The sequence below is a fragment of the Trachurus trachurus genome (genome assembly GCF_905171665.1).
Source record: "Trachurus trachurus genome assembly, chromosome: 10".
Taxonomy (NCBI): Eukaryota; Metazoa; Chordata; class Actinopteri; order Carangiformes; family Carangidae; genus Trachurus; species Trachurus trachurus.
The window spans coordinates 6,879,130-6,950,913 of record NC_139894.1 but is presented as its reverse complement, the minus strand read 5'-3'; the positions used below and the strand labels follow the sequence as shown (position 1 = coordinate 6,950,913).

Sequence of the window (71,784 nt, the reverse complement as noted above, 5' to 3'; positions counted from 1 at the left end):
GATTTTGGGTCACTGTCAGAGAGACTGGGAAGAGGGTGTGAGGGAAATTTAAATGTGGCTCTCCAAAGGCTGGGAGAGAATATTGAGTGGCTTCTTTTGGGGAAATACAGAATTTGTGTCCTAGTTGTTGGAGTTCAATGCAGCCTTTGATGCTTCTGGAAAACATGTGAGTATATATACATGCACATTTATTCCATAATTTACTGCTTTCTTAGATGTGTATAATTGTAATTTGGTATCCCGGGGTTAGAAGTGCATTTTATTGGTTTGATGAGATATTCTGACTTTAAAAAATATGGAAATATCTGGAGCCACGTGGTGAAATAGTACCCACCTCCTCCAGTTTTTGATTTTAAAAGTCATGGAAAACTCCTCTAGTGTCTAGCGCGCCATTGAAGGGACACCTATCTCTGCCTCATGTTGGCACCTTTTTCCCTCCTTGGGGATTAGGAGCTGTCAATGGGCCTCTCTGATCCACACACACACTCATACCCTGCATACACACTGCAGTAGCTGCTCAAATCTGTAGTTCTTAGGGTGCTGTGTATGATAGTGACTAGGCGAGCTTGGGGCTTGATTAGTGCAGTTAGCCCTTCTAAGGCTCTGGCTGTTTACAGTGGATTACAGGGAGGGAGGCAGGGGTTAAGTCTACCCAGGCACCATGCCTCCCCCACCTCCCTTTCTCCCTCTCCCACCCACGGGAGCCACTGCAGCGGGGCTGGCAGCTCGTCTGGGCTCCCCATCGCAAGGCCAGGCTGACAGGTAGCGGGATTTGGCAGAGCACTTTGCATGAGAGCCAACAAGAAAAACTGAACATGGCGGATTAGCTCGGGATTATGTTGTCAGAGTTAGCCTTGACGGACAAACTGCAGAGGAATAAATTGCAATCTGTTTGAGGAGCACGCTGCCACGCAAACAGGAGAGGCATCGGCTCGTTTCACAGCCTGTCCAAAATGACAGGGAGGGGAGAAAATCATTAATAATTTATAAACAAAGTCCACGGCCATTACTGACGTCTGCCCACTCTGGCCGGACGAGACGTCTGGTTGTCTAACCCCAACATCAGGAGCTGCTTCATGTTAAATCTTGAAACCAAAAGTGACAGGGCATGTGTGGAGATTAGAGAAGGCTACACTAGGAAGAGCTCCTAAAATGTACTGGCTGCTCCTGTGAATTGAGTGTCTCATCTTATTTCTGATAAGGTGGTGAGAGAGGAGCAGGACAGTCCACATCAACCCCTGGTTTTTCTGAACTGTCAAATTCATATTTATTAGTACGGTCTAGACAAATTTTGTCATCTTGTGACACAGAATAAGATTTTATAGATACATGCAAATGACTTTTATAAAGCCAGTCATTCTAGTAAACAAAGCCCTGTGTTCATGTTGTTGTCTATTAATTGCAAAGACCATGTGTTTCTAGACAGCTCATAGCTTCTTTGCAGGGATACTTATGTTATCTTTTGCAATACTTTGACTTACATTGTAGTTGAGTGCATTTAGTACTGTTGACTGGTATTAAATATCATTTCACAACTAGAGTCCAGTTGGTTCTTATTAATGTAATATATTCAGTGCCCTCTCCAGCATTCATGAGTGTTTTAACCAAATCACACTAAATAGCAATGGCATGATGAAAACATTTCATCATCACATCGTGAGGTGGGGATTACGTCATTACACCTTGATGCCTCAAATTTTCCCTTGCCGCAACAACATTTTAAACAATAAATTTTGTTTGAGTGATTTAGAAGAAAAAAATATCTGGTTCCATAGAAATGGACAAAACAGCAGAAGTTTTATTTTCAAACTTTAAAGTAAATGAAGTGAGAAGTTTTTAAATGAGAAACTAACCCTACATCCAGAGGGAACAATAATGGGAAAAAAAATCTACAAATTTCCCACTGAAAGAGCAAACACTATGACTACGACAGCTACATTTCATTTCTCTCTGTTTTCATCTCATATTTGAGTCGTTCTTTATTGAGCGAATTGAATTAGCTCGATTTGATGCCATGCAGCAGCAGCACTCTGTGCTGAGGGCTGACTGGCATGGTAAAATGTATTAATGAGCTTTATTGCATTCTCTCCTCTCCTACATCATTAGGAATGCATGTCTGTATGTTAAACATATGAATATGCATCGGCATAGAGCATTTGCTCTCAGAGTTAGCAGTGAGCCAGCGCTGTGCCTTGAATAATAATCCAGCAGAGAAATGAACTGCACTTTTCTTTGCCTTCGCTTTGTAATAATAAAAAAAAAATGATAAGAGTATAATTGTGTTTTTTTCTTTTACTTTATCAAGAAACTGATTCTGAATGTCTGAATTGTGCTTTGATTGAGGCATTATTTTTTTCTTTTATTTGGTGATATTTGCTAATATTAAAAAAGTAATTTAATATTGCATATTTAGATCTAATTAATTAATATGCTGTTTTGTTGCTAATTAGAAATATAGCATGCTGATGAGCAAATACATTCAACTAAAATTTGTTTCATTTCTGTTCTGTTTTCCAGAACAAATCCAATCCAGTGCTCCCTGCCCTGTCACACTGCCAGACCGAGGGTGATCCTGAGGTCAGCAGAGGTCACTGGATAAAGGTTAACAAATTACCACGATGCCTCTCACACAAACTGATTGATGTAACACGGGGGAGGGGAATGTGTATAGGGGTTATGTCAAGATAAGGTAAGCGCAGTGATAAAGTTTTTTCTGTAAAGACGTGCTGTAAAACACACAAAACGGTTCACAAAGACTCTCTGGTTTGTCTTTGCATGTGTGCAGATGTGGGCAGGTTTATGTGTAAGAGTGTCGGCCATCTTTATATGGCTTCCAGACCAATGGGCAGTGAAAATATCTACATGAAAAGAAAGCTAACTTTTCTATGCTAAATAAATTTCATTAAACTTGTTTTTATTGTAGGGTTTAATGTGGAGACAACTTTCTGACAGTGTATCATTACTTTTATTTTGAATCATATGCAAAAATAGGAGGAATCAATGCAACTGTGGTATCATGTTAATGAGAAATCAAGATCCTCATTCTCATTCTGCTCAAGAGCATTTCCTCCCAGTCCAGCTCTCTCACCTCAGGCTCAGACTGTGGCCTGCAGAGGACCTGCTTTTCATTCGCTACACACAGGTCACCAAGGAAAACAGCCGGCACCCCTCAAGAACAAAGACACTATCTGCACACATCAGGCTGTGTGTTATAAGAACGGGTGACACAGAACAGTGAGGGGAGGGGGCGAGGCAGGGAGGAACTGAAGCTACAGATTTACTGACAGGACAATTAGAAGGAGCAAATCTGCTATCTGAGCTAAATATTCCAGATAGGGTGGGCATGCCATGGGTTGCAGGGCGCCATGGGTCCGTTCATGTTGACTGATTTATCTCGGTGGAGGTGAGAATCACAGATGGGTCTGACTTCTTACTCTTACTCCAGTTTCCATGGAGCTGTTGCTGCTCATTTTGATCCAAGAAGTAAGAAACAACAAATGTATGAAGTGACTGTCAGTAAATAGTTTCATTGCAAGATGGAAAAAAAACAGTGACAAAATATAAATTCACAGGTGTTTGCTTGAAAAATAGACACAAGCCGCCCGTGTTTTTAGAATCTGGAAAGATGAGATCCAAAAAAAAAACAAAAAAAAACTTTCCAGCGTAGACATAAAACATTTCTAAAAGACGACTAAAACCCTAAGAGCAACTTGAATGTATTCCCCTGCTGATCCTCTCTCAGTCTCCTTTACAAATAAATAAATCAGCCCCATCGCTGCATGAAACTTTTGACCTGCGGTGACTTCACTCACTGGATATTACAGTTTCCATTTTCTCTTTGATTTCCAAACGGTATTATCTTTTGCTCTCCAGTGGAGGGAGTGTAAACAGTAGCGGCGCAGAGTCATATGTCTCTTTAAATAAACTGCATTGTCTGATGATGTTTTAATGGGCAAACCTCGATCCCCTGGGCAGTGACCCCTCTGAGTGTGCTTTAGCCATGCACTCTCTCTGCACAGGGTGCTGGGATGTAATTGCTATGTACATACCAGGCTATTCTCTGGTTACTGCACTGTAAAAAATGGTATGGTACTGTACTGCGATGAAAATTAAAAGCATGTAATTTTGCATTAAGTGGGGAAAAAGTGCATATATAGGTCCTATTTTTCCACAGATCTTGACATAGGGAAAATGATGATGATGATTTTCGCTCAGTGTTATTTCCCACGTTCCATCAAGCAATACAAAAACAATCTAAAACATTCATATTGGAGAAAATGTAAACAACCTTACCTAATTAAGAATTTAAACTCAAATCATGCTTAGCTAACCCTCTCCTTGTCCTGTTCTAGGTGATTTTGTGAACCCATTTGGCCTCTGAAGTTTAATTTTGCAGTGACAGCGCCCCCTACATTAGCATTAGTGTTTGGGTGTGGCTGATAAAGTTGATTTCATTGGTTCATTATCATGATGGACTTTTCATAACAGCAATGTGCATTTAATTTGCATCACAGATGGTCAGTTCAGTGATCCCATCAGTGGTTTGAGCATCTCCTACATTACTTCATCATATTGGTCATCTGCTACATAATTTGTATATTAGCTAGTGTGATTTATAGGGGGGTATATATGGAGAGCTGAGGTTACAGGACTGTTCTGCTGTTTTGATGGAGTGATCTTATTGTTTAGGAACAGGATGTTAGGTCAAGTGGGAAGTATTACTAACATGAACAAGCTAGACTAACTTTCACTGTCTGGGTGGAGCACGATGGGTCGTCTCAAATGTTGAAATGTTGATCATTCAAATTATTTATAACATACATCAACACTTTGTGGGCTTGTTTAAGAATGAAAAAAAGTCAGTTAGCTACTTTGACCTGCTCCTAATATAATTTTCTGAGAAACATCCATCCAGAGCCTTGAATTAGTTTTTAATTACCACTGATAAATGGAAAAATATGCACAATAACTGCGTAATTGTTATAGTTTAGATTTCCAAACATGAATATTAGGTTCAGCCACTTTTTTTAAGGTGGATATTTTTTGCAGTGAATGTCTTGTCCCACCTTATTTCCTCACGGGGGTCCGTTTCCAGTCAAAACTGAGAGGTTGTCCACAGATCAGACACAACACACTGAAACGCCCACACCCTGAATTCAGTGATGTCTACCCTGGGAAGAGATGTGCAGGAATGACATGACCACAAAGAGGACAAGGAACTTGAGGGGGGGGCAAGACAAAAAAGAACAGGGGTTTTTATCAGATTGAAGGAATGAGCAGCCGAGAAAAAATGAGACAAAGTAACTCAACTCAATATGTGCACAACTCCCCCCGTTTTCCTTCTCTATCTGAAACTAATGAATTTTTGCGGGGAGAGGAAATGCTTTGGGAATAGGTAAAAATTTCATCAAACACCGGATGTGTGCACTTGATTAGTAATTCAGACCAAAGCTAACTTTGGTAAGACAATATTACAAGAGGGCTCAAGGAAATAGCTAATGAGCAGCTAAGCTAACTTTCTCTTGCTCCAGAGCATACAGTCATCTGATTTTCTAGGCATCAAATCCTAATTGGATTGTGGAGAAGTGAAGAGGACAAAGAACATTTATCTTCCACAATTATCAGGAATTCCTATCTTGGGCAAATTTGCCATCTTACATTACCATTTGATTGAATTAACTATTGATGAGCAGCAGAAACCAATATCATTTCAATCTCCCGACCCTTAACAGTCAATAGATATTCTGATTTTGAATATTAGACTGAGCTTAAAAAATCATCAGTGAATTTCAACAGATTTTTTCCATCCTATCTTTAATTCCTCACCCTGTCTTTCTGCTTCCCTCCCAACACCTGTCTTCCATTAGGCTCCAGTGACCAGCTATTGACTCAGAGTGCACAGGAAGCGAGGCAGTGACATGCGCGACGGTCTCGAATCATTCACGAGTCGACGCCGAGGGTGCGGCCTGATGAAGACGTAAAGTAATATCCCAGCAGCACATGAGGTCAGCCGGCCCCCTCCTCGTAACCCCCACCCTTCACTTTTCTCTTTACAGGCAACATGAAAAGAAGTTCGAGCACCGGTCACGAGACAGGGCCGGGCCCCTTTGTCTCAATAAGGGTTCATCAGTTCAGATAATGTAACAGGGTGAGGCGGCTGCTGCAGGATATTGCTATTATACCATGTGATGTAGTTAGGTAATATCGCATGCATTCATTGATGTAAACAACTTCCATAAGTGAGAAATAGAGCATCACAGTTCCCTGAGGTCAGCTTTTCAGGAATTAAAGGGACACCGAGGAGTTTCTATTTGGTTATAAAAAAGTCTCACGTTAATGTGGATGAATCTACGCTACCCACACTTGTTAATGGCTCCATTTTCGATAAATATATCGTTTTGTCTCTATCGTTATTTTGTTATTTTAATTAGTGGCGGAAATGCTGGGCGAGCCGACCAGTGTTTCCTTACTTTCGGTTTCACGGACGCTGCCTGGTGAGTCATGAGAATAACGCCGATGAATCGCCGTTTATGGTCGGAACTACGACGGTATGTGATCGTCTTCGAACCTCCGACTTTCATTGTTGATGAATGAAAACATTCTTGGCAAGACATCCGTCTTTCGCTGGTCCAAGAATTTCACCGTGCGCGCGGAAGCTCATGGTAAATGTAGTATGAGAACACTTCGCTCTCCAAAACTCCTCGCTGTCCCTTTAAATCCTGCTCTAAAATTGACCGACTCGCATTTTTTAAATTGTCAATGGGGTCTCATGAGGTTATAAATTCAAAGAACTTTCTCAGCCCACAGAAAACTGGGTAATTGGCTATAAAGTTTCCCCCCTTGTAGTAAAGATAATGTTTGAAAGAGCCATTACCATGTGAGAAAATGTGTGTTTTCCCAGTCGTGTCTTTCACAGGTGAAGTACAGCGATGTTTTGTCTACCCCCTGAGAAGAAAACAACACTCAAACTGAGATAAAGTTGATTTGCTTTGACGCTGTCCACAGGTTGGGGGTCACCAATTAACCCCAGATGGATGGAAATCGCCTGCACGAGAGGTGACGTGAGGTGATTCGCCATCACTTTGGTATTAGTCCCATAATGCAAGCTGACGGTGGGGATTTCAGAAGCAGGGGAGGTGAGGTGGGGGGTCCACAGGGTTCGTGCTCAGGCCTCTTCTGTGAATCATGCAGCCTAGCGTGCGATCGGCACACTGCCCTCCTCTTGACTCCCTCATAAGCTCTGTTACAATAACACACTTGCCTTTCACTCCGGCCCTAACCCCGAACCTCCCCCATCCCAAACTCCCTCCACCCTCCACCACCACTAACACTCCACTCCTCTGAAAAACACAGGAGGGAAAAAAGAAACAGCCCAGTGCCTACAGTTTTCTGAGAGATAAAAGCTGGAGGGTATTTATTTCGGCCACTGGCTCCCCTCGAATCTCCATTACTGTTGTTAGCATAACTGTGATGACAAAGATAATCTTTGTTATCATCATTATTATTATTATTCCCTACTTTAATTAATTCTCCCCAGGGCTCAGAGCAGTAATAAGGAGCAGACGTTGACTGTCTCTGCTTCACTCTACTTCCTCAACAACAGTCCTAACCAAGTGCATGTCAAGGTTAACAGTGCCATCTACAGTAGAGACAAAACCAGTCCATCATGTGCCCTGATGATATGAGAGGTACCTTGACATATCTGAGCTGATCAGCCATCTTGCACTGGTTTCTACACCTTATTTAAGCTGGGTGCAGAGTAAAGGAAGAGTCCCACCACAAAATATGCCCTCACACTACTCGTGTGTTTGTGAAATGGCACAATGATTCTTAACACATCTCTGTGAAGGGAACTGATTTAAAACTTTTTCGCGTTTTAAAGGCTTAGTTTAACAAGTTGAAGATACAATTAGAGCCCAGATTTTACGACTTAATCAGGAAGTACCTTGAGATTTTTTCAAGAGAGCACAACATTTCAGGTAGAGATATGGAAGGGTTGATGATGATAAAAAAATGCTTTTGTTTTCTATAGATATGGTTTAGATATCTTCAATTCTTTTGGCTACAATAATCTTGTAGCAAGAATTTGATATTTTGACAGACTTGAAAAAATATAAAAGACAGCATATCAAAAAGAAAAAAAAACAGATACATGATATGTTTAAAAAAAGAGAGGTGACCATGGCACAAAATAGGAAAACCATGTTGTGAACACATGTCAGGAAGAGCAGCTATCTAGAGTATTGAGAATCATGGCAGTGAGTGATACTTAATGAAGGTCAGGAAACCGGATACAGTGATGAGCATGGGACAATGAGTTGGATGTAACACATGGAGCACTGTGAAACATGATGTCTAACCCTCACCCTGGTGCAGAGGAGGCTGTACACATGTAAACAATGCCTCCACAGTCTAAGATGCTGGCTGATCTATATTGTATTTATCTAATTTAAAAAGGAGGGCAGTAGCTAATCACATGCTAAGGACATGTTAATCCATATAGCTCTGGCACGTCTAGAGTTCCACTATGGAGAGTGTGGTGGTTGAATCGCAGCCTGTTTTTCTGGCCTCTTCCTGTCTGTCAGATCACACGTTTCCATCCCTGTGACAATCCTAACACCGAGCCTAATTGTAAGCATCCTCAAGAATTAAACCGATTCCCAAAATGTTACTGTGAGCCAAACTGAAAGTGTCCTCCAAGTGTCTCTTGGGAAATATTTGTGATTGACACATAAATCCATTCTCTACTTTGTTAGAATATTCCTAAATAAGTGTTTACCATTTTAATCGTTTAAGCAGGACTAAGGCTAGGTGAGTGACACGAACTAATTCACAGTTGACTAATTTAGCACATCAATGTCAGAGACGATACACAGGGATTCAGAGATTTAACCATTTGCCTTGACGAGACTGAGAGAGGGGAAAAAAAGGCTAAAGACGGACCATTACTGTTTATCCTCAGCCTTATCACTACTGGCGATGGTCTTGTAAATATTATCCTATTCTCCTTAATCCACTGCACAACGCCGTGCTCACCCACTTACCGGAAGCTCCGGCATTTACCTCGGGATTTGCCGGGGCTTGGGCTACAGTGGCTGCGAGTGGGAAAGTGCTAATCTACAAGGCAGATTCAGGATTAGTCTGGTGAGCCAGGTGACCCGAGGGCCTGAGATCTTATTGGCCAGAGGAGATGCAGGCCTGTGGTCCATGGCAGGGGGTGACTAACTAGAGGAAACTAGGAAGGGGAGGTGAGAGAGAGGGGGTCTTTCTCTCCCCCCCCCCTCTCTCTCTCTCTCACCTCCCCAGCTCCGCTTTCTCCTTGTTTCTCCTATTCTTCTCAACCCTCTCTCTTCCACACACTTTCTCTCTTGCTGGCTCTCAAGAAGCCCTGATGAGAATTCCACTAATCAGCTGAGGATTAACGGGGACTCAGACAACACTACATCTAATTCCCCCTTCACCGCCACTGGGGCAACAAGAGGCCCCACGCAGCACTACAGCACAGCAGCACACCAGCACGTCACTATGTGTGTGAAACTGTTTCTGTTCAGCGCAGATCTGAGATTGATATCCACTTGTTGATCTGCACAGAATGAGTGATCAATTGATTGCCTAGATGTCTATATACGACATATATTTTACAAATAGCAACGCTGATGATGCTCATTTGGATGATGAGCAACCTATTTAGACTAAAAGAGTAAAAAGTGGACATCAAATCATTAGGTGGTTTAGGTTCATGCAACAAAGCTTATTGTTAAAGAAAGTTGTGGGTTGAGTGAAATGTCAAGGAAAAGTAAACACAACTTGCTTTGTGCTTCAAGTCACTGTCACCTACATGTTTCCAACTGCTACACAACAATCCAGTGGAGTCAGCAACAAAGGAGTTGATGCTGAAAGAGATATTTTATTGATACATGAGGCAAATAAACTGGAAAAATTAGTCATTAGCAAAGGAGCTTTTTCTCTATATTTTTATGTTTCTTAGACGCTTTAAAGATGTTACCTTACCTGTAATGGACACTTTAATTGGATGCAGCCATATAAAGAGTGTGACGAATAACAAAAAAGGTTGCTGCCTCTTATTGATTCCTCATGACACTGCATAGGCTTATAATCAGCAATATCCTTAATTTAAAAAATCTGTAATGTAAATGACTATTAACTAGACTAGAGCTTTAGAAGTTTAAGTGAAGGCAGTCAGCTGTGCTATTGTGCAGAATGATGCTAAAATCATATGACTGATATAAAAAACAAAAACAAACAATAGAATAGAAAATTAGGGATTGAATGAATGACTAATTCTGGCTTATATACCCATTGTGGAGTTCAAACAGCAGTGCAGTGCTTCATTTGGCCCCGGGTGTTTTGTTTTTGTCTGAGATGAGCGTGTCAGCCTACAAGAGTGCTCTGAGTGTTACCCTGTACGCCTGGATAGCAACACGCTGGTCAGCTTGTGTTTTTCAAAGTGACTCTGGCATCAGAAACTCATTCATTTTAATGCTGAGGCTCATTCACTTGCAGGGTCATGCTGGGCCACCCACAAAGCAAAACTACTTATAAAAAATAAAAAAAAAATAAAAAATCTGAACATGAAGCCTGTGTAGTGTGACACCCTGCGATGTGGGACATGTGATATATTATAAAGTCAAGATTTCTGCATCTGCTTAATAGTCATATCTCAAACCGTGCATTATGCCTGATACACATTTCATGATAATATATTAGAGGCATCAGGGGTAAGTGGGTTGCATTTTCAGTCTGGTTAAGTACATTTTGGCAGCGGTCCCGTGCTATCTCGGAGACAGGTTGGCTTCCCAGCCTCCCACAGTTTTGCAGTAATGAAGGAGCTGTCTTACCCAAACAAACAGGCTCTCTGGAGATGTACCTCAACTACCTCCTTAATCCAGGAAGTCTCTCTTATCTCCCCACAAATGGCCCCGTGGTGAGGCGCAGCGCACTACAGTGTCATTCATCAGTTAAAACCCCAGAGCGATGAGCAGGTACCACTGCTTCACATTGGGATAGTGAAAAGTGACAGCACACACTGTGGTGGTGGTGTTGGTGGTTCAGTGTGTAGATGAGCAGCTCTGAAACCAGTTTGGTTGATCTGACGTCAATCTGTGTGTCACAGACTTGAATCCACACAGAGTGATGTGCTTTTATTTTTCACTGGCAGATATCAATACCTCTTTTCTCCAAGTCCTCCCCTTGGTGCAGCGGTGCTGTTATGTTGGACAATGAGGATTTTAAACTCATCCTACTGTGGCATGTGTCATAAATCTTCAAGGACAAGAGCCGTTCAATACACTAAGAATATTCTGAAGCATGTTTTTCTTTTCTTTTCTTTTTTTCCCCCTCTGACACACAATAGAAATTAATATAGCTCCATACCCACATTTTTGTATTTGTATTTCAAAGTCAGTTTCCTGCATGTTTCAATTAAAATTAATTTTCAATTTTTGTTAGTTTGGTTTAGTTGTTGTTTGCTGCTATAGCAAACAATAAGTCAAAAACTTCAGACACTATCGCTTTAATTTTTTGTAATTGCCCTTTATGTTTTGATAAGGCTCAAATAGGGTAAAAGAACAAAATCTCGATCAAACTTTTTTTTTTTTTTGCCGTACATCATTCCCAGTTTTCTCTCTTTTCGTCCGTATTTGAATTGAACAGAGTAAGATTGTATTTTATCTCGGAGTCTTGGACTATCTAGTTGCTTTACTTGACAAATTGCCCCTCTGCCCTCTACCAAAAACTTCCCCACGAGAAGCCCCACCACGGTCAGGTTTCTCCAACATGTCGTCCTGAGCGTTTACAAAATGTAAAGTGTACGACATCTGATAGAGATGCACTGAGACGTCTGACGGCTCGTCCACAGAAATGGCAGCGCCTGAAGGTGTTGACAAGAAGAAACAGGGGCAGAAAAGTGGGGGAGTGAAGACTGGCAGCAGAGTAAAAGTAATTTGCGGAGGAGTTGTGACACCTGGCGCCACTCATTAGACGACTTCATAGAGAGCTAAAAGCTTCGCCTCTCCCACTGAACACACTCCCACACAGTCAGACTCAGAGCCCAACACCAGCAATCTGCAGACCGTGGTCAGAAAATTGTAAAAGTTTATAATGTTCATATGTACTGTAGAGGGATTTTTCAAAACAAAACAAAACAAAACAAAAAACTTTCAAACATTTTACTATGGGGCTTTAATTTGAGGATTTGGAAATTGCAGCTGAGTAACACACTCACACACATATACTGTATACCACACACACAAACAATTTTTCCCATCTTTCACCTCACAATTGAGTTGATTGATTTTAGTTTTTGTAATTTGCAATGTCAGTATTGTCTCATTGGACAAATACATTATTTATTATTTCAACATTTTTTTTCCCACAAATTATAATTTTTAATACATTTGATGATAAATAACATCTTAATCACTACTACTTCTACTGCTATTCCCTTCATTACAACTACCAGCAATAATAATAATAATAATAATAATAATAATAATAATAATAATAATAATAATAATAATAATAATTATAATAATAATAATAACAACAAAATTAATAAGAAATTGTTAAGAATTTCTAAGAAAATAAACAAATAATTATTACAACTTTGTGTTTATTACCTATATGCAGATGCAGCCAATTATCTATTTAGTAATTTACACCCATAGAGAAAAATTTGAATGAAATAAAATTAGAATATTAAAATTTAAATTAAAATCAAAGAGTAATATTAAAATTTATAATACATTTTTTGTCACCCTTCAAAAATTATATTTTTTACTAATAGTTACATTATGATAAATATACTATTTTTTATTTTTTCCAAGTATTTCAACTTTCAATTAAAATATTTTTCTTTTGCTAGTACACCTCTTTCTGTACCGTATACACCTAAAATATAAAGTAATTTAGGCAATATTACTGATATATTATTTTTATATAAATAATAAGAGGAAGACATTTTCATAAATAATTGTTAGAATTTTAACTGATATGAACTATGAAACTTAATGAATGATTTTGTTTGTTTATTTTAGATACTCTCAGTATATAAAGTTGTTTTGCTGTTTGTGTCTGCACAAGCTTGTAATTTGTTTATCTTAATAAAATACTCAGCTCAGAAATGTTCTCTCTCATCTTCAGATAATATGTGTGTCTATGTTAAATAGCCAAGCAGTTTCCCATTACTATCAATTACTCTGAGGTAGGTTTTGAGCCAGTTGCTAAGAGCTTTCATCCAACAGTGTTGATCGTTCATACTGATCTTTACATTTTTTTCAACCAAAGCTCTTATAAAGAGCTAAGACCATAAGACTGTGTTTGCGAGTTTAGTGACTCCGCCAACAAGGCAACAAGGAGCTGGAGAGAATTGGAAACCGAGCACACAGCCGGTACAGAAAGCTGAAAACAGCTGTGTTTTTACAACCACTGAAACACAACGCTAGAAAGGATTTTTTTTTTTTTTTCCATCGGCTACCCATACTGCACCTGCCATTTCCATCACAGCCATGTGGTCACAAAGGGAGCAGTATATCTGTCAACAGGATCAAGTCCTCAATAGACCCCGCGAGCCACTCAATCCTTCAAGACACCCCCTCCATTGGCCTCAACAAAAACCTCAAAACCCCTCAACCTGGCCATCTCAGCCCGATTCATTCAGGATATCCTCCTATTTTCTCTTAGGAGGACACTTCCTCCACCTGTCCAAACTGTCCAAACTACCTGAGGTGCAGCATGTTACGAATACAGTGGCCAATTCAGTACCTGTTCTCCAAAATCTGACACACAAGCATGTTTTTGAACCTGACAATGAGGCTTTCATTGTTGAAAACATCCCACTGTACTAAGCTGGAAATGTGCAGGTCAATGCGGTCCTGTCCCTGTCTGCTTTGTCTGCAGCTTCTGAATAGATGTAAATGTCTCAACGTCACCTGTGTTGACAACAATATTCACAAATGTCTTTTCACAGAGGAGGGACACGGAGAAAAAAAACCCCACTACTTCTTGTAAAAAGACTTCATCATCATCACGGCTCAGCTCTAAGTTCTGATCTTGTAGTTTGAGACAAGTGTCAGGGTGGAGTTCGCACCCTCTGAGGTAAAAACCCACCAAAACAGAGGCGAAGGAAACACAGAGAGTGGGTCGACACGCTGCGGATTAAGGAGGGGTCACAGTGGATCAGCTGGGTCTTCCTCTCCCACCGAGGAGGGAAAACAAATATAAATCACCTCCAGCACTTCGCACACAAAGGGCCCCAAGATGCGAGGGCAGGTGGGCCAGCAGAGAAGAAGGCACAGGCCCCAACAACTAATGAAAAGCTCCCGCAAGGACCATGTCGTGGTGGGGCCGACACTCGGAGGCTGAGATCCTGACATAAGAGATTTCCTCTCTTTAATGTAGAGTCGATTATTCTACATTAAAGGGACAACGAGGAGTTTCTCCATCGGCAGAACGAAAAATTCCGCGACAATAAAAAAGTCTCATATTAATGTGGATGAATCTCCGCTACACACACTTGTTAATGGGCCCATTTTCGATAAATATATCGTTTTGTCTCTATCGTTATTTTGTTGTTATTAGTGGTGGCGGAAATGCTGGGCGAGCCGACCAGCTTTTCCTTACTTTCGGTTTTGCGGCGAGTCATGAGAATAACGCCGCCGAATCGCCGTTTATGGTCGGAACTACGACGGTACCTGATAGTCTTCGAACCTCTGACTTTAATTCTTGATGAATGAAAACATGAGTCCGTCTTGCGCCGGTCAAAGAATTTCACGGTGCACACGGGGGCTCATAAATGTAGTGTGAAAACGCTTCGCTTTTCCAAAACTCCTCATTGTCCCTTTAAGTGCACGGTTTTATTTCTGAGTGTGAAAGTAACAGAGTGATCAAGACAGAGAGGGAAAAATGCTTGTGTGTGTGTGTGTGTTTGTGTGTGATAGCGAAGGTAACTAAAATGTGTGTTTATTTATTCTCTTCCTAGTTGGCAACATGCTCTGTCCACACTGCTCTTCCTCCCACAACTCCCAAACCTCCCCCCAATCCTTCGTCCATGAGGCATCGCACGAGACGAACCCCACCTGGCATCCTGGTGACGGCGCCATCTGGTCACGGCCAAGGCTCGCCATCGGGCCTGCAGTCAGTACCCACAGTGCCAGTGTGGTGTTGTTTAATGAGCGCATATGAGCAAACATTTGACTGCCAGGTGGCGTTGCCGCCACGCCATGCCGACCAGGCGGAGTTCTGCCATTGCCGTTCAAACCCGGGGGCATCAAAGGGGGGCCTTGGATTTCCAAAGTAACTAAGCCATAATCCACCCCCTTATTGGTCCCATTCATATTGAAATACATGATCAGAGGAGCTGCAGAGGCCCTAATCTTGCCAATGAGCGGTCCGGCACAGCTGCAGGGATAAAGTCAGAGTATGAGACCACCAGTATATTAGAAAAACTCAGGCCTCGCTGATTGGATTAGGGGAGAGACGAAAGGGGGGGAGGAAGGGGGGGGCCTCAGGGGTGAGGAAATGTCATCTTCTAACGTTGTGTGTGGTGTGGCGGTGTCGGCGTTGGCAACTGAGGATCAGGAGGTGGAGCAGACACACTTTGTCCCAGGGTTCGGTGACCCGCAAAAGAGAAATCGGAGGGGGTGAGACGAAGAATAGCGACAACAAAATGGGAAGCAAAGGCAACGGCTGACTGACTGCGTGGAGTCAGGCCTTGATAGCGCCTCCCCAGCATGAGCCCGTCTGGTATTAAGTTGTAGCATGGCAGTTTTGAGGAGGGAAAGAAAGCGAGAAAGAGGGAGAGAGAGAGAGAAGGAGAGGGAGAGAGAGAGAGAGAGGACTAAACCGGGCATTAGCTGTCGACTTAAAGGTTTGTGCTGGTTCCTCTGGTAGGAAGAGCCGCCCCGTTTAAGTGTGATTGAGCGTGGCTTAGATGGGGATCAATGGTTATCCTCTCGACTGTTTTGTTTTGAGGTTTCTTTTCTGTATTTACTGTGAGGAAAAGGAGAAGCCATTTTGTTTCACAAAGCAGGAGCCAAATATTTCCATAGTTGTATGTCTGGCACTGGCGCTGCAATTTATTCATTTAAACCGACAAACACCAACTTCACTACTCACGATGGCTGTTCCTCGGCGATTTCCAGGGTTGTCTCAGGTGCTATTTGAGAGCGTATCATAGAATTGGATGTCAACGACAACATGAACTTTTAATGAGTAGATAACAATAGGTTATATGTTGTATATGTTGTATGCACATTTTTAACATACGTACCACATCTGTTCTCATTCTTCCACTTTCATTCGGTCACTGAAGGTGTTTTATGTTTCATGAGGGGCTGCGTTTGACCCGTTTGACCCCACTTCTAATTCTGCAATAAACTGTGAATTATTGATGAGTTTGAAATAAAGTGACCTTTGCTGTGCCCACATCATATCAAATTTACATAAAGATCTCAACGTTTTCACCTGAAAGAGTCAGAAAACAGGTAGTTAGATTATGAGTTATACATTATATTAATGTATGAATACATTTTTTACCATGTGGCCAATTTTTCTTGAACTTTTCTTTCTGTAGTTTCATTGCAGTTTGTGATTAGTGTTATTGCTCTTTCTTCTCTGCGTCACACTCCACAGTTGAGCAGCAGCACACAGTCACTCAGCCTATATACACTGGGCTGACGATGGATTTTTGGCTCCTGGTACACCTACCCGAGATATTTACACTGGATTGACTCTTAGCCTACGTAGGGATCTTTTTATATACAGTCTATAGTTAGGATAGAATTACAAGGATATATCTGAATGTATCTGAATGTATTCATTTATCTTAAAGTGGCAATATGTAAGAGTTGATCAGCTGTTGAACAGCCAGGTGACAGCTTATTACTGCAAACTAGGGATTTCCATCTATATCGTAAGAAACAAGAAAATGCATTCTTTAGTCACTCATCACCTTCCCTTGTGCCATAGTTGGACTAGTCAACATGTATAGCAGGACAGATCCTGATGGACCGCTGTATTAATGGATCACCAATAAATCCATGATGCTTTTTCCAGCCCTCTTTATGTAGCTGTCAATCAAGGTGTGCATGAGGGCATGCTGTTTGCATATTTCCGAACTAGATTGTTTTCCTTGGTTGCTATTAAACTGACGTCAGCAAATGTCATCACGATGCCCTTCACATCCCCTCATGATGGACTGATATCTTTGACATAACAACACATTTTGTTTAGTTCTTGACGTATTACCCCTTTAACAACCTGTTGTGGACAAATATGTGGACAATCTGAATGATAAAGGAACCAAAGAATCACTACTACTACTATAAATTGCGGTATATAGGCCAAACTATTTAAAACGCACATGCGTGGACACGTGCATGTCTACACAGGATGATATTGTGTATTATGTGCACATGCACTTAGATGCATAAACACACCCACACACATACACAGGTGGGATGTCTCCTCTCAGTCTTTCTCTGGGTTTGTAGACAACAGGCTTTTGTTGAATCCCTCTGCAAATTCATCCAGCTGCACTAGAAAAACTTCACCACTTCTGCATTTGACTGCGATCCGGATGCTATATCAAGCACATCTCTCTGTAACGTGTTAAAGATAAACTCTGGATCCAGGAAAAGCAACGTTTTAATCTGACAGACCAACCGCAAATAGAAGTTTTTATTCCAGTGGAATCAAGGTACATTGTGTCTTCAGGATTTACTCGTAGAGGCTAAATTTGAAACTATCAAATATTTACCTGGAGCCTCAAAAAAATTTCAACTCCTCGAAGCTAAACTCTGAATCCTTACTGGATTCAAAGGCCCTGTTGTGTAGTGGACCTCTAACCTGTTAACTTTGTGTAAATTCACAAAGAGGTTTATCATTCATAAATTTTAAAAGCTTGAAATTTTGATCTTTAAACGGTAATTTTACATCAATTTTTTTTCCTCATTAACAAAAAGTGTTTAACATTGTTCTGTATTTGAATACAGGCTTTCAGAAAAAGACATCATTCACATACCTGCAGCATCCAACATGTCATTTAATCTCTGTTAGAGTGCTGCAAGGGTCACTTCAGTCCAAAACAAATGTCAGCTCTGGTCCCCGTGGACTAGGAGAGCTAGCTCAGCAATGCTAGTTTTCCTCAGAGGGATCTACAGTTGATTAAGTGCCCTGTCGAGAGAGTGGAGCAGTTGCCAAACAAATACTAAAATGTCCAGAGCAACAATGGTTGGTCAAGTGCCAGAGCTTATTATCCACTGTGCAGATCATTACATTAGCGACTGGAAAATTAACATTTACAGCTCTTATTTTACATTTGATCGTGTGTATGCTCCAGTGGAATTACCCGTAGGGCCTGCAGCGGTCTAATCTAATATGTAGCATGCTCTTGAATGTAAGACAAAATGTGTTCTTGCTTCATCCTGAATTTTTCATGTTCTCTAGTTGTAAAGTTTCTTCTTGGTAACACTCTTTTTCATATATAATTAGCATTATTAAGGTTCAGATATGAAGTTACATGTTGGAAACAGTTCTGTTAGTGTAAAGATCCTTTAATATGAGGCAAAGTGATCCGAAATGAGCTAATTCTGTCAGCTTCCCAGGGCAGTTAGGCCTCTTCTGACACAGCTACGGCCGACGACAGAGCACCTCTCACGCACACAGACTCACATTGCTCGCAGTGTAAAGAACATGTCGATAGCCATTTATAATTCCCTGAGTTGACTTTAGCTATAGCCACGTTTCCCTTCTTAGCATCGCAGGGGTTTTTGCGGGTGCCCTCATTCTGCTATTCAAACACCATGTGCCAATATGGCAGACTGCAAATCTGTAGTCCCAGTGCGCCCTGGGAGTTGGGTGACAGTTTGTGTCAGCTGCGTCTTTTACCTGTCGTCAAAGGGGCGGCTGCGATCCTTCTTCCTCTGCCCGGGAGGAGGAGGAGATCTCTCCTTCGCCCACTTGTAGCAGAAGGACTCCTCGCTGGGCGACATGCCTCTGTAATGCCGAAGAGCCCCACAGCTATTTATCTCCATCTCTGCACCTTTCAGAATTGGCAACATCCCCGTTTCTCCAGTGATCCCTCAAACAACAGCTGAGTGCCCGGCTATCTGGGCGTAGCTGTGACAGTTGTATATTCTTACATGCTGAAATAGTAGCGAGTGAGTGAGTAGGTGAGTGAGTGAGTGTTGAATTTGTCAGTGTACCATGTTAAGTCAGTGTGAGGAGGCCTTCAGTGATACAAGTAGGAGTGTATTATCACAAATGTTACCAATCACCAAACAGCCATTACTGAGTATGTGTAAGCAGATCGAGTACAGTTGGACGTGAGCAGGGTTTGGCACCAAATTCAAAACAATGTGAACGGATACCATTGGACATTCAGCTCAGTTGCAACAAACACTTATTTTTTTGGCTTTTTAACCAGCTAGCCTGCAGGCACTGGATGTCTATGTAATGTCAAAAATGTATGTTGATTATGCACATTTTTTTGATGTAAATGAAGCATGGTAGGTGATTGACATTTAGAGAACAATGGTTTTTGCTCACAACAATGATTCTGCCATTTTATAGATCAAGATGGTGTTGGCATGAGGCAATTAGAAGACACTGGACTTACATCACCTAAAAATATCAATGTCAGGTGTCACTCATGCTAAATGCTATAATGTTGGCGGTATGTAGGGCAAATTTTCGCAACCGACATTCAACCAGGCTATCATTATGGTGACCACATACAGTATGGCCATGGGAATTTTACTTAATAGTTAGCAGTGTAAGATGTTCAATGTGCAATTAGCATTCAGTTATTGTTAATAAATAACTTGTATATGCACTGAAATAATACAGTGTTGTTCACACAGGCTGACAGAGCGCATTACATCACCAAAATGATGATAGCAGCCTATGTTAAGTCACAGAGTATTCTCGCCTCGCTCACACTAGGCTAAAAATGATTTCAGTCAGTTTTTGGTAGTGAGTGACTACCAATCAAAAGAACTGGAACATGCACAGTGCATCAAGTTAAATCTGTGAAATCTTTAAACTAAATTTCCTTGGTTGTTTAAGTGTCTGAGATGTTGTCTGTTGACACCACGTCCACATGACAACAGAAACACTGAAAAGACTGCGTTTTTAACTGTAACCCCCTCAGATTATCTTAATTACACACAATACACAGATTCAGTCCTTTGAAAGATAATCCTCTCATGCCTCTCCGTGTAACCACATGCACCGGTTAAAGATCATTGGAAACCCCCCCTGAGAAGTATGAACATGCGCAAAATCCTCTGTTTGTGCAAACACTGTGTACATATACACTAAGCACAAAGTATTATAATGAGGAATGCTCCTATAGTTTCCATAGAGTCCACGCTGATTTATTTATCAGGTCCATTGAACTTCCATCTACATGTCTGTCAATCTGAACATCAAGGCAGTCCTGATATTTTGAACATTCAATGCACAACGCAATAAGCATCATTTAAGTAAACTTAGATTTGTGAAGACTTTGTTTATCCATGAGCTATTCAATTTTGTCACCTGCCGGCTTGTTGTTGTTGTTGTTGGCTTACTCAGCAGTTTTCAGCTCTGTGCTTATGTGATTTTGACTGCAATTTTGTCAGGCCTCTCTTGGATATGAGAAAGACAATAAGGTAATCTCCTCGGATTTAAGTGAAATAAAGTTGAAACACACTCTCTACATCCGTCTGCTGCTTCACTACTGGTGTGAAATACCTTTTTAAAACAGCCTCTTGTTTTGTCTGAATTACAATGCCGGAGCTTCCTTAATGATATCCTTCAAAAACATAATGTAGGAGGCTGCTCCTTGAAACTCCTAATCAAATGGCCAATCCTTCATTACACATAATTGTTCGTTTTAGAGCCTGTACCACACAAACCCATGTTTTTCAGAGTGTATACCCTCACACCTGCTCTGAGGTCATATGACTTTATTGAGACCTCCTCCACCTGACAGAAGACTCACATGGTGAGCGAATGGTTCCTGTGAAGGAGATCAGAGATTTATTGCGCTTATACCCATACCTTGATGTCATAAAATTTTTATGATGTGTTTTCCACTGAGTACTTTTTAAGCACATCTTTACCAGACAGCAGAGATATAACTCACATGTGCAATAACTTAAGCAAGACGGCCTCTCTTAGACTGATACGAACCTGCTTTGAGTTAGAACTAAAAGCACACGTACAAGAGCCGCTCCTCACCATCCTGTTTTTATCCAGCACTGTCAAATTAAATATTTCTGCTGGTCACGTGCGGGCAGTGGAAAAAATGTACATGGACTGAGGTAGATATTGCACACCGTGCTGAGGGCATACCAGCGAAGACACACCTGTTTAAGTCTGTGAAACCACATTGATTTTATCTTTATTTTCCTCTCAAATTTGATTTATTCCCTCAGTGTAAAAAATGAAAGCACAGGTTTTGCACATTTTTCATTCTCACTATGTAGTCTATTGGAATAGAAAACAAAAATGATAATATGTTATATTTGAATGATATGAATACTAATGTGTCTAAATTCTGCCTTTTATGTGGCTGTTATTCAGAAATAAGCCTTTAACAAGTTGTAATATGGTGCGGGGATGTAAACATATATGAGCTGAGACAAACAAATTGTAATGGTAGACAAAACTACAAATATAGGTGGAGCATAAATGTAGGTGAATTATAATAATAATAAAAAAATGTCCACAATGTTCACTTCATCTACATCTATTGATTTACTGAACATGTTAAATGTTTAGTTGTGCAAATACAGTAAGATAACCTAACCTAGCCCAGTTTAGCCTAACCTGAAAAGTGCAGTAAAACAGGAATGTAGTTGTTCTGAATGTCTTGTCATCGAGAATCCAGCATCATGACTTTATCTTAAAGAGGCCGATCAAACCCTGGACTATTACATAAACATAATGCAGTAGTTTGCACTTATATAACATTGCGATAAGACCCTGACTGTCTGTATGTGGTCAAAACAAAGAACATATACACACACCTCTGATGCGCGCGCGCACGCACACACACACACACACATATGCAGTATGCGAAAATGTTACACCGTAATGAATATTGGCAGTGAGGGTGTTTTAATTAAGCTTATATGTTTTGGTTCCCAGTTTAAACTCACTCATTTTCATTTGGATCTGGAGAGCTGCGCGGGTTCAGACTCGTCCTCTGAGTGATATGGTTGGAGGACACTAAATCCTCGTTCTGTTAATTAAGGCTCAAAGAAATATTGTGGATGAGAGAAACTATCTTGGCAAAAAAACGTTGGTGAGAGATGCTCATGGGAAATTATTGTTTTTAAGTTAATAAGTTGTTTTTGCTCTTAGCAGAGTGAAAGGGGATTTTAGGGATTCAAATCAAAACAAACAAAATGTCCAAATGAACTAAAGAGCAAGGAAAGGGTCTTTGAAAGGAAATCAATATCACACATGGTAAGAACAACCCAAAAAAAAAAAGTTCAGCAGCAGTCAGCTAAAATCCTGCTTCAACAGTGTTTATGCACATGCAGGGACTCACATAAACTCTCTTTCTCTCTCACACTCACACACACACACAATCGCAAAAAGACTTGTCAAAGATAAAACATTATGAAGGAGCCGACAATCTCCTCATGCTAATCAAGATAAATAGCTTCTACTGTAGCAAATTGAACAGGCTCCATTTAATGCCGTTCTAATTTTCATTCCTTATCTGAGCATAGGCAACGCTATTAAAACAAATTGTGAACATGAAGGTTTGGATAATATTTAAAAGCTTGAAGCAGCCACATGATTAATGTGGTTACAGTTGGCAGATAAGAGAAAGACTAATGGCTCAGAGAGGCTGCCAATTCTATAGCACCCTGACGGTCTGTGCTAACCCAGTGGTTATTTAACCTGCACACTGAACACATTGTATTTCTAAAATAAATTATTATTGTTTTAAATGATATATAAGAATTTATACATTTCATAAATTTCTAACTGTAGATTTCAAATAAATAAATATGTGTACAAATGGAGAGAAAACCAAGGCAAACCAAATGTATTTACAGATGAGCATTTTTACTTCAGGTATCAGTATGAAATATGATGTGAAGACAATAACAGATGTCATACTTTTGCCAATAAATCAATAAGCCCATTGAGACATCTCCCACAGCCAGGTGCAATCCTCAGATTCATCATGTTGTAACTGTTTTTTCCACTTCATTTTGCGTGGCGCAGAAAATGACTGCTGATGTTAGAGTGGTAATTGTGGTGCAGTAGTATAAACTAAACATCTGTTTAAACCTCTTTTTAAAGGTACATTTTTTAAAATGCATTTTGCATGTTGTATGATCTGTGCGCATCGAGTTGAGCTAAATTACAGTGCTTCAATAAATTTTGTTTGTGCAGCGTAAAATTGACTTGTTTAAACACACACACACACGCTGCAACAACCTGATGATGATCGGTGCCGCAATTGTGTTGATTACATTAAGGCTTTATTCCACACACAACTCTAAGAAGCCATATGTCCATATTTCTTATCATTCATAGAAATGCACAGACACCTAAACTGGTTAGAGACAGTAACATACAGTGTTTATAGCTTTTATTATCTATACCCTCACTATGTATAAGACTGTTTGAAACTAAAATGTGAAAATCTAGGCTTCTGTAAAAGCTGTAATTATCCAAAATGTGTAATATGTTTTCATTATTTTTACTTCTTTTGTTCTGACATGTGATGGTCTTATTGGTTGACTATAAAAAACAGAATATAGCCGATCTTTATGGCACGTGTTGAGAGGCTTTCATAGTAATTGTTAATTTGACCAAATAAATGTAAAATATATATATTAAAATTACTAAATAAAGATTGATTCTTGTATAATAGTGTAAGATTTGAGGCTGAAAATGCTTCTATTCATGATCTGTCCTAGTCGGCCACTATACTTTTCAGCTTGGCCAGACTCTTTTGTCTCTGAAACTCAACACAAGTGCAGTGGCACTCGATTCTGTGCTACACTGCTCCCCCAAGTGGAGCTACACCTGCACTGCATTCACAAGAAAACACAACTCGTCATCACAAGATCAATTGTTGAGTGAGATTTTGCACAAGTATAGCACCAGTTGTTTCATGGCGTTCCTAATGCTAGATTTGTTGAACACAACACGCTATGATGCTTTGAACGAATCTGCAGATCTGTAGAGTTCAGCTCAGGCTACAAAAAAAAAAAGAAAACCAGATCAAGCAAATCTCCCCCTTTATTCCTCTAAACATCAACTATGTTTCAAAGAGCGGTGTTTCAACTGATCATTAAGCAACAGGTAACAGTTCAGGCTCTTCTTCAAACAGGCACATTAGTGGTAAGACTGCTGATCCCTCTGCCACCGAGCTGAAACACAAACAGGCGTATACAGCGATAAAATCAGTCGGCTCCATGAAGCCATATTTTTTTCCCATGCCACTCTCAAATTAGTGCCAAATTTGCAATAACTAGATATGCCGCTACATAAAAACAGTGAAAAATATCCTCAATGTACATACATTTGAGAATATTTCTGCTTTTAAACCTTGCAAACGTTGCTGTTTGTTTCTTGCTAAATGCACCATTTAAACTTTTAGGAACTTTAGTTAAGCTAAATGGCCTAAAACTAAATTAAAGTGCTGGCTGTGGGTGTTCCACGGGCCTCTTGGAGTACACTAACTTGTCAGGGCAGGACAGAGCACTGGGGTGGGTAAATCTGCCTCCAGTGCCCCAGGGATGAGGGATTACCCCGGACTATTTGGCTGCTCCCAAACAGGTGAGGAACCAGGTTAGACATGACAGACTTTGTTGGGGTGTCCAGGGCTTAGGGGATATTACTTTGAAAGCAACTTGGTGGGTGTTCCCGGTGCTGTCTCCCTGTCTTCTCTTGCTTGTTTGTTTGTCAGTGATTAGAGGTGGAGCGTTTTGCACTGGTAGTGGTTCTTAATCCGACTGGTAGTGATTATAAGGGACGGTCAATAGAAGCTAATTGCAGACGCTGCTGGAGTTAATAACGCAAATGCAATCAGTCAGCTTTAAATGAGGAAGCCATCTTGTCTGGTGCTGCAGGGCTTCCTTCTAATGAAATAGTTTTTTGTGGGGACGGATATATTCACTTTCAACAAAGTGTGCTCTGCTGGCATTGTTACTGGGCCCACTTCTCAAACATAAACCCTATCTAGGCTTGGGGACTTTGTGTGCCTTAATAAAGTCCTAATCACTGGGAAGCATTGTTTATTTTCTGTTACACTGGCCCCGGGGCCACACAAATTTAAACCCTCTGGCACTGTGGCTTTCCCTCAAAGCCTCACATATCCGCTAAATACCAGCAGAGATCTGAGACTTTTCCTCGATCGTCCCTCTCATCAATGTTTGTGGTGACCTGCCGCGGCCTGTCTGGCTCCAGTTTCATTCACTAATGCTGATCACCTCTGCTTTCTTTCTCTATCAAACACAACAGGAATTATTTGTTATTGTCATGACGCTGTGGCACCGGTGATTTAAATCTTTACCATTTGTTGCTTTACATGTAATGTTTTAATTTAGGATTTGTATCATATTTTGCTGATACTCCAACTGGTCTGATGAAAAGCAGCAATTTCATGCTGAAAAATACAGGATGAATATCTGGGAAGTGTCATTGTGAAGCTGAGTTCTGTCAAAATACAGAATACATAAGCACTTGAATAATAGACAAAGTATAGTTTTGATTAGCACGCTAAATTCAAGTAAACATGGCAATCTGGTCTTTTTTGTTGTACTAACTCTTTAAAAAGTTCTGCGTATTTGCAGTAGCAAACAAATGTTTTAAAAAGATTTGATAGTATTAGCTTGGAGTATTTATAATGTGGATCTGTGGATCTTATTGTGGATATCACACCACCACCTAGTGGAGTTTGTTGTTTTTACAGCCAAAGCTCCCTCTGCTCTAAATGAAGGTTCAAGCCAACGGGGTGACTGGAAAAAGTCAACGCCAACACAAAAGATAAAAATCAGGCCACGTTTGTCACTTTATGCGGTTTCTCTCGGCTGGACATCTCAATAAGGAGCAAAACATCCCAACGCAATTATCATTGACTGTCGCTGATATTCATATCAAGGCCAGATTTTCCCCGTTTGCTCAGGGAACATCCCATTCAAGCAAATGTGTTTGCTCATACTCTCAAGACATGTGGGCTGAGGAATGAAATATCAAACAGGACAACTGTTTAATGGGATGCACGCACACTCACACAGCCACATGTGCATACACACACACACACACACATACACACACTTGCTGCATTTCACAAGCAAGTGAATGTGCGAACACACTCAGTGTCACTCCATATCTCAGTTTTCTAAATGGTAATTAGACCTCTATCATGTCTCCTGAATGATCAATGACAGCGTTGTGGGTTTTGCATTAATAATTTGTAATGGAAAGACAGTGACAGAGAGTGTGAGAGAAGAGGGAGATGTGTCCTGTTGTGTTCTGGGACAGGGGGAAGGCTAGATTACCCATGTGCCAGGGGAATCTAATGCAATTATGAGTGTTTGCTTACACCATGTGTCCCCTTCCGTCTGCGCAGGGGCATCGGGACTGCACCCGCCACCATCCTCCTCTTCAGCTCTCTTGTTTGTTTTCAGTATTTACACCACCACCACAACCACCACAACCCCCCACCCCCCCTCTCCTCTCCTCCTCTTCATCCTCATCACTGCCACCCCCTCCTCATTTGCCCCTGCCTTCAATATCACTAATTAAAGTAAACCAATAAGGTTGGGGGAGGGCAGAAAATAAGACTTGTTTGAAGACCAGATTGAACTCTACCGGCACTCAAAAGTCAAAAGAGGCACCAGGGGAGGTGGTTGTGTGTGCGTGTGTGTGTTTGTGTGTTTGGAGGGGTGGGAGGGGGGAGTTTCTGGCAAAATATACATTATTTATAATGCAAGAAAGAAGGCCACATAGGGAGAGAGGAGGTTTGTTTAAGAGATTAGCGATGGCCTGCTTATTAGCTTTAGCTCACATTCCCAGTCATTTGCCTATTCTTCAGGACTCCCATGCCATCCACAAAGAAGTAACCAGATTAATGATTTGAATCTAGTTTGACTTTTTTTTTTTTTTTTTTTTTGCTTCTGGTTTTAATTTTATTATGGCTCCACGTGAACGCATCTGTTATTACTAAAAGATGTTTTAAGAGAACTGAGATAGATAGATAGATAGATAGATAGATAGATAGATAGATAGATAGATAGATAGATAGATAGATAGATAGATAGATAGATAGATAGATAGATAGATAGATAGATAGATAGATAGATAGATAGATAGATAGATAGATAGCACAGCTCTAAACATCAATATGTAATTATGTTTGGATTGAAATGTTGCCCTTTGCACTATATCAAGCAGGGCAGCCCTGGTTTGACTTTCTTATTTTGACTATACCCTGGGACACGGATGACATTTAATTTTTGTGTATTTAGTGCCAAGGATGATATTAAGCTAATCTGCCCATGCTCCTGTTTGCTCTCAGGGATTTGGGAAGTATAGGCAAACACGAAGCACACAGAGACTCCAGCTAAGATGAAGGGCAACAGAGAGACTTTTGGTAAAGCGACGGAGCCGAGGTGGTGGCAGCGAACTGTTGGCTCTCTCAGTGTGAGCTGGTGAGAATATTGTCCATGTCCAAACCTCCCTCGTTAAGATTACATATTTGACGTTAAATCCGTTGCTAAAGTTTAAATCTGTGTGTTTTGCCGGCAGCAAGGTTGACCTTACAATGTGAACCATCTAAAAAAAAAACTAACTTCCCAAAGGCATTCGGGATTTCTGCTGCTCTGCTTAACGCAAAGTCAAGAACATAGAAGGAGGGGGCATACATTTAGAAGGTAAACATCTGGATCACTAAATGACAAATAGGAGAATAACTGCAGGTCTGCGGTGTGAAATCCCCACGATGGACTATTTCAATGTCAGCTAGTTTATCATTTTAAAGGCACATTGGTGGCCTCCTGGTCACAAACATCAAGTTGCTATACAGTGACCGCTACACACAGTGTTGCCCTGAACAGTATACATTACATTGAGACTGGCACTACACAAACAACACAATATCCCCGATATTTGATATAATTTAATCTAATTTCAGTCTCGATACACATAGATTACATGTTCACATACATATACTCCTGTATGTTTACATTCAATACAAAAGTAATAATATAATGTCATAATTCATCGATAAGTACCAAACCAGTTCAGGCACTATGTGGATTCTAACTTCATTAAAGTCTTCAGAGTTGCAATAGTATATGTACACAACTATTACACAACTATTTTCACATTGTACTGTATACCGTACATCATGAACATGGTATTGTAATATCCATGTACTGCTATAATGTGAATACCTGTTTGACATATAGACCAAGAAAGTTTTTATCTTATGTTTCCTGGTCTCACCTGATAAATGTTATCCCATGTAAGCTGTCAACATCCAGTCAGATTTCTATGCTGCCCTAATATGTTTTCTATAAGTTTTATGGTATTTAAATAGCAAAACACCACATGAAAAATAACCACATACATGAATGGGGTTAACTTCTATTCTATTCTTAGATTTTCAAACTAATATGTTTTAATTAGCGGCTGTTGTTATTATCCCCAACCCCTTTGAAAGGCAATGCCGAAGCAGCGTAGAATAAATCGCTCTCTATTATTCAGTATCTTTCACCCTACACATAAATACATAAATATAAATACGCCATTACTCACTCGTATCCTTGCCTGCCAATGTATAATTGAAAACCGTGGGATGCTTGAGAATGAGTAATGGGCCCAGTCACCTGTAATGCATCATTTCAGGTTTCTTTTCACCACAATTACCAGCCCAAAGAAAAGTGTTTCAACTGTGTTCAGTCAGAAGTGTATTTTTTGGGATTGGCCCAATCCTTTTGTGGTCTGGCAGTGGGCCAAGGAACAGTGATTTGGGAGCCTCATCTTTGGACAACAGTGAGTTGTCGGGAGGAGAAGGAGAAAAACAGAATGATGCGCTTTACCGTGGCGGTATAACAAGGTAACCGTGACTCACCACACATTCATCTTGATTCTTTTCGTCCCATGACAGCCTTGAGACCCATCTGAGGCAACAGGGGGAAGATGTAACAAATGTATTGCAACGTCTCAAAGAGTCACCAGAGCCAGACTCTGTTTCAGGGCCAAACAGAACAAGTGCAAAAACATTTTTTTTTCCTCAGAGTTGCAGGAATATGTCTTCTATTATTTCACATTATACAAAACATTTTGGAGGTTAGCATTTCAGCCATTCATGTGTCACTCTCATCCAAAGCTATTTAAGATGAGAAAAGCAAAAAAAAATAAAGACTCAAGATTTTACATGTTCCAGGCCTGTTGTTCTTGTTCTTGCTCTTGTTCTTCTTATTGCTCTTGTTCTTGATAGTTTCATGTTCTCTATGCCACTTCAGTCACTTCTTGTCTTCATTAAATCCCATTGTCATTATTGTAACTCTCTTTCAAGGACATACAGAATTCTGTTAATCGCCTCTTATATATACAAGACATAGATTATTTATTACTATTAATATGTTTTAATAAGCTCATATTTACAAGGGTAGGCTACACATTGAGGTCAGCAGAAAAGGATCTTCTTATCTGTTGATAATTGCTTCTTAATCTGCCACGAATGATGATCCCTCTGTATTTTTTTGGCAGTGAAACTAAGATTATCTAAAATTAATTTACATACACACATACATAGTAATATCTGTTTTGTTTGTTTTCTCTAATTATGCAGTGTCTTTTAATTGTTCATTTATTTAATCTAATTTCATCAGGTTATATTTTTCATCAATTGATTTTATTGTTGTGTCTAATGCGTCTGTATAAGCACTTTGTAAATATGATCATGCAAAAAGTGTTATACAACTGTATTCACTAATATAACATGAAGGTAGTTTTTGTAGAGCTACTCAGATGAGTTTTATATCATCGTAACAACTACGATTAAAAATAGCAGAAGACAGCGCACATGCACATTCTTCATGTCTGGTGTATATAGACCATTGTACATTGTTCCATATAGGAACACAACCAGCAATTTCATACCAATTATATTCTTACAATCACACAAAAAAATACCTTGACAAACATTCCCAGGAATTACCAGAGCCCCGTGCGCCCGTGGAAGACAAGGGGGCTGCAAACTGAGCAGGTTTGGGAGGTAGCTAAATCTCCCAGTACTTTCCTCATGCTTGTGAACTTCTTCTCAGGGATTAGGGGGTAAACACACTGGGTCTGAGAGAAATATCTCCCCCTACCTCCAGCCCATAACCACATGAAATGACTCTGTTGACTCAATGTTGGCACGCTGAAGAAAGCATTGTGGCAGACGGGGATAGGGCTGGGTCCAAGTCTGGCCTGGATGAGTTCTGTCAAGCCCTACAAGGTCAAACCATCTAAGATATGATAATCAATCTTTACGTGTACTGACAATGATGATCAAAGACCAGACACAGAGAAATATGATTATTACCTACTAATCATGGTTCGCTATTTATCTGCAATTTACAACATATTCAGACAAACTAAAGTAAAAACCACACCAACTATCTCAGTGTGTGACTCCTTCCTTCCCACACATTTTAGTCATATTCTGTGTGACCAATGAGGGAGAGGCCAAACAAAGGAGTGCCATGATAGCACCTTAGAGCTAATCTCTCAATTACTACTTTACTGCTGCTGTCAGACAAAACACAACAAAAGCTTAGAGCTGTCACGCATGCAGCTCTTTGTATGTGTGTACGTGTGTGTGTTTGTGTGTCTCTTTGGTAATGGCCATGTGTGGTCTGTCTAATCCCGCTCTTTGTTGTCTATTTCTGTTGCAACTTAACTATAAAACACTGACACAATATGATCGACAGCTTACAAAACACTTGGACTTGCATGGGTCAATGAGAAGGGGATGATACAGTCATTATCTTCGTTAGGGGTCTGGTATCACATAAAACTTCTTTAGAGTGGAAGCATGGACTTTTTATACTGTATGTATGACAAATGCCATCAAAAATGTCTTATATTCAAAGACATGTTTAAGTAATGTGCTTTTTGAGTGTGTAATTTATGCTAGGCAAACTTTTTATTTACTTTTTAATTGTGTAAATTTTGTATTTTTATTTTGAAACAACTAATCTGGACATTACAATACAAATAAATTTAAATTTACAAATATCGGCATCCACAGATTTCAGGTTTTATTCTATGGCCACCTTAAAATGTGACTTCCCCCCTAAGATGGAAAAAAAAAAATTAAACAAACAATACTCTAATGTGGGAGATTTGTTGCTACACTGTACACTAATGCGGCGAGAAACTAAAGCTGGCCCTCCAACACATCAAGCACTGCAGCCTACTGTGCTGTCCTCTGCTGAAGCTGCGAGTATATTCCACTGACACAGAAGCTAAAGCTAACCGTGTCAAAGAAAGACCAGGGATGTCACAGGCAATGCCTGACATTAGCCGTATAATGGCCAGGATTTGCGGATAAAACAGGGGCCTCACATTGGCAGTCTTTAGTGACTTAAGTGGGCCATTCTTCCATAGCCATTGGGGCTATACAGTATATCCATCCCTCTATCTCTCTCTGCCTAACTGACTATGTCTCTTTCAGATGTGCAGCTCCTCTGGCTTATTTCTCAGAGATGTTGATACAGGAGTTTTCTTTTTTCTTTGATTAATGTGGTTTTCATGTCTCCTGTTAATGATGTGCACCAGACATATGGCAGACATTTAGACCAACAGGTGTACAAACAGTTAATGTGACAGCGCAGTCATGTCATCTCACATATATACAGAATATAAAACCCTGCAATGGGCATGCATTTAAAATAGCCAACATCTTATACATGGTTATGTAACAAGCCTTATTTTTCCACAGCAGCTTGTGTTGACTTGTTATAGCAGGAAAAGCACATTGAAGAGACTCAGTAGATCATGAGAGTGTGACAGAAATGCACCAAGACACTGAAACAGAAGCAGAGAAATGGAGTCCAGCCATGATTCACTTTACATAACATATATTTATATAACATAATTTGTTATAGGCTCAGCAAAGGTGTAGCTAACACAAATTGTAAGGGTTTGCATGAAGTTACTTTATTACTATAACATGGTTGTTTTCGCTGAGGAAAACAGCCAGGATGTTAAAGTCAGCATGACTAAAATCACGTAAAGTATTCAAATAAGTAACATAAAACCATAAATAGGGAGACTCCATATGTACCAGATCAGAATCGACAACATTTCCCATTTACAATATCAGTAAATGGTAATGTATATTTTCAGGTTTGTGTTGTTTTTGAATATAAAAATACAGTCTTTAACAGTATTTAAATAGACAGTTACCCACCCACTGTTTTTATGCTCTCATCGTATTCAGCATGCCGTCATCTGTCTGTCATGTGGGAATATAGTTTAATAAATAAGGGGAAATCTCTTGATCCCAATCTAAATATTGTGAAAGGCAAGGCTGCACTTTTTGACATTTTTTTTTCCAGACATGCTCTTATTTTTGTGATGGCATTTACCTCATCTGGCATTTCTATTGTTTGTCAATTATCTTCATGAGGTCTCATGTTTGAAAGAGTTGTCTCAGTGAAGTGATGACAGCAATAGGTTGAAGAAAAAAAAAAAAAGGAAAAATAACATAGACACTAATGTGTGAATATGGTTTGCAAATGTGTGTATAAGTGTCTCTATCACTGCTCAACTCAATGACATTTTATGCCAAAGTTTGCTATCCAGAAGCTCTCTGACTGCAGAAAAGCTGCACAAATGAATGTGACGCATGACAAGTTGGACAAAAATGTGTTCAACGCTGCGGCTGTAATTCAGATATCACTTCCTGCCTGTATCAGTTGCACAATTCTGTGACAATTCCAGAGGTTGTCGAGTTCAAAGACAAAGAGAAAAAAAAAACAGTAGGAGACTTATGGTCATCACCTTGGATAGATTTCCCATAGATGAGGCAGACATTCAGACACATGTCCCCAAGAAAGCCATATAAATCTGTGAGCATGTCCAACATTTATAGTCGAGCGTGCCCAGTCACATAACCACCTGTCAAAACTTCTCTTCCTTTTCCTTTTGATCTTCTTCCGTTATCTTTCGCTACTGCTTCTTTCTCTGCAGTATTCTGCTTTTTATTTCAACAAAACCTTCTTAACTTTGAGATTCTTTGCAAGGAGGTGGAAGAGGGGGTATAAGAAGTATAATCTATCTGAGATTGCTAGCAAAGCACACAGACAGAGGAGACCAACATTAGAGGAGTATTCATTTATCTTCCATTTTAAGTAAAGATGGAAAAGCAAGGGGACCTGCCAGAAGGTCCTCATTTGATCTGAATGGAACTTCAGTAAAACAAATTCCTTTGACAGCTATTTCAGTTCTTCTTCACCGAGAGGAACTTAAAACAACCTTCACCAAACAACCCTTTGTCTCCTGCCCTGACAGCCCACAACTGTTATTTTAGCCCCTCTCTCTGACTGCCTTTTAAATCAATATATAATATTACCAAGGACGAAATTTGGTAAGCCTGACCACATGAAGCGGGCCGATGACAGATTCAGCCATTTGGTTCCTGTGTCTGTCACCCCATCTTCTATACAAACGTATTTAATTCCAACTATCACTTCACATTGATATCAAGTGCGGAATCACTGTGGCAGCCAAGTGGGACAGATGTGGAGATTTGTCTTGCTGTTGCTGCATTTTCTGCACATGCATTACATTTGGTATCAAGTTACGAAAATGCACTAAATGCTCTAAATGTGGTGATTGTGTGTTCATTAAGTCAGTGATTATGAGAAACAAACAACATTTTATTTCAATTTGAATAAAAATACATAATTCTCTCTAGAAAAGCAAGGTCTTTATAAAGTTAGATGATATGGACAGTCACAAACATGGAGTCTTTTACATGAGATAAGACTGCCATCTAGTGGCAAAAGTGCTTATTTGCAGCAAAGTCAAGCATAGAAAAATACTACTCATCAATATATTTTGAGAAAAATAACATATTCATTTCCCAGAGTTGTATAAAATATTGCTATTACATGATTGTCAAGCTTTTGTCTTGTAAGGTTCTCACTTCGGGTTCAGCCACCTCCTGAGAGTCTCACATGGTGATGAGAGAACGGATACTGCAGAAAAAAAAGAGCTGAAATTATTAAATTAACACACCCAAAAATATAACACAATTACTAGTTTGACAGAAATGTGATTTATTTACCATTTGGTAAACTTTTTTTTTTTTTAAAGACAATATCCCCAGGCTTCAGTTTAAGCCACTCTATCTGTGAATATTTTCTAGTTTTATAGAGTTAAAGGAAAAGTGGAAAGAGTTCATTGCTACATTTAAATACATTATTGAGATGTTATGGTTGAGTAATTAATCAAAACATAATGTGCACATCAGCCAAAATTGTAATAGTTAGTTATTTGCAGCAATAATAGAAATAAACTTTAATTAATTTAATGCAGAATAATATATACGGTGCATTTAACGTTATTTATGCTTTTCCCCTTCTTTACCAACATATTTAACAGCCACTTCAGAGACACAAATGCAGGCCTGAGATGACACGAGGGCCCAGGACCTGTGTCTGTTAGACCTGAATAGTGATCCATACTGTACATGTAAATGCCCATGAAGATAGATAGAAATTAAAGATATGCCAGGGTAGGCAAACATATGCAAAAATGGCCACGTCAGCAACAAGAAAAACAAGTGATGGGTAAATAGGTTTAGGAAAATTATGTGTTTAATCTGTACTCATGATCAAACCATAACCAACTTTGGGAGGAGCAGTTTCCTATACAAACAGGACTGGAGTCCCAAGAGTGTGACTCCCAATAATGTGACTTCCCCTCTAAGTGTAAAAACACACAAATGAATCAGTTCTTACCCTTTCCCACTTTTCAAAAGGTCAAAGGCCACATTGATCTGCTCCAGCTTGAGTGTGCCCGTAATAAACTCATCCAGCTTCAGCTTGCCTTCCATGTAGCCATCCACCAGTTTAGGCACATCCTCCACACTCTTCCAACCTTTAGAGGAGGATAATAAAACCTCATGAACCACGGGACATTGGTGAGTCATCTTTTGCTATAATCTCCCTTTTGTTCCCGTAAGTGATTGTTGCCCTTGGATACATGAGCGGTGAGAGATATTTTTAATTCCTTTATTCATCTTATCATTTAGTATATTAATCTTCAGATGCTGTTGCCCTGGTGGATCTAATTATTTTTTCTTAGCAAAGCATATTCCAGATATTGTGGGAAGACTTGACATTTTGGCAAATTGGTCCATTGCCATAATCCCTATAGTCATAGCAGTGGGTTCGTTACCTTTATTTGTCGGTGTAAGCTATTTTTATAACGGCCGAGTCGAGCGGCGAGCTGCTCATATGCTACGGAGGCTCATTGGATTTCTTGGTTTCTCTCATCAAACTCATCAAATACACAATCAAACAGCTTGTCTCCTACCGTTCCGTTATTATCTCAGAGTGGTGAATGTGCAGGTCACAACTTGTCCACCAGAGCGTTTTGGAGTTGCTGGATTGTGTATTTGATGAGTTTGATGAGAGAAACCAAGAAATCCAATGAGCCTCCGTAGCGTAGCTCTTAGCAGCTCGCCGCTCGGCTCCGCAGTTCTAAAAATACAGTACCTTGCACCAACAATTAAAGGTAAGGGGCCTACTGTACTGCTATGACTATAGGGATTATGGCAATGGGCCAATTTGCCAAAATGTTGAACTATCCCTTTAACATAAAATGAACATGACACTGTACATGCACATTACATATGTGTTATCTTATGTTTTGTGATGTATTCATGACCAAAGGCCTCTTGCTTCATTTCAGATGTAACTTCTGTCTGCATTACTTTATGGTCTAAATAACTTGAAGCGTCTTGACTCAGTGGTAATTTCATGATGGGCGACCTTCATCAAAAGTACTGAAGACACAAGCTGACAACAATCTAGACAATCATTTAACTGTTGCCTATAATCCATGTTGATTTATCATTGATCGAACAAAAAGGATAAAACCTTCATTCACTGTTAAACACAGTAACACTGTGATCTAAAAACATCACCTTAGGTTGTAAAAAAAACGTGTGACAGGAGTGTTTTATTATCTTTGCGCTTCGTTTGAACTTCTCTATCGTGCCAACCGTCATATATTGTTGGTAAAGTATTATGTGAAGTAACAGGACCGGCAGCTTGTTTGAAGCTCACCTCCAAAATAAGTCCCCTTCAAGGTGCGTCCCATGAGGAGCTTCTCAACCTTGACGTTCATCGATTCCGTCTCTGTCCAGCCAGCAATCACACAGGTGCCCCAGGCGTCGCGCGTAGACTCGAATGCAGCAGTCTAGAACGATTAATACTGATTTTAAAATGCATTCACACATTAATACACACACATACATACCAGTGAAACTACATCATGATGGAAATGTGTGAAACGGTCACACACCCACCATGATAACTGGATTTCCCACACACTCCAGGGCGTAGTCCACCCCGCCGTTTGTCATCTCGACGATGACGTTCTGGATATCTTGAGTGTGATCTCTAGGGTTGACACACTCAGTCGCTCCAAGCAACTTAGCTTTTGCAAACTTTTCTGGGTTGACGTCCACGCCGATGATTCTTTTTGCCTCGGCGATCTGGCAGCCCATGACAGCGGCCAGTCCGACAGCTCCGAGCCCAAACACGACGCATGAGGAATCTTTTTCAACCTGAACGCAGAAGGGGTGGGAGTCAACTCAGTCAGCTGTTAAAGCAACATCTGATGTAGACCTGATACTGTTTTGACTATCAAACATATGAATCACATAAATGTTAATTTTGTTGTTTTCAATCTGACTTGTATTGGCCCGTTTTATTTTTTTGTAAGCCTGATTTTAATAAACTTCATTGGTTTTTATTCTTTGATTGTCCAGGACTTTAAAAGCCTGGTTTAAAAAGTGATGCTTATATGAAACACTTTTATCTGGCGGTTCGAATCCTGCTCTCTGTTGTAGGGTCCTTGGGCAAGGCACCTTACCCACCTTGCCCCTTGTGAATGCGTGTGAATGTCCGGTGGTGGTCGGAAGAGCCGTTCGGCGCACATTGGCAGCCGCACTTCCGTCAGTCTGCCCAAGGGCAACTGTGGCTGCGGACGTAGCTCACCACCACTGGTGTGAATGTGGTATGAATGAATAATGGTTTCTGTAAAGCACTTTGGCTATCGAGTATCAATAAAAAAGCGCTATATAAATGTAAACCATTATTATTATTATTATTATTATTATGCCACCTTTGCAAGTACGACATTTTCTTTCCATTTAACTCCATTACCTCACCTGGTTGTACTTTTTAAAGTTTTTTTAAATTTAATTCTTGTATATTTTACTTTGCTCAATATACAAGCTCTACATGTATTCATGCCCACTCACACTTGTGCAATATTTCTGAACAAGCAACTTGTGCATATATAGTTTTTTTCTTTCTATTTAAATAATTTTGTACATAACAGTACTTTGTTTACATATATATGTGCATAGTAATTGTCTTTATATTTGATCCCTGACTTTGTTTACTTATTGTATACTTCTCTGCTGTTGCAAGTGAGCAATAAAATGGCTTAAATTGAATTTCACTTTACACCTTTACACTCACCATTCTTAAATGTTCTATTAGCTATAGAGTATTTTGAAAGAACAGATGCAAAAATGCACCATCATGATTTTTGCATTGTTAACACTAGCACTGTGTTTTGAGATAAGGTTTTGTCCTGTCATCACATCTGAGAAGTCCTGACCTTGTTCACTATTCAAATTCATTCAAATATCCATGTGCTCATTTCTACAGACCTTTAGTCTTTTCCTGAAACTCCCCACTTTTGATTTTCTATTCATTATTTTAAAACGGTAAATTAGCTATGAAAACAGGAGGCGTGTGGCATATGGATGCTCTGTGTTCTTTTTAACCCATTGATTTGATTTCACTTGACTTCACATGACATTCCTGCTATGTAGACATCTAGTGGTGAACATAAATAAATACCATCCTGCATATAGTGCACCGTTCACATCAATGGCCTGTAAGTTAGCAATGTTAGGATGTTTTTTTTTTCAGACAGTAAATCTACTTCGCTCAGTTGCTTATGAAATGGACATGTTAGCAAATAAATAATCTTTCTTGTATCTGCAGCTCTTCTTCTAAGGACAAACAGGATTCTGCACAGAACAACCACTGGTCCACATCAGAGATGGTGAAGCAGATCTGTATGCATTTACCTTGGCTGCATTAACAGCTGCTCCATAACCAGTGGAGACACCACAACCAAGAAGAAACACTTTGTCCAGTGGTGCGTCCTTTCTTATCTTTGCAAGTGAGGTGTCAGGAACCACGGTGTACTGGGAGAAGGAACCAACTCCTAGGAACTGATATACTTGCTGTTCTCTGCAGGAAATACGGCTTGTGCCATCAGCCAAAACACCCACTTGTGTATTTGCCCTAAAAGCCACAATAAAAAAGGAACATCATCATGAGAACAACAGAGCAAGGATACGTGTCTTTGTAAAAATGTGGTTGTGAAATCACCAGTTCTTCCTGCAATGATTGGTTTTAGGGTTCCGACATTGTTCACAATTCCCACACTGAGGCAAGAAGAGAGGAATAACTTTATCCCCTAAACACAAAAAGAGCAGATTCAGTGAGAGCTCAGTGCATGAAAAGATAAATTAATCCAGCTACTTGTTGGTATGTTCAGTGTGAGCTGTATGATTTACCTGGTGCGAAGTTTGTGACTTCAGGACCAACACTCTCCACCTCTCCTGCTCCTTCGTGGCCGAGGACCAATGGGAATGGTCTGAGCTTCATCCCTTTCCCAGCATCATACAGGTACTCCTGGTCTGTGTGGCACACACCTGTGGCAACAATCTGTACAGGGTGCGGTGTTCATGTGACACCTTAGGGATCAAATGGTGCGAAACGTGCCTCTTGACAGGAAAACATCATGAGACAGAGGAAGTCAAGTGCTTCCTGTTTCTACTTGACGGTGTAATTAAAGTATCAAAAAAGGAAAAAAAACACACGCACAACCGTGCCAAGAACTTTGGGCAGGTGCTGAGCCAAAGACGTGCAAGAATTAAAAAGAAAATAGAAAGGCTCACACACACAAACATGTCTGACGAAGAGCAGTTGTCGCTCGAAACGTTACACTTCTCCTGTGAATAAATGGACTGCATTTTGGAGCCCTGCGGTGTGCGAGCCTTTCTATTTTCTTTTTAATAGGTGCAAATTAAAGTAAAAACTAGAAATTATGCCCATGAGTAATCCAATTCTTACTATTGATATTTGATAAACTTCTCACTGAGATAATTCATCATTGTACTGCAGTTACTATTAATACTTCATTCTGACATAATTTAACACTATCAATCAATATTTTTCTAATAATGTTGCCACAGAGGACTCTGCTTTGCAACTTTCACTTCACTTGCACTTCATAACCAAAGTCCTAAATAATAACCATAACAATAAATATGCGAAAAATATTTCTTATGTTGCAGCCAAATTTGGGATGAGCAGCTGACCTTGATGCGGACTTCATGAGTCTTTGGTGGGGCGACCTCTACATCTTCAATGGACAGAGGCTTGCCAGGTTCCCAGGCGACAGCTGCTTTACACTTGATGACCTGAGAAAGAGGTGAAAGCTCACGTTTCTTTCTTTCTTTCTTTTTCTTTTTCTTCTTTTTTTTTTTTTAAATCACGCGTTGTTCAACCTGTTGGTGGCTGGGTGTGGTCGCAAAGCATGCATCGATCTCGTAAAGAAAAATGGGTAGAATCTAACAGTAAACAGTGAACAGATCCCAGACAGTAAAAGTAACATTCAGTTTACCACTATAGGCTAACGTTATGCTTCATAAACCAAAAGTGCACACAGTGTATCTTACATCATGTCTTTTTTTTTCTTACCTGGCCAGTTGTTGACATTGTTGAATGATGTCTGCTTTATGTATTCCCTGCATGAGAACAAAAACATTTACATCTGACAAAGAGAAACTGTCACATTATTAATGCAATCTGCGGAGTCATACCGTCAGCTGGCAGCTTGGATGATGTGAGTCAGTCTGTTTGTAATGTACTACATGGCTCCTTTAAGTAGAGACGCGCTGACCAACGGCGGAGGGAGGGAGGGGGAGTACATTTACGACACTTTGCGACACTTGAAGGCTTTACGGTAGCCTCTCACACGTGTTGTCATCGCATGGGAGTCATTCGGAGTGTTTAGCCGCTTCTAGCCGATCAAATCTCGTGAGTGTTTGCATTTTAACTGTGTTTACAACTTTTTACGCTTCTCTGTGTTTATATTTGGAGATCGGTGTATGACGTGTTGGTTCGTGTGAGGAAATGCGGGAGAAACTTTACTGTTTTGTTCGACTTGTTTGAGTTAGCGAGTTAGCATGTTAGCAAGAAGTTGTGTAGCGCTGCTTATCCACAGCGTTGGGAGTCCACGCTGGATTTAACCAACTACTTGTTATCGTGTTTTTTTTGTTTTTGTTTTAATGTTTTCTTTCGTGTGACCAAACAGAGCTCGAGGAGAAAATGTCTTACAGAGGAGGAGGCGGACGAGGAGGAGGTGGCGGTTTTAACAGGGGTGGAGGAGGTTTCAACCGAGGTGGTGGAGGTTTCAACCGAGGCGGTGGAGGCAGAGGTGGCGGAGGATTTGGACGCGGCGGTGGCAGAGGTGGATTCAATAGACAGCAGGACTACGGCCCTCCAGACTACGTAGTCGGTGAGTTATCGAGTCGCATACAAACAGTACAAGTTGCACACTAAATTCCCAATCACGTGGATGGATACAAGCTAAACAACCCACATGTTTGCACCGCATGATGTTGAAGTCAGCAGCATCATGCATCAACGTCTGTTTTGGTTTTTATGCTCAAATTCCACTGTCATCACTGACTAAACAACACGTGTTGTCCGTCAGCAAGGTCAGTGGTGTTACAGACTCATGGAAATAATGTGGTTAGACGCTCAATTTCAACATTTATAGATTTGGCAAGGACAGGAGACTGAAATCAGACTGTGGTCACTATGGCTTCTTCCTGTTTTGGTTGTGTAACCGTCTTGCATTGTTTGTCCACACTGCAGCGGTCGGAGAGTTCATGCACCCGTGTGAAGATGATATTGTGTGCAAGTGTACAACGGAGGAAAACAAAGTTCCCTACTTCAACGCCCCAGTTTACTTGGAAAACAAGGAGCAGATTGGGAAGGTGGATGAGATATTCGGCCAGCTGCGGGACTTTGTATCCTTTTGGTTGCTGTTTTTTCAGTCTTTGGATCCCTGAATAAAATTAAATAAAGGTGAACTCTTTAGATATTAAACATGCCGTCCCTGTTCTTTCCTTAACCTGTTCTTGCAGTATTTTTCAGTCAAACTCTCCGACAATATGAAGGCATCTTCGTTTAAGAAGCTGCAGAAGGTATTGCATTTAATTTAAAAGTAGTTACTTCACAGCATCACAATGACTGCGTGTCGTACATGAAAGGTAATGTGCAACCTCTCTTTTAGTTTTATATAGATCCAATGAAGCTCCTCCCGCTGCAAAGATTCCTCCCAAGGCCGCCAGGAGAGAAGGGGCCGCCAAGAGGAGGCCGAGGTGGACGTGGAGGTGGGGGAAGAGGTGGACGTGGAGGTGAGACACCAAAACATACTCCTTTGAATCAAGTCTGACTCCTGTAGTTTAGCTTTTACACGTGATTATGTGTAACTGTGATCATATGACCAGGCACTCCCTGTAGTGACAAGTTGGCTTTCAGTGAAGTATTTATACATAGCATAAATAAAGACAAAACAAACACACATCCAGATGTTTTCCCTGCTTAGGCTCTTCTTCTTTTCAGCTGCTATGGATTTAGAATGAAAATGAAAAAGTATTTTCTGCATTTCTCTGAGGAGTGATTTGATCAATTCAATTTTGCTTTTGTTTCAGGTGGATTTCGTGGCGGCAGGGGCGGAGGTGGCCGCGGTGGAGGATTTGGAGGTGGTGGAGGATTTGGAAGAGGAGGAGGAGGAGGAGGCTTCAGGGGTAGAGGAGGTGGCGGCGGACGTGGATTCAGAGGTTGGCCCCTTGTTCTATGCTCAAAAGTTTTGTGTGTGTAAAAAGATGCTTGGATTTATAATTTCCCTTTTGTTCACTTGTAGGTGGGAGATGATCTGATGGTGATGATGTGGTGTGATAGCCTCATCCCTGTCTACTCCTTCTCCAGCATAAAGGCCACGTACCACGCCAGCGCCTGGCTGGATGAACTCAGGGGATGGACATTGCCTCTATTTGTAGAACTTTATGTTTTCATTTTGTTTTATTTTTGTACCAGTTTTAAAGGTGTGTTAATCCTCATGGTTTTTATTTAAAAGGTGTAACATAGCGGGACCTTTTCAGCCTGTTATGATTACAGTATTCCTTCATTAACAGGCATGTCATTTCCCTGAGCTGATCGTATTTTAATGTTCGATCATGACAGATGTTTGTGCTTATGATGAAGACTTCAGGAGAGACATTCACAAACTTCCATGGATTACTTTTGTCAGATATGGGGACATGTGTAGGAAATCAGACTTTATTGTTAGTGAAAAACATAATGATTTGTAAAATCTTAAGCCAAATGTTGCTACATCTTTGTTAAAGGCCTTGATTAAAAGGTGCTTTGTAACTGTGTGTCTGTTTCTTCGTGCCCAGAATGTAAAATGTAACGGTCCATTTCAGTGAGTGCTCCAATCTGGTTTCAATGGTATGGTTAAAGCCTCTCTCTGCTCAAAAATGTGTTTTGCTCATTGTTTCTCCACTCGGATGTTTGACCTTCACAGTGCAGAATAATGTATGAGCAGAGACTGACGGAAGAGGCTGTTTTCACATCTATCTGCTCACCTTCAATCTGAGCTTGGAAGTAGAAAATATATTTTGGATATACAAAGTTTGGAAGTCAATTCTTATCAAACATTCAAGGTTGGTGGTGAAAACCTCCAATGCACATACAGAATGTATATGCTGATGAATTTCAGTGAGATATCCCATGTGCAGTAGTTAAACCTTTGCAAAGAAAAACACATTTGCATATTGTTACATAGATTCTGGATATTTAATAAGAGCAGAGAGATAGGTTTTGCCTTAATCTCTCTCAGGTCTCAGCTGGGGTCAGTAAAATGTTTTTCTAACAGGCTGACAGTGACAATCACGTGAAACTGAGGCGAACTCATTCATGGTTGTCTCTGGTTATAGCACATTATATAGGCCTATATGTCCATTACACACTTTTAGGCCTTAAAATGTCTTAAATTTGTTGAATTATTGTGTTCAAGAGACAGCTCTTAAATTTTCGTATGCCCACCATGGGCGAGCATTTCGCTCGCATTTGCCCCTAAAAAAAAAAAAACATGTGTGAACCAGGAAAATCACAAAAAAGAAAGAGCACAACCTGCGATTGGTCAAAAACTACAAATCCCACAATCCTCTGGCCTCAACAATAACAGTAGTTAGTGTAAGTAAGGGAGAGTGGAGCTGTCGGTGAAAAGAGGAAACAACGCCACGTCTGGTCCTGTTCTATGTTGTTCATTCACACCGTCACCGTTTATTCGTTACGTCCGCGGTGTAAAAGGCCGTGACGCAAAGACGCGATTAGGCGCGAGACGCGGTAGACGCGACTTTTTTTTTTTGCGACGCAATACACCCGATTCTTTTATGGCGACGGGACCCTCGCGTCTTCGTCTATTTCATCGTGTTTGGTGGGAAGACCCAAAGGGGCTTCCCACTCAAACACGAGGAACGCTTTTTTTTCGCGCGAGCTTTTACGCGCAACCAAACGCGAGATACGCGAGATAAGCGAATTAGCGCTCGTTTTCACCCGTTTCAAAAAAAATTCACGAGCCCGCCTATTTTCACTACAACAATTTTTTTTTTTTTTTTTTCAAAGGAGGTTAAATCGAAAGCAACTGGACTTAGTTATTTACTTATTATAACTAAGTCCAGTTGCTTTCGATTTAACCTCCTTTGAAAAAAAAGTCTAGGAAGACGTTTCACCTCTCATCCAAGAGGCTTCATCAGTTCATGTAGCATCTGACCAGGCTGGGACTGGTCCAACTATCTGGTGTGGAGACTCAGTATAAGTCCAGTTGCTTTCGATTTAACCTCCTTTGAAATACTATGACCTGGACAAATGAGAATATGCACAGGCCTACAACAACATTTCTGCTCTCACCAACCATGGTAACGACGCACAGTATAGGCCTACTGTTATGAGACATTATGCATCCCAACTGTCTTTTTTTTAGAGGATTTTTTTTTTTTTTTTTACCAAGAATGCGCCCAAAAAAATCATGATCCAGGGGCCAAAATTCGAAACAAATATATATTTTTTTTAATCATAATTCTCATTATTCTCCTGATGTCGGTTTAATGTAAACAGATTGCGCTGATATGCGTCATGTGACAGCGGGGCAGAGCTGCAGCTGCTGTGCTGTGATGGACCTGATCAGACTGGTGGTGGTCCACAGTCAATCAGTCCCAGAGCCTTCCTATTCACCTCCAATGTAGACGCGACGTGCGCGCTCGGTACCCAAAGCGGCGCGTATCCGCGTGCATTCGGTGCGACGGCGCCGCCGTTTCCCCCCCCGTGCATGTCCGTTGCTGTGTCAGGCAGGTGTCTCCCACGGAGCTCTGCCCCGTTTCAGAGGTGAAGGAGAGACGTCGCCTCCGCGATGTAGAATGTGTTCAATTAAAGTGAAACTAACACATTATATCGGCCTATATGTCCATTACACACTGAATGGGATGTTAAATCCCATGTCTTTATTTCTTCAGTTTATTTTAATAGTAATAATTATGACTAACATTCAGTGAAGACCTAAAAATCAGTATCTCCAAAATTGAAATATTGCAATGGTTTTTATTTTTTTAAAGCATTTTTAATATAGAAATGTTGGCCTTCTGAAAACTGTCCATCTATATGCACTCAATACTTGGTTGGGGTTGAACTACTGGAAATAGACTTTTCTGTGATATTGTTAATGGTGAGCCCCCCCCCCACGACAATTCCTCTCTTTTTTGGTCCTGACCCGTTTGCATCCCTGCTTAATACATTTTAAAAGGGGGATCAAATCAAACCTTTGTGAATGTAAGGTATTAAATAAGAGTTATTTTATATTGGCACATTAATGTCTATATATCTTAAAGATAATTATTTCTCATTTGTAAATGAAACTACCGAGCGGTATGTGCAAGTTGACCATCAGTTTACACAATGACTTGTCTCTATTTTCAGAATTTGTGCAAATCAAATATTTTATTAGTTGATTAATCAAGCTTCATACAGTCAGCAACAACATGAAAATCCTGCTTATGTAACAACAGTCAGTGAGTCCTTTATGTACATTTTGATTGTACTTATTATGGGTACATTGATGAATACACACAAATTAACCATCTTAATACCTGTTCCAAGATGAATATAAATCAATGATACAATGTATTCACATACATTCGCTGTGTTAAACTAGTATTTTCCAATGTCAATAATTTAACACTTCCATTTATATCTCATTCTTTCCTCGTTATGTGTACATCTGTTGCTGTTTATGGTTTATTTATTTGGCCTTGACAGAAAATGTTTGATTCAGTACTTTCCGTAGCCGACGTGTTTGCGTCATGGTTACGCTGCGCCTTCTGCTCTCTGATTGGTCCGGACGTTGACTCCTTTACGGCCGCGCGCCGCCCCGGTCTCTCGTGCACGCTGAAGGAAAGAACCGAAAGAACATGGAGACAGCTGGTAAAGTAAGTCCAATCCCCCCAAAAAATCCGAAAGAAGCACCTTACATGTATTTTCACTTAGTGCGTGTGCCGTTAACGTGTCTGCTACCTCATTGGCAGCGTTATTTTAAAAGTTTTATTTCCGTAACGTGCGTGCATTCACGTGCACTGAATGAACAAGCACAAACAATCACTTGTCAATGACTTAACGGTAATCCGGGGGCGGTTGTTTGGCTGCAGCTGGTCTGTGCAAGCTGCAACTTCCCTTGTCCCAATAAGTATGTGAAAAACAAAACCAAGTCATCGAAGCTATTTTAAAGCCCATGAAACTAATTTTAGAGAACAGTGAATTGCAGCTTTCTTCCGCTTTTGATGCTATTAAAGAATAACGTTAACCGTTACTTGTGCATAATATGCGCAGTGAAGTATTGACACTCTTGCATAAGCCTTCATAGAGTTCAAAGGCTAACTACACTGTGCAGCCAGCTCGGCCCGTCACAGCACTGAGAAGCTTCAGTCCACCAGTAGCTACAGTTATACACTTCATTGCATGCTGTGCTTTGTCCTCAGGTGATCAAGTGCAAGGCAGCTGTTGCCTGGGAACCTGCGAAGCCTCTTTCCATCGAGGAGGTGGAGGTAGCACCACCCAAGGCCCATGAAGTCCGCATCAAGGTAAACCAGAAACATTGCCTCAAACTTTTTTCCATCCATGCTATTTTTCTAGCATGGATGGAAAAATGTTCCAGCTGATGGGAGATTTAAAGGGCGAGTGAAGAGGCTCTTCAAAGACTACCTCCAGCTGTTTTTGATTTCTCTCAGGGTCATGAGTCATTTGGAGGAGAAGCTAAAAAAAAAAAATGTCCCCCCTCAGGAAGCATCACACAGTCTTTGTTTTCCACTAGACAAACAAACACAATGTGGACGACTACTTTCACATTATGCTTTGAAGTTACCATGATGATCAAGCCTAACTTTTTTTTTTTTTTTTTATCACGATCAATGAGCTGTATCTGACATAAATTTTTAACTCTAACACTTTCCCTCTCAGATCTTTGCCACTGGGGTGTGTCATACAGATGCCTATACCCTGGGTGGCAGTGACCCCGAAGGTCTTTTCCCTGTCATCCTGGGCCATGAGGGTGCAGGGACAGTCGAGAGTGTCGGTGAGGGTGTCACCAAGTTCAAGCCAGGTACGGAGTTGCCAGTGAAAATACAGGAACTTGTTTTTACTGCATTATAAAGGATTAACGCTGGTATGATTTTAAATTATTTGCTATTCTCTTTGACAAAGGTGACACCGTCATTCCTTTGTATGTACCACAGTGTGGTGAATGCAAATTCTGCAAAAATCCCAAGACCAACCTTTGCCAGAAAATAAGGTAATGTGTTTGGGAAAATGTTTTTCTTTTCTGCAGATACATAAGACTGAAAATTAAAAATGTTATTTCTCTGTGGCAGAACTTCAGCCTCAGTAGTTGATCTTATAGCCTCAGGTACCTCACTCCAAGACAACCAAATCAAAGCAGAGTCACGATCAGTTTGAACTTGTGTCTGCCCTGCATTGACACACACAGAAATAGTATTTCATCATCGTACACAGAAAACGAAACCATCTTCTCCCTGTGCCTCCACCCTGCAGAGTAACCCAGGGCCAGGGCCTGCTCCCTGACAAGACCTCACGCTTCACTTGCAAGGGAAAGCAAGTGTTTCACTTCATGGGCACGAGCACCTTCTCGGAGTACACCGTGGTGGCTGACATCTCCCTGGCCAAGGTGAACCCCAGTGCTCCAATGGATAAAGTGTGCCTTCTTGGATGTGGCATCTCCACAGGATATGGTGCTGCACTCAACACTGCCAAGGTGGGTGACGAAGGCTGTTGGCAGCCTCCGAACAAAAACAAAAAAACATTGATGTTTCGGTTATAGTATAAAAAGCTCTTTATGCAAAATGTTGTTTGTTGCAAAGTTTAGCCTCAAGAGACAAATGAAAGAGATTCAAACTTTGTCATTGTTGCCAGGTTGCACTCTGAAATAGGTCAGCTATAATAATCATGCAGAGCTGATGTGACTTGTTGCCAGGGGCTCAGATTCCAGCACGGAAACAGACAACAAGGCATTAACGAGTTACAAAACAACATTTTATGGTATCACTATCTGTACAGAAATAATGACATGGGGCCTAATGTGTGCTTCCAAGTTTTTGTCACCTTTTAACTCCCTAACTAAAAACAGAAAGTAAATGTGGTCAGGCTACCCCAGCCAAAACACAATCCAAACATAGGTTTTAATAATACTTTTGTAATGGTTGAATTCTGTCATTGATCTTTTTCTTTATGTATCTCAAAGGAATGTCTCGAAAGCACCTGGACTTGGTTATTTGTCTAGGAAGGTCCAGTTGCTTTCGATTTAAAATTCCTTTGAGATACTATGACCTGGACAAATGAGAATATGCACAGGCTTTTCTCTATGTGCCCTTTTCTTTAGGTTGAGTCTGGCTCGACATGTGCTATTTTTGGCCTTGGAGCTGTTGGCTTGGCTGTTATCATGGGTTGCAAGGTCGCGGGGGCAACCAGGATCATCGGCGTTGACCTCAATCCTGCAAAGTTTGAGAAAGCCAAGGAGTTTGGAGCCACTGAGTTTGTGAACCCCAAAGACCACAGCAAGCCCATCCAGGAGGTTCTGGTGGAGATGACTGACGGGGGCGTGGACTATTCCTTCGAGTGCATCGGAAATGTGCAAACCATGGTGAGACATATTGTGTTCATTTGTGTGTAGCACATCTTTATTAGATTAGATTAGATTATACTTTATTTTATCCCCGAGGGGAAATTCGTTCGTGACAGCAGCATTTAACAAAAGGAAATAAAAGCAGGACAAATAATGAAATACACAATTCATCAAAATTATTATGATCATAAACACAGAAATAAGCAATATGCAAAACACTTGATTGTTGGTGTCCATAAAAGAGTCAGTGCAATGTGGTCAGTGTAGTCGACAGGTGGCACAAGCAGCATGTGAAATTCAGACGTTGGCAGTGCATGGAAACCAGAAAAATGACCAGTTTATTATTTCAGAGAGCTGCTTTGGAGGCATGCCACAAAGGATGGGGTGAGAGTGTCATCATCGGCGTCGCTGGAGCTGGACAGGAGATCTCCACCAGACCTTTCCAGCTGGTGACAGGCCGAGTATGGAGGGGAACGGCCTTCGGAGGTGGGTGACTTTTGTGAGAGAATTTCTTGTCATAAAGGGCTTAATGTGGTCTGGCAGCAGCTCCTGTAAGTTCAAACCCTTATATGCTTATTAGCATGTGGGCCAGGCAGCAGTTCTACACTGAAATATAATCAATGGACTTTTTATGGCATCTGCTTTTTTTTTTTTATCATGTCTAGCTTAGACTGGAGCTTAAACTGTTCTTGTAATGATATGACACAAAGATAGCAGATTGCTTTCTAATGAAAAACATGTAGATGTAGTGGTATTTAATAGCCTCAATCAATCAGTTGAAGGCAAATGTATTTACACCTTTTTTTAGATGCAGGTATATAAAGAGCACAAAGCAATCACTGTAGGTTCTTATTATTTGTGGCCATATTACTTACTGGTTGAGTTTGAAGCTAATTATTAATTTAGTTTTCTGGGGTATGAATGCTTTCCTCTAGGCTTCCTGGTGTTGCTTAAGTGTTTTTCACTGTTTAGTTTTGGCTAAATAAAAAATGCAGTTGTTCCAACTAGTTTTCATATTCACCCCCAGGCTGGAAGAGTGTGGAGAGTGTTCCTAAACTGGTGGACGACTATATGAGCAAGAAGCTGAAGGTGGATGAGTTTGTTACCCACACCCTTCCCTTTGAGAAAATCAATGAGGGATTTGATCTCATGCACGCCGGAAAGAGGTGAAAGGAACGGTTAATTTACACAGTGAACATAGCCATTGTTATTGTATATAGCACATATACTTTCTGTTCTTTATTTTTTAACTCAACATATTTTATTTTTCTCACTGCAGCATCCGCGCAGTGCTGACCCTCTGAAGTGCCTCCAGCATCGACATCCTTCACGTCCGGCCTTTCAACAATCTCCTTCCACAGCTGCAGCACTTAATACATTTCACTGCACTTGTTTAATTACATAACTTGAAGTATTAGAGCATGACCTTTATTAACGATAGAACAGTTGTTCAAAACAAAAGCAAAGTGTCATTAAAACCCTTTGGAAATGTGCCATGTCTGCTTTTCCTTTTTTGTTCCTTTTACATCATTTTTTATATATGAAGGCATTTAGCTGAATAGAGTTTATAGCTTGAAAACATAAATTAACCCTATTACTTGAACATACACAGTTTAGCCAGGAAATATATGGCAGACACACGGATACAAAATATATACAGTACATTTAAAACAATGTAATTCATAATTGTTTGGCATATTTCTATAAGAATAATAATTATTCTAGTTAAAATGTCTGGAATAGATTGCGACTTGATTCAGTGGCGAGGTCCTCAGAGGCTTTCAGGGAACCACATGATAAGATCACAAGGTTTATACTGTTCAACAGATGACACTATCAGAAATACTTCCTCCTGCACTCAGAGCTGTTAGCAAGGAGCTCTACTGAGCCCGCATACCACAGAATATCTTCATTGTTTTTCATAGGTGCAGTGTTTTCAGATATCTTTCAACAGCTTGGGTTTAGTAACACAGTTCCTTCTCATTGCAATGCAATGATAATCTAGACTGCCATCTGTTAATATGTCTCTATGCTGCTTGCACTTCTAACTCGCTTTAATATGTTCAGATAGTGTTCGTGGACTCAGTGAAAAGCTGGTATGCAAAATATTTACACAGCCGCAGGTTGTCACATTTTAGCTCCTCATTTTTCTGCTCATTATGGGTTAAATTTCAAAAAGTGTCTCTAACTAGCTGTTTGAGGAGATTTATCTTGTCAATTGTAATGATCTTATAGACTTTTCATTCAGGAGGCGTGGGAGGTAACTTGATCACCTGGCTCACAAGGTCCCTCTGCCACAGTGTGTACAGTAACACACCAACTTGACCACACTATCTTGACAAAGTTATTATCAGTTTTATTTTTCTATGAAAACTGTTTACAAAATGTAAGGATTAAAAAAAAGTGCTGTTTTATATTTATTTATTTATTTTTAGCACTGACTCAAATAATCTGGAACCTGTCATTACAGGTGGCAGGCATAGTGGGATCAAATTAAGTTAGGGGCCACTGTGCTTCTTGTTAAAAAAAAAAGTTAGTCTGGTCTGGAGCCCTGAACTGACAAAATTGTAATGCACTTATATTTAAGTTAGTTGAATATGATTTTTTTTCTTCTTTTTTTTTATTCAAAACTTTGTTTCACAGTACAAAAATAGTTTTTCATGGTAACATGCACTTACTAAAGCACATTTATATTATACGCCAGGGGGAATTTATAAGTTTACAACAAAATGTTCAAGTTTTCACATATATTGATAGTCTTAATCGCTTTCTGGTTGTTTGAAAATTTGATGAGCTCACTGTTAAAAGCAGTAAAGGAATGTTTGTCAGCGTTGCCAGAGACGCATTGGGTTGCCCACGTTGCCCATCATCATCATCATCGTATTGCGCATGCGCCATGCGGAGCACCAGATGGCCCAATCAGCTATTGATTTTAACACACGCCAGAAAACTGAGAGCGATTTCCAGAAGATGGCGACCGCTCTGGTGGTGAGTGCACCGATGCACACTCGTAGCTACATCACTACAACTTGCCGTTTATCCAACGTTTAAAACAACACACACAAAACACAAGTTATCGACAGTTTTGACAGAGTAACGGTCGGACACCCCCGGTATTTCTGTAAACTTCCTGTTTTTATTATCATTAGCTCTGACCGGTAGTAGAAGTCGCTAGCCAAACATTACTAGTTTAGCATTGTAGTTGAACGTTAGTCGTCTTTTTTTTTTTTTTTTTTTTTTGAATCATTTCAAATATTAAACGGTTCCCTAACTGTTCACTGGGGCTCGAGCTCAAGTGTGGCCAACGGTAACGTTAACGTCGGACTGTCAACCGTCGGTCACGCTTCTACTGATTGGCAGACGTGGGGGGTTAAGAGAGATAACAACAGTACCTGTTATGCAATGTGGAAACACTGAACATTATGATGAATGAGACGTCTTCATGGCGTATTAATGTTATTCTACCTACCTACCTGCATGGTTGTTATGGACGTAGTTCGTGCAGGGTGTCAGACTCAAATTACAATTATTGTCCACTAAACTTAGATAAATGGAAAATTATCTTTGGCACTGGCAGGGGTTTAAAAAAAAAACATACATTCATCACACAAACGGGAGACAAACACATTGCATTACGTGAAGAAAATCAATGCATCATGTTATAGTCATTAAAAAAAAGAAAAAGGTGATCTAAAATGAGCAGAAAGTGCTATGAGCAGAGCAAGAGTTTCCAGTTGTGTGTGCTGGGTGGTGGATCTCACAGGACCTGTTTGGGCAAGCCCCTCATTGAGAAAAGCCACTGTTGTAGGCTAAGACGTCTTCTTATAGCTGTTCTTTTTGGCCATTGTGTCCATTTAACATTTAATGGGTGAAAGCTGCAGCCTGCAAGCCGCAAGGCAATTTGAGATAAGGTAACATAATCTAAGATATCACTGTGTTTCCTTCTATCAGCAGCTCAAACATACAGGCTGATAAAAAATGCTCACAGATAGGCGCTGAATAATAGAATACAATAGAATAAAGATTATTAAACAGGGTAAATATGCATTATATGTTAAATTAATTTGAATTAAGAAAAAACAAACTATACAAAGAACATAAATTTGAATAAAATAGTACATTATAATACATTTTTGATGGATGTGAATCTATAAAATAAGGTACAATGCAAAAATATTTTTACACTAGGACTCAAGAAGAAGTAGGCTAAATGAGTGGGATGTTATTAGAAATATTATGCAACAATTTCTGAATGTGTAAAGGAATGTGTGAATGTGTTTTGACATGGAGGTGCTTAGATATGTCAATGTGTGATAGAAACCCTCAATTTACATAGGCTACACGCTCAAGTAAATGTTAAGTTGCGGGTAAGAGTTCAAGCGTGAAAAAATCTGCTAAAACATTCACTCTCTGAATATAATGGGCTTTCGTTATGAGTGAGAATTTTAGTCTCAGTTTACAAATAGTCATACAAAACACTGCTACACTCTGCAAATATGTGTTTGATGTGTGGTAAAAACTGCTAACTTTGTCTCAACTACTCTTACTCCTAAAATAATAAGATTTAAATTTACAATGCACTCTCATACGCATCCTGTGTGCACAAAGTACCACAGCTAAGCAAAAAATATATAGAATGAGCAATATTTAAAATGAAACAAAAAAAAGTTGTTACAAATGGCTCAAAAATGCCAGAAGTTTTCACCACACGTGTGAGAAATGTGTTTCAGAGTCTGTTTTGATAGCATGTGTTTATTTATTCTTAAGGCGTCAACTTCAGTTCCTGCAAATCCTGAAAAGGAAACATGCGAAGCAGCCATTCTAAAGGTTGTGAGCCCTGAGGCATACATCAAGCACCCCCTACAAAACAAGTAAGACTGCAGCTTAAGTCCCTACTAAGAGTTTTTTTTTTCTTTCCCAACAGAGCCAAGAAGTCAGAGTTAAAATTGCAGAAAACCCTGAACAAGTGCATCTATACAGAATTGGTGGTGTTGAGTTAAGCTCTTACCAGAATCATATGATGACATCACACTTTTGAAAGGCTGAGACAATGAAGAGTTCATTTTCAATTTATTAGACTATTGATGATGACTTAAGACACTAGAAAGAGAATAGGAATTGAGCTGGTATGTTTTTATTCCATCGATTCATACATTAGCTGTTTAGAAAATATGTGGTCTCCTAATGAGACAAGTTTTGTTTAAGAGCAAAATGACAAAGGCGGTCATCTGAAATTACTTTTTTGGTTGTTCTTCTTTCTTTTTTACAGATGGGCTCTTTGGTTTTTCAAGAATGACAAAAGCAAAACATGGCAAGCCAACCTTCGTCTCATCTCTAAATTTGACACTGTGGAAGACTTCTGGGCGTAAGTGTATATTACAGTCTGTATGTGACTGCACTAAAAGCTGTATACCAACCTGTAAATTATTTGGTTTGTTGCAGATGAGATTAATTGGATTTATTTGGATGAGGGGAATTAGGATCCTGGATTTGTTTGTTTTTTTGCACCTGTTGCATCATTAACACATTTGTCAGTTTTTTTTTTGTTGTATGTTAAAATCCATGTTTTACATTAAATATTCTTCCTTGCTCAGATTATACAATCACATTCAGCTCTCAAGTAACCTGATGTCTGGCTGCGACTACTCTCTATTCAAGGTAAGAGTGCTTTTATCACTGTCATTCAACATTGTACAATAGAGCCACTTAAAACTATGAATTGTCTTGGATTCCACTGTTAATGTAGATCAGGGGTCTCCAAACGTTTTGCAAAGAGGGCCAGATTTGGTGAGGTAAAAATGTGTGGGGGCCGAGTCGGCCGACCATTCAGCCTGACATCCTTTGAACCATTAACATTAAATGCAAATTAACTATTTAAAGGGACAACGAGGAGTTTTGGAAAAGCAAAGTGTTTTCACACTACATTTATGAGCCTCCGCGCACCGTGAAATTCTTTGACCGGCGCAAGACAGACTCATGTTTTCATTCATCAAGAATTAAAGTCAGAGGTTGGAAGACGATCACATACCGTCGTAGTTCCGACCATAAACGGCGATTCGGCGGCCTTATTCTCATGACTCGCTGAGAAACCGAAAGTAAGGAAACGCTGGTCGGCTCGACCAGCATTTCCACCACCACTAATAATAACAAAATAATGATAGAGACAAAACTATATATTTTTTCGTTTTTTCATTGCAAATGGAATTCTTTTCATTTCTTCACATAGATAAATAAATCTAAACAAGTTTTTACCAAAATCACTCTGCTTTTCATATTTGAAGACCACATAAAATGACAAATGTCTGGAAAAAAAGAAAGCTTAAACATATCTAGGTTAATTTGAAACATTATTATATTATATTTTCAAAAATCAAAAATTGCGCTTGAATAAAAATCACAACCAAAAACAAGAATAGACCCTGTCTCTGTTAAGAAAAGATGCACTCAAATATAAAACCACACACAACCAAAACAATAAATAAAATGGCTTATCAAGTCTCAACAAAACTGCACTTGAATAGATATTGACGTGTCATCACAGTAGATGAGGTGAGTAGTGACTGAGGCTGTGTATGTCGCTCTAAGACGGGTGTGGTGGGGGTGTCAGTGGCGTGGAGCGGGTCTCTGTAGCGGGGAGAGCTCCGTGACACCGCCGCTGAGACTGACCTCACGGCAGCACCGCTGCTCGTTGGAAACAGCAGTGATGACGTGCCTTCACGTCCGAGTCTCCAAACCAGAAACGTAACAACACCGGAAAAGTTGCTAGATTTGTCGCTAGTGGCTTTTGTCAAAAAAGAAGTCGATGAGAGGGTTTGGAAAGTCGCCAGATTTAGGGAGAAAGTCGCCAAGTTGGCAACTGACGTTACCTTGCGTTGCTCCTCACATGCTGCACTGTGTGTGTGGTAGCGGCCCCGCCTCCCCCCACAGAGACAAAGATCCTGGATGACTGACAAGAGGCTTCACTCCCTTCATTTCATTCCGCTATGGAACAAACGCGCCCAGGTGCTGAGACCGAGTCACAGAGTGAAGCCTCTTGTCATTCAGCCTGTTTGGAGGCCAGAGACGAGGAAAACAAACAGGCATGCACATGGCAATATATCGAGGCTGGAAAAAAAAAATTGTACGTGCTGGCGGGCCGCATATTATTGATTTTATGACGGAGGCTGCGGGCCGGTTGGAATTTGAACGCGGGCAGACTAGGCAGAATGTCATTTTGTTTCTAGGGCTGTGGTTCAGGTCCATCAATTCAGTCAAGAAGAAAAACAATGGTCTTTTGTTGTAGTATTATTATTATTATCATTCCTGTCCACACAGAGCATGTTGTGTTATCACTAAGGCACGAACAGTTTTCCAACAATAACTGATCTCTAGTCCAGTTTGCTAGCAGTGAATGAGGCTGCACCTGATTTTGTCTTTTTTATTTTTTTTTTTAGACATCCTAGCTGTTATGTTGCAGAACCGTATTCTTTTAGTGTAACTGCACCTAAAAGACCAGAGTTGAGGGTGCTCTCTTTTGATGCAGCCGTACTGGTTGTAATTCTAATAACCAGCATTTTGTGCAATTTGCCGTCTTTGTGGTTTGTGTTGCACTTTCACCACATGGTTCTCACCAATAACTTTCCAAAGCTATTGTGAAGGCAAAGCAAAACAACTCAACCAGACAAATGAACCACTGATTACACCTCACCAAACAAGTTATGTGTGCACACTCCCTAAATTCAGCAAGCCAAACATGAGTGCTCGTACTTAATTTATCTTCTAAGTTAAGGGCGTGATTGAAAACTGAAATGATAAAACCTCAAAAACGCCAAATGTTCTTGTGTGCTCAGACCTAGATTTATCACAGCACAAAACAACAACAACAACACTTTCAGTCATTACTCAATACTCACAGCTTATTATAACAACATTTCAGCCAAACGGTTAATAATTTAAATGACTTTAGATAAACAGGAATACATCCTTACTCTACTCTAGTGTGAGTGGTGGAGACGTAAACCCATGTTACCTGTTCTCTTTGGGCAATGAATGAATTAAAACACTTGGTCATTATAGATATGTTGTGACATTTACAGTCTTGTGAGTGTTTTTTGTTGTTGTAACATCTGTTTGGAAACAGGATGGAATCGAGCCCATGTGGGAGGATGAGAGGAACCGACGAGGAGGCCGCTGGCTGATAACTCTGTCCAAACAGCAGCGCAAAGCAGACCTTGATCGGTTCTGGTTGGAGACGGTATGTTTAATCCTGCTGACTACATTACCATCGCGCACACACACACACACACACACACACACACACACACACACACACACACACACACACACACACACACACGCACGCATCATAGCAGCAAAAGCACAGGTGTAAATAGTAAAGTTAATGATGGCTGAATTCTGTTTAAGTGCTTTGGTTTCAGGGTCTGGGTATTGTTCCTGCTGACTCACTGTCACAATAATGGCTTACTGAGATACCTGAATAGAAGGGAGCTATCGTTTTTAATGTTCTCTGTAATACCCGTGCTTTTTCTACTGTGACAAGTCAAAATGTCTGCTGTGAGTAAGATCAGCAGTTATCAGCCACTAACTGCCACTAAAAAGTGAAGAACTGCTCCACGATAACGAGACCTTTTGGAAATGATGCCTGTTGTTCCTGCAGCTTTTGTGTCTTGTGGGTGAGGCGTTTGATGACCACAGCGACGACGTGTGCGGAGCCGTCATTAACGTCCGAGCCAAAGGAGATAAAATAGCAATATGGACCACAGACTACGAAAACAAAGAGGCCATCACACACATAGGGTGAGCTGAGGAAGCCATGATTATTGTTGGAAAATTAACAGGTGTCTCACTGGAATTATACAGGAAGTGTAACAACCCCATTTGTCAAATTATTCTTTCCATTAGAGCCCAACTCAACATTGACCTTTTTTTCATAGTCTCCTGAACAGCCAATTGTACTGTCATGCAACTAGAACTGACTTCAAAACCTTAAGAAGGTTTTACTGCATTAGGTTTTACTACATTAGGTATAATTGTAAATGTCTCTCTATCCCACCAAAAATCATCTTAGGTTGATAGTATCCAGTCTTCAGTGGAGACTACAATGTTATTGCACCTAATTTAGTGAATACTTGAATAAATAAATATTTTTACATTAATGATTTGGTGGTTTTTGATAATATTCAGAAGAGGTAAGAGTTTTAAACCTGAGTATTTTAAAGGGATGGTTCACCCAAAATTCAAATTTCACTCATTATCTACCGGTACTCACCCTCATGTCGACTAAGAGCTGTGAGAATTTTCAGAGTCCTCCGTGCCTTCTCGGAGTTACATATGTTAGTCATATAATGGTTGTGAATGGATACCACTTTTCTTCGTCCAAAAAGACACACCAAAAAACATCCAAATACCTCCATAGTGCTCGTCTGTAATGTCCCTCTTGTATTGAAGCCCCGACATGAGAAATTGTTCCGCCGGTCAGTGCAAATCACGTGAGATTTGCACTGACACAGGAAGAGCAGTGAACTGAGACACTGGGAGCTTCCGCTACAAACAAGCTTAAAATATAGACTTATTAAATTCTTTCCGGAACAATTTCTCATGTCGGGGCTTCAATACAAGAGGGACATTAAAGACGAGCACTATGGAGGTATTTAGATGTTTTTTGGTGTGTCTTTTTGGACGAAGAAAAGTGGTATCCATTCACAACCATTATATGGACTAATACTGCTGCGCGGACCCCCCCGTAACTCAGAGAAAGCACTGAGGACTCTGAAAATTCTCACAGCTCTTAGTCGACATGAGGGTGAGTGGATAGAGTGAAATTTTAATTTTGGGTGAACTATCCCTTTAACCCTAAATGGTCAAATTGACTTGTTTTTCACAAGCACAGTGCTGAACACTTGATACCTGGTATCAAGTGTTCAGCACTGTGCTTGTGAAAAACAAGTCAATTAGTGAACTTTTCACACCTTAAAATATGTTCTTATCAGAGGAAAATCTCTCTAAACAAGATTACAACAGCTTGATACTGTAACAACATTGGCAAATGCTTTGTTTGCATTTTCACACTGCATCTGTGTGTGTGTGTGTGTGTGTGTGTGTGTGTGTGTGTGTGTGTGTGTGTGTGTGTGTGTGTGTGTGTGTTCACTCACTTGTTTTTCCTTTTTAGGCGTGTGTATAAAGAGAGATTGGGCGTTCCACAGAAAGTGATCATTGGATACCAGTCACACGCAGACACGGCCACAAAGAGCGGCTCCACGACCAAGAACAAGTTCGTTGCCTGAGGACCGTTACCCAAAATCATCAACCTTTTTTTTTGTTTTTGTTGCCAACATAGATTTTCTGTAATTTTTCCATGAATGTAACTGGCATGTTCATCCACCAACAATTAATTGAAATGAAGATAAAAAAAACTGCTTCCCTTTTGTTTGCCCAACATTACCAAAGCTTTTGTTTATGTACATGTTGTTAAAATGTAGCACTATTGTTTGTTTGAAAACTTTATCGTTTTGTGGTGGACTGAAAATGAGTAAAATGTTTGGATGGCCAATTTTTATTTTCACATGCAACATGTTGCTTATTTCTGGTGAGTTTTTGATTTTGTCCAAATCAGTAATTTTTGTTTGAATATTTCAGATTACTGGCAAAAAGTGTTAAAAAAAAAGGGTTTAAACTGTAGCTTTTTGTTAGGAGTGTACATGCCACTTAATTTACAGTGTAAATGTGTGGATTTATTGTACATTTTGTTGCACGATCAAATTTTTTACTATTAATTGGGTCTTAACCCACACCATCTGAAAGTGAACAGAACAAGTTGATAGGGAAGTTTTTTTTTTTTCTTTACTTTTACTTTATTTCCTCCTGTTCTCATGGAAACAGACTCCATAATGTCTTTGACATCTTTTGTGTAGTTATCAGTTTGACATATTTAGAAGTCACTTTACTGTCATTTGAAAACAGGAGGTCTGAGTTTGAAGCCTGTAGTTTCCTCTCACGCTGCTGGTATGAAACGTTTGTGTTAACACTGAGATGTCTTGAAGAGTGGAAGTTACTGTTGACGTACTGTGGTTATATGCTTCATCCAGCGTCTTTAAGAATTTGAAGTTTACTTCTTGGCCACCTAAGAAAATATCAAATTCCACACTATAATGGACCGAAGCACAGGCTACTTAATATTTCTCTAATAAAGACTTAGATTTGGCCTTTGAACACAAAGTCATCATGACAACAGCATTCTACACCACAGTGTGTCTAACGAGAACATTTTTTAAAAAATATAGCCTACATGTTGTTTTTGTTTTGTAAGCTACAAGCCATAACAGTGTAAAGTGTTTTCTTGAGTTGAAAGTTTACTTTTTTGTTGGGTACGAGTTTTGATGATCTACCACTAAAGTTTACAAAGTACAATTATTTTCATTCCAGATTTTGTTTTGTATATTACCATGAGCAAAAAATACTTTTTGGAGGGATTGCACTGTGCCTTGAATGTAACGCCTTGCTGCAGATTTCTGAGCAGTAAATGTACAAAGGATGTGATGTAAATAAACCTGTACAGTGGATTGTGTTCTTTCAAAAGCAAGCTGTATTAGTTCATTATAGACTTATTATATCGACGATGGAATCCAAACAGAACACTATGAACAGAGGCTTTAGAGTTCACAGTTCACTCTGAAAACACTCACTGGGCACAATCAGACACTCTTGGGCAGGACCTACAGAGACAAGTTAGTGCAGTTACTATTCAAAACAAACGTAACGGATTAAATATCAACCATCAATGCCACCATGTTTCTAGTGTGTACTGTCATTGACCATGTGCATTCCTTTATGGTAACAATACACTGAACACAAATAAAAAAGGAACATCTGTGGAATGAGGTGCAACAGGAGGCTTGTGCCAGACAGACACCATGTCAACATGGAGCAGAATCTCAAAGGAAGGCTTTGTTATCTTGTTGTATCCATGCCAATGTCATTTGAGGATTCTGAGAAGATAAGGGGCCTTTATTGTCACTGCATTAAAATACAATGAAATTGCAACTGCCCATCACAGTGGTGGCATACATACTTAAAATCACACACATCATAAAAGCTGGAAAACAAAAAGAGAAAACAAACAGGCACACAAACAAGCAAACAATCAAAAAGCAAAAAACACATGGGTTAGAAGAAGATAAGGAGACAAATACAACATGGCAGGTTACGTGGGTCAAAGTGCTTGTGCATGTGCTTGTGAGTGGTGGTGTATAGGGGTATGTGGAGCAATGATGAATTTACTGTGTGTGTTTATTGTGGCCTGGGTGAGCAGGATGTCCCTAATAAACTGCTCAGTGTGTGCACTTTGAAAGCTGTATACTGTACATTAGACACAACACTAATATACAATTCAACTTTAAAAATTCAGTTTCATGAAAGCTCCATTTATCTAGATTAGTGAGCCTGCTCAGCCATTAACAATGTCTCCACGCTGCTTTCTCTAAACTAGACTTAATCTCTCTTTCAACTCCCTGGTTTTCAGAATACAAGGTTTACTACCTTGTTCTTTAGTAATTAGATACTTGATTTTTTTTTTTTCATAACAAAGTCACATCTGCATTGCCATTCACAGCTGTTTCAGTTTGGGTTCTTTGTTGGCCTTGCAACCATATTACGGTAGATTTAGAGATTCCTGTAATAGCTGCAGCTGCAGTCATTTATGGTCTTCACCATTATGAGGCTACACAAATTGCAGTTGGACTTAGAGGGGCTTTAAGTGATCTATCACATCTATTGACTGTTACTTGGGAGCAATAGCAGCATAGCCCCTCCCGCGCCTTTGAAATAAGCTTCCCCTGTAATTGACACAATCAATCAAGGCACATCGTAACACTGGAGACAACTGAGGAGGAAATGAGACGAGCGATCCGCAGAAATGTCTCACAAGATAGCGAGGTTAAGAGGTTCACCTCACAATGCAAAAAAAAACAATACCTGACCTCTGTCGAAAGCTTTGCAGCCTCTTTTGTTGTGTTGCTATTAAAACAGTCAAACCACTGTTGAACAAACACATTTTTCCTTGTCTGACTCACTGCAGACCTGAGAAATATTCCCCCTATAGATAGAAACACGACTGCTAAATTTGCAGAGGCACTTGAGAACAATCTGAAACCAAGACTCCAGGAGCAGGCAGTTTAGTTGTGGACTGGTTTTTGCTACTTAGCTCCACTCTTAAGATGGCTGACATGTGGAGTCAACAGCTCTTCTGCCATGATGACACAGGCACTTGAGCACAGAGCGAAAAACAGACATGGTGACAGTCCAATTCAAGGAGTGTGGCTCAAATCTTGAAGTTGTGGTATCCTCGGTTCACCTCAGCCTGATTTGATTTATGCACAAATCATATCAGACTTGCTCAGACTTTATTTGAAATAAAGCCCCATGAGGCTGGCTGTCCTGTAGTATGGACTTTCTTTTGATAATCAGTTCATGATCAATAGATGATCTTACAGGCTCATTCAATTTATATGATATGTGATTAAGATACAATGCCAGTTTTGTAATGAGATGAAGGTTTATTGGTCATGGCAACAACCTGAAGCTCATAAAATATTTATTTATTTTGATTAACGTCATTTTCTGTAACAGACTTGATACAAATATTTATGTGCACATAATACCACTACTTTCCACTAGATCAGCAATACACTGTATCTCTCATTGTGCTTTGTTCGTTCATTTATAAAGTTTTGCAGATTTTGTCACATCAGGGGTGCTATTTTATCGTTTTAAAGTTAATAATTTGGTTTGATGGTTTTATTCATGATATTTTATTATATATTTTATATATTATTTTATTCTCCTATGTTCAGCTGCAACACAAGTTCAAGCGCAATCAATCGAGTCAATCCCTCAGGCCTCAGATGGTTTCAGATGCCCTCCTACAGGTCAGTGAGATTATTTGTCCATTTATTGTTGAAAGTGTGTGTTTGCGTGTGCATGTGAGTGTGTACTTGTATGAGTATCTTTGTGAGGACCTGTTTGACGTTAAGACTACGGGCATTTTGTGGAAAGTCAGGGTGTTTTAGTCAGTCCTCCCTTTCTGACTCCCATTCGACGGGATGTTTTAGAGTTAATACTTGGTTTAAATGTTCAGGGTCAATGACTGGGTTTGAATTAACTTGGTTAGACAGTAGTTGTGGTGGGTAAAGTTAGGCTAAGGGGCTTGGGGATGCATTATGTCATAGAGTGTCTTCACAAAAACATAAGGTATACAAGTGTGTGTAGGGTTAGGGTGTTATGTAATTATGTGATGCCTTGATGAGTACAAATGGGATAAAATATGTAAATGCAATTGACTGCCTGATAACATAATGATATCTTCTGATCAATAATTACATTATTTCCCTTCATAATCATTTGACACATGTTATTTTATTACAACAAATTATTATTATATTATATTATAGTTCATAATTCTGTCTTCATCTTTGTCATTGCAGAGTCTTGGTTAATGATGCTGGAGGCTCTCAGTATTGATTTAGTGCATGTGCAGCCCCCCTCTTATTTTAGTTTTCACTGATTGGCATCTTCCAGTGGTGACAGCTGACACCTGAGGTGTGGGGATTTGATGACCCTGATGTCCTGACAGATGGAGGTGCTAATCTGGGCTAACACCCATAATTGACAGACGGTACATAATTGTGCTCCATCTCTGAAGGTTGCAGAAAAGAGGATGCGAGTGAAACATAAAGGTTCTTGTGCTGGTATTTTAAGGCTTGTGCACTCTCAAGCTTAGACTTACATGTGGGCTTTTAGCCAGGGAAGGAGGCATTATCCTTCACTTAAGTAAAAGGAACAAATCAATGTCAAAGCATTTCGCTCAAGCAAAAATAAAAAATAAAATCTGTATTGCCATTTATTTAAAATAGAATTTGAGATCATAGTGTATAAAACCTCCCACTCAGATTGTTAAATTGTTAAATCCATTAATGACTAAGCAGCTTGTTATTGCTGCAGCTGGTCCCAGTGGGTACAGGTATCTGTATCCAGCTGGCCTTAAGCACAGGACTGGGTCCATTAGTTGGTCACTTTGCACTTGTCTATTTACGAGCATGTTGGTTCTTGCCGAGATCAAAAGCCCACGCACGCACGCACGCACGCACGCACGCACGCACACACACACACACACACACACACACACACACACACAGAAGTTGTATCTGATGGATTGATATTCTGTGGTTTCTCACAGACTGTCTGTTTTTGTTTCTTTTTGTTTTCATGTGATGCTGATGATGTTGGAAATAATTGTTAATACACACTGATTGCACACTGCATATGATTTCATTATCTCACTACATGTGCATACTAAGTGAATTATAATGGCCAACATGTGATGCCTTAATGCTCCAGTGCTGTGCTTACACATCTCACTAAATATCATGGGCTATAGAATTCACAGTTCACAGTTCAGTTTTCACATTTTGGATCCTGGCAGCAGGGATTTACTCTAATTCAGCCAAGTTGAGCGCTGATGTTTGGAGATAAGGCCGAGATCGCACTCAGTCAGTCAGTCAGTCAGTCAGTCAGATTAAGAGACTAAGATTAGTTTACATTTTTGTGCATGCGAAGAGTTGCCATAAATTTGGACATATATCAAGATGTAAAAGACATCATCAGAACACACTGACACATTTAAAAAATCTCAACATACTTTTTATTTTCCAATTTCCATATCATCTGTAACAGCTTGTGAAAAAAAAGTGTGATTGTGCCACTCATTGCTGCTCTTTTTATCAACTCTCCACAGGGAGGCAGTATAACTACACACTAAATATCCTCCAATCGTTCAATCCCCCACAAATGTTTTTGCAGAGGAAATTGAGATTCTACTGAGTGGGTCTCTGTTGCACACACGGGGGAAAGAAGATATCTGTAAATAGCACCGCCACAACAGAATAAAAAAAAACGAAAGAAAAAAAAATCACATTACAATTCTCCCCCTATCGCCCAAGGCAACTGTCAACCTCCTGCTCACCAGCCCTGTACGGCACACAAAAGGGGACAGGGAGAGTCAAGCCGTGCACCCTGCATTTGACTGATGTTTTTGTACCACCTCCAATGCACAAGTGCATGAGTTGTAAACCCGCATGACATGACACCGTTCTGGACGAGGCTGCAGCATGAAAGGTTGCAGATAGTTCCTTGCATCTGCAGGAGGTGCCGATCCCCTCTGTGCTTCATGACAGACACCTCAGTGAACTGCTCCTCGCTCACAGTGGCTCACCAGCGGCTGCCTCTGAGGACCCTAGGCTAGGCTCAGTGGGTACAGGTTATTATATCCATGGTGCTGCTGACAGAGTCCTACAGTCAATAATAATCTTGTCATCTTTCGGACCGAAACAGAGATAGGAATCCACTCATTTGCTGAATAGTGAGTGGGGGGCGTCACTCACATCACGCTGTCAAGTTGATGTTGCACACACACACAAACTCTGGAGTTCACACAGCATGAGGCACTGCTTTCAAACCACAACACATGTATTACAGATGTGTTCCACTTTAAATCAATATTGAGATTATATTTATATGGTAATGTGTATTTCTATGGCGAGCAACTCAAGTTAACAGTTTAGCATAATAGTGGTCTACTGCTTGGCTGTCCAACATCTGGATTACAACATCTGGTGACCTTTGACACGTGGTCTGAACATCCAAAACAAAATGTGACTTGGGCATTTACAAGTTGACAAACTAAGAATGTGAGCAGAGCTCTGAATCAGGCTTTAAATGATGACATTTACAGAACTGTTTAAATATTCAGGATTTTAATTGGCCAAGGATTCTGTTATCAGTGTGCATGGCGAGGATACTCGTTAAATCTTGCGTCCTTTACCTGTGACAGTTGTTCTATTTTGAAACTTGTGGCAGATTGTCTGAGTGGTAGTAGCTTGGAGGAATGCGAACAACAACAAAAAAAAAGGCCAAATAGTCAAGTTAATTGGTATGCATAGAGACACGAACGTTGCAATAAAATAAAAACACTATTTTGCATGAGAATACTTACAGAATGAGTTTTCAGCACATTGTGTATCTTTTTGATGTCACAGCAAAGTGAATTTGATATTAAATGTATCACTGGAAACTGGACCTGTAGCCTAAAATGTGTGAATTGCTCCACCTTCTTATTTTCTCTGTCTTCTGCTCATCTCCTGTCTAAATCTGCACTGATGCACTCTGCTCTGCAACCACTTCATGGCAAACTTGTTTGATGGAAAAAGAAAAAGCTTATGCAAATAAATTAAAACTTTTTTTTTTTTCTTGACTCATTGGAAATGGAAAGGCTGTAGGGCTTAAAGCAGCCAGCGCTGGGAAATGCAGCTCATACACAATCAGAGCCATGTCCAAGAAACCAAGCGGAAGTGCTGTCAGCAGTGTGTCTGATGTCTATTGCATCAGGATCCCAGTGAATCCAAATACGGATTTATGTTGTACTCAATTGTTACTTTTGTATAGGAGACGATGACCATAATAACCTGTTACATATAATCCCCATCTTGTTATGTCTGTATGTGTATATGAGCATATATGAGCATCTTATCAGCAGTTAATCACAGAACCTAAGTATTTTTTTAAATAAAAAGTAAAAGGGTAATTATAGCCTCGTTCTCTTGTGCATATCTCACATTAATATGTCTGTAATCCAGAGCAGGGCAAGTAAGGTGAAATATATGTATCTGTGCGTGCACAATTACATTGTTTAATGAAGTGAGCAGCCGCTGTAAGTCTGTTTATTTAGCTGTTCACTGATTTGCAGTGACAGGGAACAACCATGCTGCCCTGGACTGTGGTGATGCAATCTACACGTGAATAACCGCCTGTGTGCCTTAAAAGCCCAAAATAACAGCTGCAGCTAATTCTTTGTTTTTCTTGAGCTTTGACTTAAACATATTAATGAACAAGAACTGATGATTAATAAATGCACAATCTGAATCAGATTGCAACACACTGTGGTTTGTGACAGGAATTAATCTCAGTGTCCATCTGTGTCTGTTGGATCACTAGATGTAAAACAACAGCAACGCAGTTTGGTTAATAAAAAATGAGTTACTTTTAATTCTGTGAATCTGCAATGTCATGTTGTTTAATATCGCATTATCATGTTTGCAGAAATGCTTTATTTTATTCCTATCATATCTCTGTTTTACCAGGAAGTTTCATGAATTTAAAAAAAATGCAAGGACAAACATCGTGCTACAACCCACATGATGAAGGAAAAAAAAAAAAAAACATACTTGTGAAGTGCAAAGTGAAAAATACTATGAGTCAGCCCACGAAATGCCAGACGTTCAGAAACAGCTCAGGGCCGAGCCTTTATGAATGTTGGCTACAAAAAAAAAGCACAGACTGCTCCTTTTACCGTGTCTGCCTCTTAATAAAAAAGTTTTTAGGGTCATATCAGTTTATACAGTCAGCTCACACTTTTACATCAACAAAAGGTGCTTTATTTGAAAGTTACATATTTTTAATAACATTTTTTTTAAATTATTATTATCTATATCATGTGGGATGAGGACTGTGATGACCTGAAGTAGCACTGTCTGCTTTAAAAGAGCCACTGGTGATAAGAAGCGTCCCTCAGTGAAACAGCCAGTGATAAACAGTAACAAGATCTGATTAGAGTCTCTAAGGGAAGATATGAAACTATGGAAATGAGTCCAAAAAATTGTGAGAAGACAAACATCCTCGGGTCTTTATTATACAGGGAAATAACAAGAGTTTTCCATCCGGTTTGTCCTTGAGCAAGGCTGTGAGCTCCTACCTGCTCCTGGCAGCTTTGAGCTCTGACCCATCATGGTGAAAAAACGACAACGCACGCAGTCAGATGACGTGCGCAGTGCAGTCAGTCGGTTGCTCTAAAAACGCACCACTCATTCCTCTTTGTCAGTTTTGGTGCACACGTTCACACAGTTTGGGCAGGAAAAAGATCCCCCGGCAGTTACTTAGTTAAATGAGCTTTCCCTCCTGTCGGTTCAGCAGTAATCACTGGTGTCACAGCTCCAGAATCCAGTCTATGTTGAATCTATTCCCCACAGCTTTGGGTATCATCCATCTCTGAGCCTGCCTCCCTGGACAAGTTTGGTTTTCTGACCCACTTTATTAAAAAAAAAAAAAAAAACTGCAATACATTTACATCAGGTAATACAGGATGGGCAGGATGAGTTGCTGAAATATGCTTCCTATGCAGAGTTTGATCTTGGCTTTGAGGTCAGCTTGTCAGGTTTAAATGGTGTTTCCTTGGCAACATATTCCATATGAGAAATGCTGATGAGGGCAGTAGAGTGGAGATCTTTATCTAGAAAACCGTTCACTGGCTGCAAGAGCTTATGATGATGGTCTCCAAGGACAATTTTCTTTTTTTGAATTTACAACACAATTGGCTTTTGACACAATTCAAGACGCACACAGTGAATGTGCAGACATTTCTTCAAAGGGAATAGTATAGAGAAGAGATAGTGGCAGACACTGTTTATTTGAAAATGGAATTAAACATCCAACAGTTGTAGAAGATTCAAAAGAAGGGATCAAGTGTGTGACCTTTTTTCTGCATAAACATTTCTCTGACTTCACCACTGTTGCCAGAGTAACACTTAACAGAAAAGAAAAGAAAAAAAAGACTCAGGTTTGGTCACACCACACTGCTCTCAGTTTCAACTCTAAATATTCAGGTATTGATATGACATTATATTTGGAGCAATTGTAGATTTTGGGACGGATCGTGGAGGCAGAGCTTTGTTTGGGAGAACAAACAGCGACTCATTCAGCCGTCCTGTGTTTTTTTTTTCCCGAACAGAGGTTAATGCAACAAAATCCTGCATGTTCAACATTTGTAACTTTACAAAACTGCCTCTAATCCAAGTCTCCAGTGTTTAGGGAAGCCTGTGTATTTTCTGTGTCTGTGTGAGTGAATAAGTGTGCATGTGTGCATGCGTGCGTGCGTGCGTGCGTGCGTGGGGGTGTGTGCATCGATTTGTTAGCTGTGTAATCCTCGATTGTGACAATGGTCAGTGAGATTAGGGGCTAGAGCCACAGCGTCGGACCTTTTAGGTGGGTAATGGGCAAAAAAGCGTGTTAATTGCCCTTGACTGTTGAAAGTAAATTAATTATTGATCGCTCTCTCGACTCCTCTTCTGTACTTACATACCCTTACAAATCCTTTTATCTCCGGCTCGGAGTAAGAACATTTCCTCTTTTCCCATCATTATGCAGGCTGGCGAGCAGGAAGACCACTAGCCAACCTCTTGAACCAGAGCCTTCCTGCTTTATATTCCTGCGTGTAACTGTGCAGTATACGCTGAAAAGGTCTGTCAGAGATTCTCACCTCAGAAGATCTCTCTCTCTCACAACTCCTCTCTCATTCCTCATTTCTAATTTTCTAATTGCTTCTTTCTCATGTTCCTACTCTCTCTCTCATATACACTCACACATTCACACATATGCAGACATGCTACACACGCATGTTCCCTCGCTCCCACACCCCCGCAGCTGTTACAAATAAATAAGGCGGCAGATGAATAAAAAACCGGGGCTGAGGTCTATAGGCTGTGTCGTAAATTGACGACAGCGAATGTGAAGGTGTGGAAGCAGTACAGACAACAGCATCATTATTCTGCCTATTGATTTTCCTCCCCTGCCACTAAAAGGAAAAAGCCACCTTGTATTTGAAATGAGATATAAACAAAGTCGTACATGATATAAATACATGTATTTTTCTCTTGATACGGATGTCGAAACCCCTCGGATTGAAGATTCAACTCAATTTATCGCCCTGTGTTTTATCGCACGGCTCATGTCGAAACCAGAGACGCTGTGATCTTCCTGTGGTTAGACAGTCGGCGAGAGAACAACGCAGTCTGTGTGGTCCCACATCGGGAAACAGATCACATGAACTCAGACTTTCTGTCATTACAAACAGACAAAAAAAAAACTGAAAAACTTGGGAGGTGTATGCGGGGGAAGATATCCAGCAGGAATAGGAATCAGCGACCTGCAACAAAAAGGTTTTACGCCAAAATCTTCTTCTTACTGCCACGGACTGGAGGTGTAGTACAATTACCTCCATTGCGTCTCCATATGTCAGTGACTTGATTTGCATAATTTAGTGCCATGAAGAAAAACAGACAATAAAAGGCCACAGAAACCTTTTAGGTCCTAAGGAACATTGCCTGAAACTAAAAGGTCTTTTTGGGTTGAAATGCACCTTTAGTTTCCTCCTGCCTCTATTCCCTGTGGTAAGCAAGGTAACTCATCCCCGAACTCTAATTACAGTATTAGCACACAGACATGAGAGCACTAGCAATATTCTCATCTACCTCTCGGCAGGGCTGTAGCCAGGATTTCAAAATTAGTGAGGTCCAGAATTTGACAATGTCCCTAGACCCCCCCCACGAGCCCACACACGCGCACGCACGCACGCACGCACACAAGCTTTATAGTTAAGTAAGTATAGTTAAGTAAACGTTTATATACTGTACATAATCAGACAGTGAAGTGATGGTAGGTTACTTTGTGCTGGTCTAGTAAGGACAGAATAGAGACCCCTTTTTGCATTTTTTGCACAAATCATACCAAAATGTTACCTACAAAAACAAGTACACTGCCCATGGTAGTGTTGTAATTTAAAGAACACACAGAGGGATCTGTTGACCAAGAAAAGGGTTTTTATTAGGCTAATAAAAGTGTGTGTGTTTGTGTGTGTGTGTGTGTGTGTGTGTGTGTGTGTGTGTGTGTGTGTGTGTGTGTGTGTGTGTGTGTGTGTGTGTGTGTGTGTGTGTGTGTGTGTGTGTGTGTGTGTGTGTGTGTGTGTTCCTCACTGCTCCTCTGTCCAACCAGTCTTCTGTGTGCTCCTCACTGCTCCTCTGTCCAACCAGTCTTCTGTGTGCTCCTCACTGCTCCAGTGTCCAGCCAGTCTTCTGTGTGCTCCTCACTGCTCCAGTGTCCAGCCAGTCTTCTGTGTGCTCCTCACTGCTCCTCTGTCCAGCCAGTCTTCTGTGTGCTCCTCACTGCTCCAGTGTCCAGCCAGTCTTCTGTGTGCTCCTCACTGCTCCTCTGTCCAGCCAGTCTTCTGTGTGCTCCTCACTGCTCCTCTGTCCAGCCAGTCTTCTGTGTGCTCCTCACTGCTCCAGTGTCCAGCCAGTCTTCTGTGTGCTCCTCACTGCTCCTCTGTCCAGCCAGTCTTCTGTGTGCTCCTCACTGCTCCTCTGTCCAGTCAGCCAGTCTTCTGTGTGCTCCTCACTGCTCCAGTGTCCAACCAGTCTTCTGTGTGCTCCTCACTGCTCCTCTGTCCAGCCAGTCTTCTGTGTGCTCCTCACTGCTCCAGTGTCCAACCAGTCTTCTGTGTGCTCCTCACTGCTCCTCTGTCCAGCCAGTCTTCTGTGTGCTCCTCACTGCTCCAGTGTCCAACCAGTCTTCTGTGTGCTCCTCACTGCTCCTCTGTCCAGCCAGTCTTCTGTGTGCTCCTCACTGCTCCAGTGTCCAGCCAGTCTTCTGTGTGCTCCTCACTGCTCCTCTGTCCAGCCAGTCTTCTGTGTGCTCCTCACTGCTCCTCTGTCCAGCCAGTCTTCTGTGTGCTCCTCACTGCTCCAGTGTCCAGCCAGTCTTCTGTGTGCTCCTCACTGCTCCTCTGTCCAGCCAGTCTTCTGTGTGCTCCTCACTGCTCCAGTGTCCAGCCAGTCTTCTGTGTGCTCCTCACTGCTCCTCTGTCCAGCCAGTCTTCTGTGTGCTCCTCACTGCTCCTCTGTCCAGCCAGTCTTCTGTGTGCTCCTCACTGCTCCTCTGTCCAGTCAGCCAGTCTTCTGTGTGCTCCTCACTGCTCCAGTGTCCAACCAGTCTTCTGTGTGCTCCTCACTGCTCCTCTGTCCAGCCAGTCTTCTGTGTGCTCCTCACTGCTCCACAGTGTCCAGTCAGTCTTCTGTGTGCTCCTCACTGCTCCTTTTTTTTCTGTAGGGGGACATTAAAGAGGTTGATTAGACCTTGGTTGAATTAGGTATATTTATCATCATACATAGGCAAGGCAAGGCATCTTTATTTATATAGCGCATTTCATACCAAGGCAACTCAATGTGCTTTACATAAAGACAGAACATTTAAAGAATAAAATTAAATAAAAGAGAAGCATAA

At 40.4% G+C, this 71,784-nt stretch overlaps 4 protein-coding genes across 4 annotated transcripts; 3 read left to right on the top strand and 1 right to left on the bottom strand.

The window, feature by feature from the left end:
* Positions 1 to 34,003: 34,003 nt before the first annotated feature.
* Positions 34,004 to 40,217, bottom strand: LOC310992194 (alcohol dehydrogenase class-3-like). Its single transcript, XM_083980211.1, has 10 exons — positions 40,190 to 40,217; positions 40,068 to 40,114; positions 39,686 to 39,787; positions 38,879 to 39,029; positions 38,691 to 38,778; positions 38,384 to 38,603; positions 36,581 to 36,841; positions 36,339 to 36,471; positions 35,007 to 35,145; positions 34,004 to 34,241 (listed from the first exon to the last, which is right to left on the bottom strand). Exons 2-10 carry the CDS (start codon positions 40,083 to 40,085, stop codon positions 34,217 to 34,219), a joined length of 1,137 nt encoding a protein of 378 aa, XP_083836337.1. The 5' UTR covers positions 40,086 to 40,114; positions 40,190 to 40,217; the 3' UTR covers positions 34,004 to 34,216.
* A 107-nt stretch (positions 40,218 to 40,324) lies between these two features.
* On the top strand, positions 40,325 to 42,812 carry gar1 (GAR1 homolog, ribonucleoprotein). Its single transcript, XM_083980874.1, has 7 exons — positions 40,325 to 40,406; positions 40,684 to 40,887; positions 41,250 to 41,404; positions 41,522 to 41,581; positions 41,671 to 41,794; positions 42,092 to 42,220; positions 42,304 to 42,812. Exons 2-7 carry the CDS (start codon positions 40,698 to 40,700, stop codon positions 42,312 to 42,314), a joined length of 669 nt encoding a protein of 222 aa, XP_083837000.1. The 5' UTR covers positions 40,325 to 40,406; positions 40,684 to 40,697; the 3' UTR covers positions 42,315 to 42,812.
* Positions 42,813 to 45,845: 3,033 nt separating this feature from the next.
* On the top strand, positions 45,846 to 50,120 carry LOC310992701 (alcohol dehydrogenase class-3). The gene is made up of 9 exons (XM_083980849.1): positions 45,846 to 45,925; positions 46,472 to 46,573; positions 46,950 to 47,091; positions 47,193 to 47,280; positions 47,541 to 47,760; positions 48,385 to 48,645; positions 48,978 to 49,113; positions 49,655 to 49,793; positions 49,907 to 50,120. Exons 1-9 carry the CDS (start codon positions 45,908 to 45,910, stop codon positions 49,929 to 49,931), a joined length of 1,131 nt encoding a protein of 376 aa, XP_083836975.1. The 5' UTR covers positions 45,846 to 45,907; the 3' UTR covers positions 49,932 to 50,120.
* Positions 50,121 to 51,587: 1,467 nt separating this feature from the next.
* On the top strand, positions 51,588 to 60,205 carry LOC310993055 (eukaryotic translation initiation factor 4E-1A-like). Its single transcript, XM_083981321.1, has 7 exons — positions 51,588 to 51,615; positions 53,395 to 53,498; positions 53,897 to 53,992; positions 54,222 to 54,285; positions 56,747 to 56,860; positions 57,284 to 57,423; positions 58,796 to 60,205. Exons 1-7 carry the CDS (start codon positions 51,598 to 51,600, stop codon positions 58,908 to 58,910), a joined length of 651 nt encoding a protein of 216 aa, XP_083837447.1. The 5' UTR covers positions 51,588 to 51,597; the 3' UTR covers positions 58,911 to 60,205.
* The last annotated feature ends 11,579 nt before the right edge of the window (positions 60,206 to 71,784 follow it).

What these genes read in the sequence shown, in the direction of transcription:
- LOC310992194 (XM_083980211.1), bottom strand. An exon ending in CAGCTGTTAATGCAGCCAAG is followed by an intron (nt 36,842 to 38,383) that starts GTAAATGCATAC and finishes TTCTGCGTTCAG; the next exon opens with GTTGAAAAAGATTCCTCATG. An exon ending in TGGGAAATCCAGTTATCATG is followed by an intron (nt 36,472 to 36,580) that starts GTGGGTGTGTGA and finishes TAATCGTTCTAG; the next exon opens with ACTGCTGCATTCGAGTCTAC.
- gar1 (XM_083980874.1), top strand. Translation starts at nt 40,698, where the DNA reads ATGTCTTACAGAGGAGGAGGCGGACGAGGAGGAGGTGGCGGTTTTAAC. An exon ending in TCGGCCAGCTGCGGGACTTT is followed by an intron (nt 41,405 to 41,521) that starts GTATCCTTTTGG and finishes CTGTTCTTGCAG; the next exon opens with TATTTTTCAGTCAAACTCTC. An exon ending in GGGAAGAGGTGGACGTGGAG is followed by an intron (nt 41,795 to 42,091) that starts GTGAGACACCAA and finishes CTTTTGTTTCAG; the next exon opens with GTGGATTTCGTGGCGGCAGG.
- LOC310992701 (XM_083980849.1), top strand. An exon ending in CTGCACTCAACACTGCCAAG is followed by an intron (nt 47,761 to 48,384) that starts GTGGGTGACGAA and finishes CCTTTTCTTTAG; the next exon opens with GTTGAGTCTGGCTCGACATG. An exon ending in CTCATGCACGCCGGAAAGAG is followed by an intron (nt 49,794 to 49,906) that starts GTGAAAGGAACG and finishes TTCTCACTGCAG; the next exon opens with CATCCGCGCAGTGCTGACCC.
- LOC310993055 (XM_083981321.1), top strand. An exon ending in GCGACTACTCTCTATTCAAG is followed by an intron (nt 54,286 to 56,746) that starts GTAAGAGTGCTT and finishes GTTTGGAAACAG; the next exon opens with GATGGAATCGAGCCCATGTG. An exon ending in GAGGCCATCACACACATAGG is followed by an intron (nt 57,424 to 58,795) that starts GTGAGCTGAGGA and finishes TTTCCTTTTTAG; the next exon opens with GCGTGTGTATAAAGAGAGAT.